At 36.7% G+C, this 71824-nt stretch overlaps 5 protein-coding genes and 1 long non-coding RNA gene across 13 annotated transcripts in view; 4 read left to right on the top strand and 2 right to left on the bottom strand.

Annotated features, from left to right (window-relative positions):
• The window catches only part of LOC122291177 (receptor-like protein 2), a 4524-nt gene extending 2595 nt beyond the window's left edge, over window positions 1-1929 (bottom strand). The window contains exon 1 of the mRNA XM_043098814.1: window positions 1756-1929. Coding sequence (XP_042954748.1) covers window positions 1756-1929 — 174 coding nt within the window. The remainder of the gene's footprint in view (window positions 1-1755) is intronic.
• A 17039-nt stretch (window positions 1930-18968) lies between these two features.
• Window positions 18969-21005, top strand: LOC122292803. The gene is made up of 3 exons (XR_006237032.1): window positions 18969-20177; window positions 20385-20740; window positions 20816-21005. It is a non-coding gene; the product is annotated as an uncharacterized LOC122292803 (long non-coding RNA).
• A 15562-nt stretch (window positions 21006-36567) lies between these two features.
• On the top strand, window positions 36568-53811 carry LOC122290787 (putative disease resistance protein At3g14460). 5 transcript variants are annotated; one of them, XM_043098428.1, is made up of 5 exons: window positions 36572-36863; window positions 49330-53080; window positions 53278-53490; window positions 53594-53658; window positions 53750-53811. In XM_043098428.1, exon 2 carries the CDS (start codon window positions 49412-49414, stop codon window positions 53018-53020), a length of 3609 nt encoding a protein of 1202 aa, XP_042954362.1. In that variant the 5' UTR covers window positions 36572-36863; window positions 49330-49411; the 3' UTR covers window positions 53021-53080; window positions 53278-53490; window positions 53594-53658; window positions 53750-53811. The 5 variants fall into 5 exon arrangements, with proteins under 5 accessions (XP_042954365.1, XP_042954364.1, XP_042954362.1 ...); XM_043098429.1 differs by having other exon boundaries at window positions 53594-53669; window positions 53750-53777; XM_043098431.1 differs by having other exon boundaries at window positions 36568-36863; window positions 53272-53490; window positions 53594-53805.
• LOC122290788 (putative disease resistance protein At3g14460) lies at window positions 36857-41283 on the top strand. Its single transcript, XM_043098432.1, has 3 exons — window positions 36857-40561; window positions 40704-40971; window positions 41074-41283. The coding sequence occupies exon 1, from the start codon at window positions 36902-36904 to the stop codon at window positions 40499-40501; it is 3600 nt and encodes a 1199-aa protein (XP_042954366.1). The 5' UTR covers window positions 36857-36901; the 3' UTR covers window positions 40502-40561; window positions 40704-40971; window positions 41074-41283.
• A 6493-nt stretch (window positions 53812-60304) lies between the features above and the next one.
• LOC122291776 lies at window positions 60305-63327 on the top strand. 2 transcript variants are annotated; one of them, XM_043099750.1, is made up of 3 exons: window positions 60305-60810; window positions 62852-63138; window positions 63266-63327. In XM_043099750.1, exons 1-3 carry the CDS (start codon window positions 60465-60467, stop codon window positions 63269-63271), a joined length of 639 nt encoding a protein of 212 aa, XP_042955684.1. In that variant the 5' UTR covers window positions 60305-60464; the 3' UTR covers window positions 63272-63327. The 2 variants fall into 2 exon arrangements, with proteins under 2 accessions (XP_042955684.1, XP_042955681.1); XM_043099747.1 differs by lacking the exon at window positions 63266-63327 and having other exon boundaries at window positions 62852-63248.
• Window positions 63328-63378: 51 nt separating this feature from the next.
• LOC122291775 (protein EMSY-LIKE 3-like) lies at window positions 63379-68566 on the bottom strand. Of its 3 annotated transcripts, none has more exons than XM_043099744.1 (10): window positions 68116-68563; window positions 66162-66367; window positions 65967-66076; window positions 65621-65861; window positions 65332-65517; window positions 65182-65250; window positions 64517-64762; window positions 64368-64436; window positions 64225-64288; window positions 63379-63759 (listed from the first exon to the last, which is right to left on the bottom strand). In XM_043099744.1, exons 1-10 carry the CDS (start codon window positions 68141-68143, stop codon window positions 63635-63637), a joined length of 1344 nt encoding a protein of 447 aa, XP_042955678.1. In that variant the 5' UTR covers window positions 68144-68563; the 3' UTR covers window positions 63379-63634. The 3 variants fall into 3 exon arrangements, with proteins under 3 accessions (XP_042955678.1, XP_042955679.1, XP_042955680.1); XM_043099745.1 differs by having other exon boundaries at window positions 63379-63756; window positions 68116-68557; XM_043099746.1 differs by lacking the exon at window positions 65182-65250 and having other exon boundaries at window positions 68116-68566.
• Between the last annotated feature and the right edge of the window lie 3258 nt (window positions 68567-71824).

Here is a 71824-nt window from a genome sequence, read left to right as displayed (position 1 = left end):
GGATCTCACATCTGGCTAACCACAGGCTACATAGATTGTGGGGTAACCCATGCATAGTCCTCTCATTGGACCTGATCTTAGCTCCCACTAAAACGACATATCTTTGTGTAAACTAACTTATCCATTTAGACAAGTATCTAAGAACACAATGTCTCATCTCTACTCGCTTTTCAAGCGCTAGAGGCGATCGCTCGTGTGAGTGAGCCGATCTAAGCCTGTTGACATATCTTGTATGTGAATTTAGAAAAACAATACGATAAAGACAATAACTGAATCATATTGTATTAATATCCCAAAGGAAAAGTTACATCTTAATGTCATTTGAAACACAAAATACATTTACAGTCTACGCAGTCCCAGATTCCTAACATGAGCCTCAAAGACATCTCTTGCTATGGGCTTCGTTAAGGGATCAACAACCATGCGACTTGTAGAGAGGTGTTTCAAAACCACTTCCTTTTGCGCTACCGTGTCTCTGATGTAGTGATATCTGATATCTATGTGTTTGGTTCTTCCATGGTACTTAGAGTCCTTAGCATATGCGAGAGCAGCCGTGCTATCGCAGAACATTATCACCGGATTTGAAGAATCTGTGCCAATGTCTAAATGCTTGAGGAATCTCCGTAACCAAACACCTTCTTGAACTGCTGCAAAACAAGCTATGTATTCTGCCTCCATGGTGGATAAAGCTATACAGGGTTGTTTCTTGCTGCTCCATGTAATGGCGCCATTGTTAAGCAGAAAGGCATACCCAGTAGTTAATTTATGCTCATCTAGGTCACTGCCCCAGTCGGCATCGCTGTAACCTTTCAGCTGCAAATCTGAACCTTGATAACACAGCACATAGTCTGCAGTTCCCTTGAGATATCACATAATCCTCTTGACTGCTTTCCAGTGAGCCAGTCCGGGGTTAGATTGAAATCTACTCACTAAGCCAACTGCATAGCATATGTCAGGCCGAGTACACATCATTGCGTACATTAGACTACCCACAGCATTAGTATAAGGGACACGAGCCATCTTTTCCTTTTATATTTGAGTCTTAGGACACAACTCTTTAAATAAGTTCTCGCTTTTTGCAACAGGGGCGTCAATGGGTTTACATTCATTCATTAGGAAACGCTCGAGGACTTTCTTTATGTAAGTCTGTTGGGACAAGCACAAAAGTCTCTTTGAGCGATCTCTGTAGATCTTAACTCCCAGAATGTATTCTGCTTCACCCATATCCTTCATCTCAAAATTGAAGGATAACCACTCTTTTGTGGCGACTATCAACCCTTTATCATTTCCAGCTAGTAGTATGTCGTCAACATATATTGACAACATAATGAAACTCTTCTTGGACCTTTTGACATAAACACAATGGTGCTCTGTGATCATCGTAAACCCATTCGAAAGAATGGCTCGATGGAATCTGAGGTTCCATTGCCTAGATGATTGTTTTAGGCCATATATTGATTGTTTGAGCTTGCACACTTTGCGCTCTTGACCTTTGACCACAAAACCCGTTGGTTGATCCATATAGATCTCCTCATCTAATTAAACATTGAGAAATGCTGTCTTAACATCCATTTGGTAGAGTTCCAAATCCATATTTGCTACTATAGCTAGAATCAGGTGAATTGAAGCAAACCTCACCACTGGTGAAAAAGTTTCCTCATAGTCTATACCCTCTTGCTGGGTATATCCTTTCGCCACTAAGCGAGCTTTGTACTTATCTATTGATCCATCCGACTTGCGTTTGACTTTAAGAACCCATTTGTTCCCAATAGTCTTACGCTCTATCAGTAGATCAACCATATCCCAGACCTGGTTTGTCTTCATAGACTCAATTTCATTATTAAGAGCTTTCATCCACTCATCTTTAGTAGAAGATGAGAGAGCCTCATGAATTATCCTAAGCTCATCATCATCATGCGAAGCTACCATTAAAGCTTCCCCTTCAATGTCAAAACGACGACGGGGAATACTTTCACGTGTACTTCTACGCGGCTGAGATTGTTGTGATTAATTGACAAGCAGTGTGCTCCCACTCGGATTTAAGTCCCTTTTATCATTTATAGGAGCTTGAAGAATTTCTTCCTCATTCTCAACTAAATTCCTTGGAGCACTTTCCTCTTGTTCCACAATCTCATGAAGTTCTAAACTCCTATCAACCTCACCTTTACTTGAAAATTCATTTTCAATGAAGTCCACATCTCGTGATTCAATCTCAGTTACAATTTCATCAGTTTGTTCACCTATTAACACATACCCTCTAGAGTGTTCTGAGTACCTTATAAAGATACACTTTTTTCCTCTAGGGGCTAATTTTTCATACTTATGAGAAAGATCATGAACAAAACTCGTTGAACCCCATGGCCGCAAGTTACTCAAATTGGGCTTCTCGCCAGTCCATAGTTCATATGGGGTAGAAGTTACTGATTTGAAGGGCACTCGGTTAAGAATGTAGATAACAGTCAAAAGTGTATCCCCCCAAATAGAAATTGGTAGGTTTGCTTGCACCATCATTGATCTAACCATCTCAAGCAGTATTCAATTTCTCCTTTCCGCCACGCCATTTTGTTGTGGTGTACTTGGCATCGTTAGCTGTCTTTTGATTCCTTTTTCATCACAGAGCCTTTTAAATTGGTCAGAGAGATATTCTCATCCTCAATCAGTTCTTAGAGTTTTTAAACTTTTATCTAACTAATTCTCGACCATTCTTAGATATCGCCTAAAACATTCCAATGCTTCAGATTTATGAGAGATTAAGTAGACATGACCGTAACGTGAAAAATCATCTATAAAAGTGATGAAGTAGACACCTCCGTGTCTTGCCCTCACACTCATTGGACCACAGATGTCTGAGTGGACTAATTGCAGTGGAAAAGACGCCCTAGTGGCTTTTCCAAACGGTTTTCTCTTAACTTTTCCCATTAGACAATGTTCACACGTGGGCAAGATGACCTTAGTGAGATTGCCTATCAGGCCTTCTCTAGCTAATCGAGTCATTCTATCTTGCCTTATATGGCCAAGCCTAGCATGCCATGTGTGTGAATCCAAATAATCAATAGATTAAGAAAGAAAAGCAATAGATTCATTTATATTAGAATAAACCAAATCCAATATCATAAAACCGTCTTGAAGAAAAGCATTGCCATCAAACACATGGCCCAAATGAAAGGAAACATAATTGTTCTAAAAAACAATCCGAAATCCAAGTTTTAATAGAGTAACAACTGAAAGTAAGTTTCGTCGGATCTTGGGAGCGTATAGCACATTGTGGAGGAAAAGAGTGCGGCCACCCCGCAAGTCCAGCTTGTAGGTACCAAGTCCCAGTACCTCCACGCTAGCTCCATTCCCCACCTTGATATCACGGCTCCCAGTTGGAATCCGGCGATACTCCACAAATCCGACTCTATCTCACGCTATGTGCTCGGTCGCTCCTGAATCAACAATCCACAAAGGATAGGAGTCAGCAACCATCACATGGCTAGTTACAAAAACAATGCGAGAAAAGTCAAAGTGTACCTTCTTCGGCTCAGTGCAGTCACGAGCGAAGTTGCCAATCTTTCCACAGTTGAAGCACTCTAATTTTGACTTGTTTTTCCTGCGCTTGCCCCTCTTGGTGCTCTGAGAAGTTCCTGGCACTTTTTTAATATGTCCAGCAGCTACTCTATTCTTGGACTTCTTGTACTTAGGCCTTGATGCCTTGCGCGAACCAGCATTAGCCACATAGGCCGTATGATTGGGCTTGGCAGCCTCTAGGCGCTCAGCCTCCAATTCCAAGTGACGTGAGACATCATCAAAATCTTTGATATTCTCGTTATGTGTCAGGTTCTGGCTTATATTCTCCCAAGAATTCGGTAGTGATCTTATCACTGCCTATACTTGCTGTTCATCTGTCAGGTTGTTTCCTGCCGACTTAAGTTCACGGATCATAGTTGACATAACCCTAAGATGCTGCTTCATCATGTGGTCAGAGCGCATCTTATAAGAGTCGAACCTAATGGTTAATCCACACAACCTAGTGGCTGAAGTTCCACCAAACTTCAACTTCAAAGCCTCCCACATACTTTGGGCTGTGTTATAGACCTCGAACTCACACATCAGATCATTGTGCATGCTGCTTAACATTATGCGCGCGCACCGATTTTTCTTAGCCCATTGGGTATAGGCTTGTTGATCTATCTTGTGTTGTTTCGAGTTCCCTTCCCCGGGCATAGTAAGGGTGTGAGATAAGGCCTCCAAGACCTCTTGCTCATCTAAGACATATTGGATGTTGCGATACCATATGTCATAGTTTTCCCCATCTAATTTCTCCCATTTGTTTAAGTCGACAACAATATTCTTGGATGCCATTTCACTACAATACACAAAGAAGGGATATTACTCACTCACCTAAAAAATCTGTCGCATCCTTTCAAGTTAGAAAAAGAATAATTTAGACATGTCGCAAGATCGAAAAATCGCTAGGCTTCAAAATCATCTCTTGCGCCACAATATCCAATTATTAGATTTCTAGCTCAATTCTCGCGCAAATTTTTTAAAACAAATATGGGAGAATTTATCATCATAAATCCCAACCATACTCCCACTATCTTAAGTAGTCATCTAGGCCTAGTCACATATAAAGACATAACCTACTAAAACCGCAGTAACCTTTTGAGCCAGTCTACAAAGACAGCTACCCAAACCATGGCAATCTGTTGGGCCAGTCTACAAAGACAGCCAGACTACAGCAACCTATTGGGCCAGTCTACAAAGATGGTTCATATGAGACCATTACAGTCCATTTTTCTTGTTCCATCAGTGCATTTATAGTTTTTACTGGGGCCACTGTAGTCTTTTTGGCTATACAGTGCATTTACAGTTCTTACTGGGGTCACCATAGTCTTTTGGCTATACAGTGCATTTACAGTTCTTACTGGGGTCACTGCAATTCTTTCAGCCTATCATTCACACTGACAATTCTAATTAAGACTACTTAGTAGGATTTTTCTATTTTATCACTAAAAGAAATAAAGACTAATGTCTAAACATTCAAGTTTAACATTCATAGATGATAAATAATCATATTTCCACATGTTCAATACACACATACATGTTATCACATTTAATCTAAAAATTAAATAAAAGATCACATGTATTATGACATTATGGTAAAAAAAGTAGCATGAAAACAATAATCACATGTTATCATATTTAATCTACAACATTAAATAAGAGATCACATGTAACATAACAATAGATCTAAGCATATATTAAATCATGCCAAAAAAAAAAAAGATCCTTTTTTTTTAAACAAAAAAAAAACTATTATACAAAACATTTAAAACCCCCACCTAAACCAAAGAACATTCGCAGCCCAGTGGTGCGCCCTCTCCTTAGTTTAATAGTAGGTCTTGGGTTCCAAACCCATTGTGCCACTTTATGTTTTTTTTTTTTTTTTGGTTTTTAATAAAAAAAACTTACAGAAAAAAACATTGGGCTGAAAAGCCCAGTCCCTTTTTTTCTTTCTTCTTAAACCCAAAACATAGTGGGCCGAAGGGCCCAAGCCCAACCCGGCCCATCAGAGGGTAGATGACTCAAGTCATCTTCTTCCTCTCGCAAGTTACTGTTCATGTGAACAGTAACTCCTCGAAAAAAAAAATCCCAGCTGCCGTTTATGGACGTCACCAGCGCCGTCGATAGCCGAAAACTGCTTCCAGAGGAAGCTGGGTGGTGCTGGCAGCACCCCTCTGGTGCGTGCAGCACCAAGCCAGTGCTGCTCTGATGCGCGCAGCATTGAGCTGGCGCTGCTCTGGTGCGTGCAGCACCGAGCCGGTGCTGGCAGCACCCCTCTGGTGCGTGCAGCACCGAGGTGGTGCTGCAGGTGCCTCCACGGTGCATGGAGCACCGTGGGCACTTGCTGGTGCGAGAGGTACCGTGGTGCACGCAGCACCATCACAAAGGTGCCGTGCAGCACCCTCCGGTGTGCGCTGCACCTCCCACATACAGGTGGTGCACGCTGTACCACCGAGAGCAGAGGTGGTGCTCGCTGCACCACCGTGTGAGGATGGTGAGCGTAGCACAGCTGCACAGCGGTTCAACAAACTTTTTTTTTTCTTATTAAAAAAAAATGCAGCACCACATGTGAGCCAATCACATAAAAAAAAAAACACAATCACAGTTTACATGCATATGCCAAAAAGAAACTGGAAGCAATTATAAAATCTCTGATACCAATGTTAGAAAGCACAGTGGAAAGTACCTCAAGCTCAGCTTAGAATAATACTCTACAAGTTTCTCTAGATCGACAAGTCTCAAGAATTTTCACTAGGTGGTAAAGTGTACTACGTAGTATAAAACTAGAGTAACACTTAACAAATCCACAGCCTAAATATTATTTTAAGAGAGAACAAAAAAGAGAGATTTTTACTTTATCAGATGATCACCCAGAATCAAAGAGGGGGGGCTATATATAGCCCCCTACACGGCTGGCCTTAAAGGCCAGCCTTAATCTGCCATTTAATTGGCAGAAACGCATGGCTTTAAGCCATGCGTTACAAGCAAATAACGCATGGCTTAAAAGCCATGTGTTAGACAGAGTGAAGGAGGGGTCTGCCCCACGTTGGCGCCCCTCCATTTAACAGGATAGCTTTCCAATATTTAGAGGCAGCTTGCCACTCAATTGATTGTTGTAAAACTCAACGTTGGTAAGCTTGGTAAGGTTGGGGATGCCATTGCTAATGGACCCTGAAAGATTATTGGAATGTATGGAGATTTCTTCCAATGCTGTTGCACTATATATATCGTGCGGAATAAACCCAGAGAGAGAATTATAACCTGCCCTAAAGATCTCTAGTTTGGAACACCCCCCCTAGTCCACTAGGAATTTGGCCACCATGATCATTGAAAGAGAAATCCAAGAGCCTGACAAAGGGAGAAGTAGTGCAAGGAAAAGAAGGGATAGGGCCTGTTAAACTGTTGTTTTTGGGAATGAGCTGGGTCAAGTTCCATGCTTGTTGGAGGAATGAGGATTGGAATGTCCCTTTGAAGTGATTGCCAGACATGTCAATTGTTTGATTAATGGAGGTTGGCCATCCATTAGATGAACTGCCATTAGAAGAAAATAGCAAGGACATGTCTCCACATAGAAGGTTGTAGCTCAAATCAAGGACCTTGAGTTGATTTAAGGATGAAAAGAATCCAATAGGTAGAAGATAAAGTGAATTGTAGGAGAGATTGAGGTGAGATAGAAGTGTGAGGTTACCGATAAAGGGAGATATATTCCCTTTTAGGCCTTTAGATGGTAGCCAAATGTGGGTGACATGACCTTTAGGATCACAAGAAATTCCTTCCCAATGGCAACAATAAAAGGAAGACCAATTTAAAGGTTGGGATGAGGACTTGAAGGGCAAGGACAAGATCAAAGAGTTGCAGTCTAATTGGTTGCATGCATGATTTCTACCGAGAAATCCGAAGAGAAAGATCAAGGTGATGAAGAGAAGATCATGAGGTGATCTCATGTAATCTTTTATAGTTCTTGTATGCCAGAAGAAGCACAAGTAATTGATTACTTTTGTTGAGACCAAAGATATGAAGATCGAGCAAAGTGCTAGGAAGAAGCAAGAGATTAAAGGTTTAACTACATTCTATGTTATTGCCGATTGTTGTTTATATATATAGATCATATGCTTATCGTTTACTCTCGTAATTCCTTCTTCATATTAATTTATATTATATTAAGGAGCCACTAAGAACAAATAAATAAAGCTAATATATACATATATATTAAGAAAGAAGACCTAAAGATGTAAAAGTAAAAGAGATATCGGAAACCATAGTATAATATATATCCATATATCAAGTGGAATGTGTGAAAAACGCTTCAAATCAACTATTCTCCCGGCCCGGCCCGGCCCACTAAAGACACTTCTCAGTTTTCATACACTGAATGGTACGTTGATTCCATTAAACAATACGCGTTCCTAAAACTAAAAATGATTGCTAACTCAAAGGTAATTTCCTCAAGCAACAAAGTCAATATTGGCAACAAAAGTCATTTTGATTCTCCATATACCGCCATTGTAAAATTTTCGAAATTCATCCCCCATGATATATAGATATATATTGACCGAACCACCCTGGCTCCTGTCTGATTTCTTTTTTGGAACAGACAAAATCGTTGCGAAGGAAAATCTGTGCACCATGATTACAAACCCCATGCATTCACAGGTGGACAAGTGTCAAATATGATCAACAGCTAATAAAATGGAGGAGGAGTGTGCCTTTTTATGGTGGGCTTTCCGGCATAATTTGGAGGTTAATTAATATTTTATGAAGGCGGCTAGCTTTTCTAGTGGAGTTTGGTTATGTTTCTGAATGGAATAAAGTCAAAAGACATGAACAGTTGCAATCAAATGTTCAAATTTAGGTTTGAGTTCATAAACATTATGAGATCTTGGAAAGTTTATTTATAAAGAATTGATAGGAATGATCAAGACGCAACGTTTTCATTTGCCTTTTTTTTTTTAAATAATCGGTCTGTCTTTTTGGACCTTTTTCTAATCATCACATACACAGCTGTTGTTGGTTCTCTCCATTTTGAAGGTTGGAAAAGTATGGCTCATGGCCATCTAGAAAGATGTCAGTGGGAATCCCAAAACCATGTAGAATGCGCGCACCTTACCAATTCTAGTTTGTGAAAGTAGCGTTTTCCTTCTATTTTTGATAAGTAATACATGAATTCAGGATCGATCTTATATTGCTGATTAAACCATTGAAAAAGATGAGTACTGTCTGAAATATATACAACAGTAGCTGTTTGCTGTTTTCCCTTGTGAATATATTCTTAGACCTGACGTGATCGAGAGTTATGCACCCAACAAGCAGAGTGCATAAGTTTGTTAATAACCTTTAATGGATAAAAAGAAGTAAACTCAAGAATCTTTTAGGGGCCGGTCGGCTATGTCTAGATCCGGTCCACTCTTGCGCTCCTGATTCAGTACTCTCGCTTGCAGACCAACATCTACATAGAAATAAACGGAAGTGTAATAGACTTCCAATTAAGCCTGGAAAACAAATGGTATTTAAGGAAATAAATGAATTGCTAATATGCTTATCCAATATTTTTAACTTCGAATAACCCAAAAACTGAATTGTTTTAAATTAAAAAGTGACTGTACATAGAGTTTTTGTAGATATTAAATTGGGATTTTTATTTATTTTTTTAACATGAGAGATTTTAAAACAAAAATACAACAAATCACACTACATGTAATTTTAAATTAAAATTCATACGTCGGTAAGTACTTATAGTAAGAGCACTAGTAGTGGGCTCAACAAAGCTAAAATATAGCTAAAGAATAGCCAGAAATGTGGAAAAAAGTCCTACAATGGACTCAACAAAGCTACATTAAATTTGGCCTTTAACCAAATGGCTAGCCAAATTTGTTGAGCCAACTTCACTAGCTAAACATTATTTTTAGAGTAAAATAATGCTGGATTCTTCTTTCACTTTAATTCTTCTGGTTTTATTTGTTTTTTTGATGCGATTTCTGCAGATTGGATTCTTAAGCTTTGATTGATTTTTTTCCTACATTTTTTATGCGATTTCTGCAGCTTTGATTCTCAAGCTTCTTTCACATTTTTGATGCGATCGTTACTGCATTTAAACCATCAAGAGGGCATAGAGTACATCAAATTAATAAATAAACACATAAAAAAGGTTATAACATTTGCAATTTATTAAACATTTACTGTTGTCCAAAAAATTAATATTTTAATAGAATGGTGAAAGATTTGTTGAGCCTATTATTTGATGTTGTAAAAAGTGACTAGCTAAAATTTGTAAAAGTGAATTGTTTAGCTAAATTTTAGCTAAAGATTGTTGAGCCCACTACTAGTGCTCTAAGTATTGCAAAAGAGTTGATTATTGAATCTACAAATAGGGTGTTATGTGGAAATTATAGTAAGTACTTAGGTCTTCCTATTGTGGTAGAAAGGTCAAAATATAACACATTCAGATGCCTGAAAGAAAAAGTTTGGCAAAGGATTATTAGCTGGAAATCAGATATGTTATCATCTGCAGGGATGGAGATTCTTATTAAGAGTGTTTTGCAGGCCATTCCTACTTACATTATGAGTGTGTTCAGGTTGCCATCTAATTTATTAAAAGAGATTGAATCTATGTTTTCTCGGTTCTGGTGGAGTCATAAGAAGGATGAGAAGGGTATTCATTGGAGAAGTTGGGTAAAATTAGGAGAGGTAAAAAACAAATGAGGACTTGGGTTCAGAAGCTTAATTAGTTTTAACCGAGCTCTATTGGCTAAATAAGTATGGAGATTGATACAAGAGCCTAAGTCTTTGGTGGCACATGTCTTTTAAAGGCAAATACTTCAGAAACTGTGACATACTGGATGCTAAATCTGGTTCTTCTCCATCTCATATTTGGAGGAGTATTTGGTCTTCTATTAGATTGACCAAAGAAGGAGTAGTTTGGAGGGTAGGAAATGGACATAGTGTACGTGTTTGGCATGATAAATGTCTCCCAAAACCTACTACTTATGAAGTTCAAACTCCTATTAATAGGCTGTCTGCGGATGCTACAGTTGCTGAATTAATTGATATTGCTAGTGCCAAGTGGAAGACTGATTTGATAATGGAAGTGTTTAGTTTAGAAGATTGTAGTATACCTATAAGCTCGAGGGATGTTGATGATAAATTGATTTGGGCTAAAAGTGCAAAATGTGTTTTTTCAGTAAAAAGTGCTTATTTTCTAGATTGCTCATTGACAAAACAGTATATTGGGGAGATTTCGAATGGTGAGACAGCTGTTGTAATGTGGAGGAAAATATGGCATTTGAAGGTTCCAGGGAAGGCTCTTAATGATATTCTTTCTACAAAATAGATGTTAAGGAAAAAACAGATTCTGGATGATGGATTGTGTCCTATCTGTCAGCATACTGAGGAAACTGTTATACATGTTCTTTGGACCTGTCCAGCTTCTATGGATGTATGGAGGGAGAAAGATAGTCCTTTAAACAAGTGGAGCTCAAATTATCTAGATTTTAGTATGTTGTGGAGCAATCTGTGTAACAGATTATAGTCTAGTTGGTTCAGGTTGTTGCTATTCTATACAAGATTTGATCTAGAAGAAACTTTTTGTTTTTAATAACAAGTTTATTACTCCACTTGCTTTGATTAGATCTGCTTTGAATGATTTAGAAGTGTTTCAAGATGTTCATCTGTGCTCCATCACTGCTGCAGAGAGTATTCATCAACAGGTTGCTGATCTGTGTTGGAGTCCACCAACTGAGTCTTTTTATAAGTTAAATTTTGATGCTGCATTTGATTCTGAAAAGAAGTTGGTGGGTATTGGTATTGTGGTAAGAAATTGTAGGGGTGAGGCTATGATTGTGGTTACTGCTCCAAGAAGTCATGTATATTCTGCTTATTTGGCAGAATGCTATGCTCTGATAAGAAGCATCCAGTTGTACATAGAAATAAGGCTGCAGCAGGTAGTGATCGAGGGAGATGCAAAGTCAGTAATAAAGGATGTTATTGGTCAGTCTACTAATAGTTCTTGGCAAGCAATTCTGATTGAAGACGTCAAATATTTATTAAAGGGAATGAATGGTTGAAAGCTGAGCTTAGTTAGGAGAGGTAGAAATAAGGTTGCACATATTGTAGCTAAGTTAGGCATGTTATCAGATTCTGAGTTGGTGTGAATTGAGGATTGTCCTCCTGAAGTTAGGTATGCTATTTTGCTTGAGTTATCTTGTAATGACTGATTTTTCAATGGAATTATTTTCTTCTAAAAAAACAAATAAATAAATTCATACATCGGTAGCTTAATTATTTAGATAGTCATTTTTCAACAATATTAAATAATAAATTTTCTAAATCTTTCACTATTTCATTTAAATACCTATTCGTAATTTTCATTTATTTTAATTTTATAAATGATAATTAAAATATTTATTCATTTTCAAAAAAAATAAATATTAATTTTTTACGTTTATATTATTCCAACAAATATAATTTTTTAATGGTCTTATTTTTTCAACGACCGCATAAAAGTCATGGTTCAAAGCTAAGTTTGAATTTGTCATAACACAAACACTAGGGCCTCAATGTATGAACCTAAAATAAAAGATGGCTCTGCGCTTCTAATTGATTTAATTTTTAATGTTAAGTTGAATAATTAGGTTTTACATAAAAATGTGTATATTAATGACTCCACAACGTGTAGCTCACAAATTATATTGCTAGATTATCGTAAAGCAAAAACTCTCATGCACAACGTGTACATCACAAAATAGCAAACACAAACGAGAAGAAAAGAAAAACCCACATGTAGAAAGTGGGAAGAATATATTAATGAGAAAAAAATGTATGCGCAGTCGTTTTGGCAGGATACAATTGGCCAGTCAAAAGTCCTAAAACTAAATTTAATATATATAGATTTGGAGAATTTGTTGTTGGTGTATTTTGAGTTGGCTAGCTAAATTTTATCTATAGCAAGCTCACTATAAGTGCTTTTAAGCACTTATTCCTCTATGCTCAACTAATCCCGTCCATGCTTCTTGTTCGTGTACCTTAATTAGAAAATAATAAAGATAATTGGATGAGTTATCAAAACTCAATAAGCAGCAAATCTATACAACATGAGTTAGTTACATAATATAGAAACAGACAATTTTGAAAAAAGAGCGGTGGTATTTTCAGAATTATTTCATATAATAATATATACAAAAGACTTTAGACTTAAGCATACTGAAACAATATTAGAAATAGAAATAGAGGCGATGTTTACCCCATTGGTACAAAGATGTGCTCTTACAATTCTAATTTTCTTTTTCATTTTTTTGTAGTTTTTATCATTATTTAAGTTTTTACTTTTCTTGATAGTTCTTTAATGACTATTTTTCATGTTTTTAATTTAAAGTTATATATGTCAGTTTTTTTATACATAGAGAGAATGTAAATTACAAGTTTTCTTTTTCTTTTTCTTTTTTCTTCTTCTTTTTTTTCCTTTTTTTTTTTTTTTTTTTTTTGTAGTATAAAAGAGTAATTGTTATAAATTCATAATTTAAGGAGATTGCAAATCGAAAAATAGTTTGAGAAGGTTTTATGTATTTTAATCCTTTTTGTCTTTTACAACATATATAATTATGGTTGCACATGGACAAAAAATTAATTACCCTTTCAATTTAATTTCTATCAAGTCCACGTTTAACAATAGGTTTGGTTTGGTTCATATTATCATTACATTTTTCTCAAACTCTTATATAAAATATAATAAATAATTTAAATTTTTTAAATTTTGAAATAAAAAATTATAATAAAAAATTATATTCTAATAATATTTTATTTTATTTTTAATTTTTATCTCGTTTCATTTCACCTTATTTCATCTATATAACCAAACGTTGGCTTAAAAATTTTACTTTTACATGTACTTTCATTGTATAAGTTGCTGTTTTTGAAAATTATTAAAGAAAAATGGAGCTGATTTGCTGGATTTAAATGCACATTCAAAAAACAAATAAAGATAAAATATTAATCATAATAATGATAATAATAATAATAATAATTTATTATTTTATAGAGAATGACGGCTAATTTTGAATAGATTAGTCAAAATTTAAAAAGTCGTATGTTTAGCAAATAAAAATAAAAAAATAAAAAAAGGCTATACGAATGCTTAAGTCAAAATTCAAAGCTAGTGGTCCTATAAGTTTTTTTTTTTTTTTTTTGAATGACGTATCACTTTCAAAAATAACATTATTGAAATTAAGTTCATTACAAAGTTCTATGACTCTAAACAAAGCAAAACATTAAACTAAAAATGGTTTTGAATGGAATGGCTTGTTAACAAATACAGTTGCCAATATCTCTCCTTCATGAGCACGCACAATCACCCAAATTCCCATTTTCCTTGCACCTTCATCCACTGCTGCATCACAATTGGCTTTAATAAAACGTTCGGTTGGTCTCTTCCATCTTTGAACTATAGGCCTTTCGGACCCCCCTTGAGAACCCCCTGCCCTTTATCCTGTGCTTCATGAAACAACACCAATAACTCATCAGTACCTTGGATTATCTTCCTAGGATCCACCATCTTGCCTTGAAACAGGAAGTTATTTCTTCTTAACCAAATCCTCCACATAGCAACAGCTACCCATTTCAGCTCAGCTTTTGTCAAACAATCACTCAGTCTCTTCCATAGCTCCATGAACTTACTTTCATTCACACTCCATTTCTGAACTGGACTAGTATTGTCCACCCAAATATCGTCGGTTGCAATACACCTCCACAGCACATGAGTGACCGTTTCTTCCTCTACCTTACAGATCATACACATAGGATCCTTAAGAACTTGTTTCTTATAAAGGTTCTTTCTAGTTGGCAATACGTCTTGACATGCTTTCCACAAAAAATATTTCACTGTCTCTGGAATCTCTAAACTCCACATCCTCTTCCAGCATTTCTCCAATCCACTCGCCACTGATGATTCACCCTTCTTCATTCTCTATTGTTGCATTGCAGCATAATACCCACTTTTCATAGTATAAGTCCCATCATTTGTATGCCCCCAATAACATTTATCAGGACTTCCAAAACGGCTAATCGGTAAATTACAAATGTGCTCAGCTTCCTTATTCTCAAATATTTCTGTTATGAGTTCTTTGTTCCAGCCATGACCATCACTATTAATAAGCATATGAACTGAAGCATCTTGATCTAACACCTTTATTTGAGATTAAACACAGAAAGTAGTTGGAGATTGGAGCCATTTATGCCCCCAAATCCTTATTTGCTGACCATTGCCCACTCTCCACCTTAGTCCTTCTTTCAACAACCCAATGGTAGACCATAAGCTCCTCCAAATCAAAGATGGACCCCTGTCTAGTTTAGATTCCATGATATTCTTTTGTTTGTAGTAATTTTCTTGAAAAATTTGAGCAACCAAAGAGGAAGGAAACTGCATCATGCCCCAACATTGTTTGGCAAGTAAGGCTTTATTAAAGCTCTCAAAGTTCCTAAACCCCATACCACCCTCATTCTTAAGTTGAAATTAAGATCAACCATTCTTACAAGTGGTTTTAGGGCTAATTTAAGTACTAGAGTATTATAAAAATATTTGATAATTATTTATTATTATTTATTATCTATTTTTTATTACTTTTAACCAACTAGTCAAGTTTGATAGGCCTTAGAAACGATTTAAAAAGTAGGGAGATAATTAAACTAATTTGTTTATTGGATTCCTTCATTCTAACGCATGTAATTAACAAGGTTAGCCGGTTAGGTTACACAACCTATGGCCACAGGCCCATATTCAGGCCTCATTTGTTTTCATAATTATTTTTGTTTTATCCTATTTATTCATTATAATTTTTTAAATTTTTTATAAAAAATAAAATAAATAATTTAAGTTTTTAAAATTTTAAAAAATATATATTTTAATAATATTTTATCAATTTTTAACTTTTATTTTTACTCAACCGACTGAAAAACAGACCGAAGAATGTGAACGTTAATAAAAAAGGTAAATGACGGTGCAGTCGTACTGGAGAACTGCCATTCTTCAAAGACGTTTGGATGGAATTGTCTAGTGGTTAGGTAAGACCATATTGCATGCATTTACTAACGGTAGTTGGCAAGTTGAAAATTACTAGATGACACCGTATAAGCAGAGAAGATGCGGAGGATATGGAATTCACAAAGCCTATGTTGAAAAAGTGGGTTGATGAGCTGAAAGATGCCGTCCATGATAATTAGTAGGACCATATTGTTGCTTGCGTGAGAAAAGTAGATGACAAACTGACAGCCATAGTTTCAGCTAAGATTAAGAAAAATAAATAGAAAAGCATTAGGTTTATTTTTTGATTAAATTAAATCTATAATTCAGTATAATTTAATTTAAAATATTAATTTAATTATATAATAAAAATATTTTTATAATTGAACGTCAAATTAATTTGATTTAAAGATTAATTTAATTTAAAGATTATTTTGTTAGAATTGGTTGGAAGTGAGTTTAGGAAAACCAGCGAAACATACAAATAGGTAAAGAGCATTCATTTGAACTCAGTTGTTTATGGCAACTTCTCTCTCTCCAGGCAAAAAAGTATCACCACTGCTTAGGTATTTTCTCTCATTCACTAGCCAGAAGGGGGTTGGAGGTTAGGCTCCACCCACCCTCCCCTTGTCTGCCCTTTTCCGAACCTGTTTTACAGTTGTTTTCCTTATTTTTCTTTAATTTTTTGTTCATAGTACCAAAATATGTTAATCTGTTGTTTTTCTGCCTCCTTCGATAGACATGCACCCCACCCTAGATTCTCCAACCACTAAGGCAAAAGAAAATAACTCTCCACTGCAGCTTCTAGCCATAGTTTTATAGTTTGTTTATCAAACTATGTAAAAACTATTTTAAGCGGCTTCCTCTTACAAGAAATGAGAGGGAGAAAATTTTTTGGCTCCAGATCATTTTGTTTTTAATTTCTCTTATATTGTATCTATTGATTTTGGAAAAATTGTAGAGAGCTCCCACCCCCATCAAACTTGCTATGTTTTAATATTTTAATTCATTTATGATATGCTTACTTAAACAAAACAAAAAAGTAGTTTAGTTCATTCACACTGGCACAACATTCTATACAGCTTTTACCTAAAAAAAATGCTCTGGACAACCGGCTGCGTCCCCGCCGTGTCCTCGCATCTTACGTGGCAAAATAATTAGACGACGTCGTTTTGTTGTTTTTGCGCTGGAAGAGAAGGGGCTCTGGTCTCCATTCCCATTTCGCACAACAACATTTATCTTTCTATATTCTCTTTTTATTTTTTCCATCCCCACAATTACCTTTTGTCTTCTCCAAGCTGCAGACGCTCTCTTCGTCTTCTTCACATAGCCACGAAAACACTAATCTCCAAGCCACAAAATAGATGCTTTTTCGTCTTCTTCACATAGCCACCTTCGTCATCGCTGTAGCATTCTCTTGCTTTTTGAGATTTTCCTTGATGATCTCCTCCACTGAAACTCCATCATAAATTTCACCTTCTTCTACATCTTCGACCTTAGTCTTATCCTTCCCCATCTCACCTAGTGTTTCCTCAATACCCTCAAAATTATTTTTCTCAAATCAATTCAACTCAACAATGACCATAAATTAAAATCTTATTCAAAATCCTATAATCACCAACAAATTCAACATTGACTTGATCTCCATTGGATCTTACAAATTACAAAAAATTATGTTGGGAGTTTTTTGTTCATTTTCTCAAAGATCGGATCGACATAATAAATTATAATTGAGTTTAAGAGAGAAAAAAGATTCAAAATCGTATTAGAACTTGACGTCAAATTTGATTTGAGAAGCTTGGAATGTTTGATGCAGTGGGGGGTTCTAGGGACGGTTGTCCCTATAATTAGGCCTGCAACCCGATCTTGCATAACCGGGTTTGAGGCCAACTCGACCTGCATAAACCCATTTATGGTGCCAAACCGATATGACCCGATCTGATCAAAATAAACTCGAATCGAATCGTATGACCCGACCTTTGAAAAATAAAATCTACTTTCTACCCGTTGATTTACAATCTACCCATCGATTTACAAAATATCTCCTAGATCTAAGATGACAACATTATAGTAAACTAACATTCATCCTCAATCTTAAGAGAAGATCCCAAAAATCAAAAATTGAAAAGGGCAGAAATCGTCTTCTTTATGAACTTGATGCAGTCGGCATGGCTTCGCTGTGGTGAGTCTTTTTTTTTGTCTTTCTATTTTTTTTTTTTAACAAAGCCCAGAGCAATTTCAATGTGTATTCCTTGTTTTTGGTCGACTACTACCAGTTTTGAAAGTATCAAATGCATGATTTGAAGGCTAAGAATCATGAGATGGCTAGATCTCTGATTCTCTTGATCTACCAATTTTAAAGGGGGGAAAAAAATGAAAAGTTTCAAAATGAAACTCATCCTCTACTCCTTCAAGACCCATTAAAAGAAAATTGATCCATCACTCCTTCTCCACCATGCTTCCGCCACCACCACCACAAGATGCCATCATGAAAGTCATTCTCTGCTCCTTCGAGACCCAGGTGGGAAAGCCAGCCAAATAACTTGAAAACTTTTTCAGCTGATCTCGAATGAGCCGAGCTTTTTTAGTTTGTTTCGATGGACCAATTAGCAACCAAGACACTAGTCTTTCAGTCGAAATTGATATGGGATTTGAAGGCAATGAGGGTAGTAACAGATAACCCAAGAGTGGGAGAATCCATGCCTTCGCTCACTCATCTTCCTCCTTTGACCTCGTCATCGACATCATCGCTCGCATGTGCGACTACAAGGCTGTGTGGGATCTTGTGGCCTAGATGCATAATCACCGCCTCACCCATGGCTGTCTTGGAGGCTAGGGTTTGAACTAAATAAAGATTTTATACTTGGTAGTCGGTCGGTTTAACACAAAAAGATAAACCCATTACACTCAAGCGGATTGGTGAACCGATCATTACTAACCCATCATTTTCCTGGTCGGGTCGGGTCGGGTCGAGCCACTCGGGTCATTCGGGTGCCGGGTCATCTGCACAGGCCTACCTATAAGAACTGTTTACCTAATAGGCATGCTTGTATGTAGCTATAGGTACAGGCATTTAATTAAATAACATTATTTTCCCTTCATAAAGAATTTGAATGTAGATTTAGGAAATTAATTAAAATTCTTAATAAAAATGATGCTTTGTTGCTATGTGTTTTCATGTAAGTTGATGTATTTTTTTTTTTTTTAATGTTTTGTGTAATTTCCATTTTGTTTTGATGTAATTTGATGATGTTAGTTTTATGCAATCTAATTTAGGTATTTTGATGTTTTGAATTTTTTACATTTACTTTGATTGTATAAGTTGCTGTTTTTGAAAATTATTAAAGAAAAATGGACCTGATTTGCTGGATTTAAATACACTTGTGAGAGTAGAATGTCCGTTGTTGGTGACTCCACTTTCAAGTGCTGCTACTCTACCCTCAACTGGAGCTAAGAGATTGTAATGAGGCCCTCTTCATGGAGCTTCCAATGGGATTGCAGAAACTCACAATTGGAGGATTTGATGCACTAGAGTCCATACCGGAGAGATGGATGGACTTCAACAATTCTTGTCTTGAGGAGTTAAAAAATACATCTCTATCCAGTGGTGGTCAACCTTCTACATTAAAAATCCTTGGCATCAAAGATTGTAGGAAGTTAGAGCTTCTAGTGGGCTGGAACTATTCATTCCTTGAAAGATCGAAGTTAGAAAATGGTTGTGATTCTCTACAGTCCTTTCCATTAAACATATTCCCGAATCTGAAGTCCATCAAACTAAATGGATGTAGGAATCTAGAGTCTGTTAATGTTCCGCAATAACTTGAACTTGATTTAGTGGCCTTATCAATAATAAAAATAAAAAATTGCTCCAATTTCGTATCATTTCCAAATGGAGGATTGTGTGCCCCAAAACTTGCTAGGTTTCATGTCATCAATTGTCACAGTCTGACGTCACTACCTGACAAGATGCACATACTCAATCCGTCTCTTTGGGAGTTGCATTTGGTTCAGTGTCCAGAAGTTGAGTCGTTCCCTGAAGGAGGCTTGCCTTCCAGTCTATTTAGTATTTACATCATCGACTGTGACAGACTCGTCGCCAATAGAAGGGGATGGGGATTGCAAAATTTGCCCTCCATTGAACACATTAGAATCAAAGGCAATTGTGCAGACGTCGAGTCCTTTCCGGAGGCGAGTCTACTTCCCAGTTCCCACGAGTTTGGTTTCTCTTGAGATGTCAACCTTTCAAAATATGAAATCTTTGGATTATAAGGCCCTTCGACACCTCACCTCTCTTGGATCATTGCCGATCTATTCCTGCCCTAAGTTGAGGTCTATGCAAGAAGAAGGGTTGCCTGCCTCCATTTCTAGTCTACAGATCTACCAATGTGCTTTGTTAGGGAAACAGTTGCAAAACAAAAATGGAAAAGCATGGCGTAAGATTGCTCACATCCCCTATAAGGGTTTACACGCAATATGGAAGTGAATTAAGGAGGTAATTAAGCTATACAGCAAGCTGGCTGATCTCTAGAATCATGGAAATTATTCTGGATGATTTTCTTTGTCCGTTAAGAGTGCCCAATTTCAGTTATATTATCTACAGCACAGATGAACGACGAAAAAGGTATGTGCAACTTTAACTATATTAACTAATTCCCCATAATGATTTTCCTTTCTGTTAAAAGTCTAAAACTATCTCGAGTGAAAACAGAATGCTTTTTCAATTGCTCCTTCTCCCTCGATCTGATTATTCCAAAATAATTATTGAGGTTTGTTGAGTCTCTGTCATGCCACTACAAGATATTAATGTGAAGTTCGTATAAAGCTGCAGGTTTGTTCCGGTGATACGTGTTTCTGCACATCTCCTTTCGGATGCTCTTCCTTAATTCCTTACGAGGTTTTTTTAATAGAGATATGCTTTCTTTGCTTCGAATCAAGTTGATGCGTCCCATATGCATTCCCAAGCTCATCTGAAGCTCTCCTGCAGTGCTCTGCTGTGCATCAGCAGTATCTGAAGCTCTGGCTTTTAGTTACAACAAAATCTTGAAAAGGCTTGGCGATTGTGCAACTTCTTTTATAGCTTCTCTTGTTACTTGTTCCAATCAAGACTCGTGCCGTTTGTACACGATCTGCCTATGCATGCCATACCAAGAAACAGGGCTAGTTTCATTCGACAGGGGTGATCAGGTAAATTTGTTTTCTGATTTTGTTATTTTTGGAAATTCTCATATGGTTTTACATCTAACATTCAAGCTTGTTCAGGCTTGCATGCTCGTGGACATGGCAGCAATCTTGCATCAGCTGCATGTATACCATTCGGCTTACTCAGTTGATATTTGTAATCCCTGATAAGGAGAGACTAGATTTCTCTCACTTTTGCAGCCAATTAAAGGGTACAATTGCTAAAGTTTTCTTAAAATTAAGCTGGTTTGTTTAAATTTGAGCTCAAATGAAAAGTTCCATCCTCTTAAAAAAAAAATCAATTGAAGGGAAAGCTTTTCGTAAATTCAACTAAAGAAGAGTTTGGACAGAAAAAACTAATCTATTGTGTAGCAAAATGATTCATCTAAATCGATGTGATTAATGATTAAAAAAATAATAATTTTTTGGCATAAATTCAATCACAATATCTTTTAGATATTAAAAAATGGAGGAAATTACATATAATTCCGTCAAACTACTAGCTAATTTTGCAATCGTCTCATTAAACTGTTATTTTCGATAATTTACCACTAAAACAAATAGCAACTTACTTCTATGTAGACAATTTCTCAGAAAGACTAACTTATTAAAAAAAACTAAAAAATGAGAAATATAAAAATAACTTTTTTTTCTTCGAGGGTTACTTTTTTCTATTTAATATTATTAAATTTTATTTTTTTTAAGTTCAGTTTAATTTAGACTTTTTAAAGGGAGACGGGAGTGTATTACAATTTTTTGACAGTTTAGGGGATGATTGCAGCAAATAGTGTAGTAGTTCAAGGTGATTATGCATATTTTCCCCAAGTTCTCATCCTTCAAAGAAAATAAAAATAATAAAAAAGAGGAACTTTGTATGCAATGATCTAACCCAATTAAAAACAACATAAAAATCAAAATTAACGAGTTTAAGAAAAAACTCAGAAAAATAATTGTAAAAGTTATTTTTTCCAACATGTTTATAATGAGTCCAATCGCTCTTTTACACACACAATAAAAATATGTGTTAAAAACTTATCAATCTAAACCTATTTTTCACAAAACTTTTAAAACAATACTTCAATTGAAAAATTATTGAAAATCTTTGCTGTCATTTTCTGTACCCGGAGGTAAACCCTTTAACCTAAAATCTACATGAGTGATAAGAAAACTTAACTACAAATATCCTCCAAATTCAAATACCTAAAAAATCCTTCTAAAGAAAGTAAACTCTACACTAATACATATTCGAAAAAAAAATCTCACTGAAAAGGTTTGACAAAATGATTCTCACAACCTTGAAAGAGGCTTGTATTCTTGCATTCTTTTTTATATTCATTTGTACAAAGATTAGAAAAAAATATAAAGAGATTTACAACTGATTTGTAGGCTATAAACTAGGCACTAATGGTCCAACTATTTATGCTGTGATAGAAGCTATGATTGAGGATCATCAGTTGACTTTCCTTGTATGAGAGACTTAACAATTGTATCCTTAGAAAGTTGAATCTGAGTAGGGTTGGCCTACGCTGGAAAGGTGTTGCCCAACGACCATTGGAGTAGCAACTGGTTTACTATCAATCATGGCTACTCGGTCAAGAAGATCAAGAGCATTTGGTATGTGATAAAAATAAACCATGAGATTGATGATGAACTTCAATGCCTTAGAAATAGTGCAGTGACATGAGATCCTTCATGGAGAAGGTAAGTCCAAGTTGTTGAATGAAGCTGGTAAGAAAGTCATTGTTGTTGCCAGTGACAACAATATCATCTACATAGAGCAGAAAGTAAATGGTGCCTACAAATTGATGATAAACAAATAGAGAATGGTCAGCATGGCTGCATTGGAAACCAAATTTGAGAATGAAGTTGCTAAACTTGTGAAACCAAGCATGAGGTGCTTGTTTCAATCTGTAGAGGCCTTCTTTAATTTACAAACATGACTTGGATATGTAGAATTGGTATAACCAGAAGACTGCTCCATATATATTTCTTTAGAAAGAGAGCCATGGAGAAAAGCATTTTTAACTTCCATATATCTAATAGACCAATGTGTTGTAATAGCAAGAGAGAGGACCATTCTAATAGTGGAAGCCTTCCCTACAGGGCTAAAGGTTTTAGTGAAATCCAAGTTAGGAATATGTTTGTGTGCACCCTCGACCCCCACGTGTGATTTGGTAGGAGTCGTGACACCGGGGTGATGGCCACCCGAGTCACACACGCCATTGCCAAGTGCAAGTGTATGCAAACATGCAAGATGTGTATAGTTTATAAACACGGGGGAAAAAATAACAAGGAAGTCTAAAACTAAGCACCAAAAAATTTAAAATACAGCCCAACAAGAAGACCTCCAAAAAGTCAATATCGTCATCCAGTTGATCGAAAATAAAAATAGAAATAATAGCCCAACAACTACAATAGAATTAAACCCCTCAGGTCATCATTCCTCAGGCAGGGTTAGTCCATTATGCTCAAACTTGTCCTCTACATCAAAATCTACAGTTTCATGGTGGGAATCCCACAATGAGAGCTCACAATCTCAGCAAGTGAAACCCAAACAAGAATTTCAAACATGGTTACATATAACAAATATGGACAACAATAATAAGAGGTTATCCAAAATAACCTTTTTGTAACACCTTTACCCAAAAAATTTCTTCAATAAGAGCCACTCATGCCAAAATCACATTTACACACAAGTGAAATTTATTTAATTACGCCATACTTTGGCTCCCTTCGTCACACCACGGGTAACAACCGTATGTGTGACTTTATAATAAGTGATGCCCAGATCCTCGCCCAGAGCGTATGTAACCAAACATCCTCAAACCTTTGCTAGCAAAGGTGCCAAGGAGTCATACCAAGAGCATTATCGTTTTGGCCGCGCCTACTATCGCTCAATGACAACTCAGGGGTTGTCACTTAGTTTTACACAGTCCTGGGTGATAAGAGGAGCTAAATCAAGATAATACCCCGTTTCGGCTTGGGATCATGACACACACATACGCACAAAAATACTTTTTATCATTTAACACCAAAACACAATGTTTTACCTATTTCACAGCATAACCACAGAGCACAATATTAATATCACGACAAGCAATAACAATTAAAAATGCATGTGCATGACATACAGTTATTGGATGATATGGAAATAATACAATACAACAAACATCATAGATTTCACAGTTTCAACACCAAACCTCCATCCGGCCCTCGGCCAACAATTTCAACACCAACACCAAGTGCAATATTATATTCCAACATTTCACAGGGCCCTCGACCAGTAACCAAACACAACCAGACCGCATAAAAAACACAGTTTTCCAACATTAGAAAATTTTAGATGATCACGCATGCAGTCTAAGAGAGCTCGTGAGTGTCACTGCGAGTGGAAAAATTTGCCAATAACTAATAACAGCAACTCAAATAAGAAATAACAAAATCATAGGGCCGCACAGCTTACAAAGTGGCAGCGACAGTGGCAACATGGTAAAGGCAGTGGCAGATATGGTCAAAACGGGAAGATCCATAATAGAGAAAAATCAAAGGAATGTAGATCTATCATGACAATAGGTGGAGGATGGGATTTTCACAATGGAGGGAGGTTGTGCATAGCAGAGTAGACCCCAAATGGGAGTTCCAAGCTTAAGTTGGGGGTGGATCTGAGGGAGAAAAAGGCCTAGCAGAGGGGAAGGGGTCAGATGACCACAGTGGTGCAAGGTGGATCTTGGAGGAAAAAGCTCTTGAAGGCTATTGGAATAAAGATTGGATGGAGAGGAAGGTGTTGGGGCTATGACTGGAAGGAGGAGAAGACATTTGAGGGATGATTTGGGGGTGGAGAGACTCGGCCTATTTAAAGGCCGAGGGTTGGGGGTCAAAGATCTCAATCGTGGTTGCGATTGGTGGTTGAGGACGATGGGGTCTTCGCAAGAGTCTCACACATGGCATGCAATGAGTGGTGGGCTTGAATGGCACGAGGGCCTCACAGGTTGTAAAGCAGCTGCCATAGCTGAGGGCCTCACGGGTTGTAGGGCTTGAATGGCACGAATTGGTCAGGGCATGCGGTGGAAGTAGACGAAGGATAAGGGCTTCGACGCAATGAACACATGGAGGCAATTTGGTGGCAGTGGGGAGAGGCATTGCCCGGTGCCAGGGGAAGACGGAGAAAAAGGAGAGGAAAGAGAAAAAAAAAAGGGAGAGGGGAGGCGGGGAGTGGGTCGAGCGGCACAAAGGGGAAAATGGAGCTTTGGGTTTTTACCCTTTGGCTGAAAATGGCGTCGTTTAGGGGAGGAAGACTGCATTTCAAAATGGCGCCATTTCAAGTGAGAAAAAAGGCTAGGCTCAAAATCCACTCACTTTACACTAAAATTAGTCCAACTCACACTAAAAAAGGAACCCACTTCACACAATTAAACCCACATGCCAAAATTTGGGCTCTAACTTCACCAAAGAAAAAAACACACACACACACACAAAAGCAAACCTGGCACTCACAGTTTGTATTCTTGAGCTACTAAACGGGCTTTGTACCGCTCAACACTTCCATCAAATTTTATTTTGGTTAGAAAAACCCACCAAGAGCCATTAATATTCTTATTTGGTGGCCAAGGAACCAAAATCCAAGTTTCATTTTGTTTGAGAGCTTGGGTTTTGTCATCCATGATAGAAATCCTTTCAGGATTTTTTTTAAGGCTAATGTAAAGCCTTTTTATTCTTTAAGAGCTAATAGAGAATGGACAAAATGAGAGAAAGGTAATGCAATGATAGCATGATACGCTTTAGGCTGAGAGATGCCTGCTTTAGCTTTTGTGATCATGTTGTGGGTGTTAATATGAGCATATGGCAATGGTGTAGGTAGGCTTCTAGGACATGGAGGTGCTGGGACAACAGAGGAGTTTGTTATGTCGGAAGGACTATGAGATATTGAAATGGAAAGAGCCATTGAATGTGGGAGTAGAGCATATGGATTGGGTGCACGAGGAAGAAAAACTGTAGGTTGAGAGGAGGAAGTGGTAGTGGTGCAGCTTAGAAGTGGAGAACTTGGAATTGATATGATTTGTGGAGCATCAAAATAGGAGACAAAATCAGTGAGTGATGAAAAATGAGAACGAGAATTTCCTACAAAGGGAAAATTTTGTTCATCAAAGGTGACATGTCTTAAGATATAGACTTGTTGTGTGCTGAGATCAATACATCGAAAAGCTTTATGAGTAGAACTCTAGCCAATGAAAACACAAGGAGAACTTTTGGGCATTAGTTTGTGTGATTGATAATCCCGTAAGAAAGGAAAGCATAAATAGCCAAAAGTTTATAAAATGTTATAACTTGGCTTCTTACCAAACAAGAGTTCATAAGGAGTGTTGCCTTTAAGAACTGAAGTTGGGAATCAATTGATGATGAATCTAGCTATTGAGAACACTTCAACCCAAAGTGAGGAAGGAACATGAGAGTGGAACAACAATGTTAAACAAACTTCGGTTTTATGCCAATGTTTACGCTCTGCTCTGTCATTTTGTTCAAGCATGTATGGGCAGAAATTTTGTTGTTGAATGCTTTTATTTTCCAAGTGAGTCTTAAAGTGAAAATTAGTGAATTTGGTTCCACCATCACATTGGAAAATCTTGATTTTAGTGTTGAATTGATTTTCAACCAACCTTTGAAAATAGATGAATGTTTCATAGAACTTAGCTTTGGTTTTTAAAGGGTAAAACCAGGTGAATCTCGAGTGATCATCAACAAAGATCACATAAAACCGAAAGCCTGAAGAAGAAAGAATTGGAGTGGGTCCCCACAAATCACGGTGGATTAAACCTAGGACAGAAGTGGTGCAATTTTCATTTATAGAAATTAGAAGTCTTTTGCTTTTACCGAGTTGATAGCTAGAGCAGATAGAGGGAGTTGGCATAATTGATGCAGCAGATAAAACACTATTTTTTTTTTTTAATCAAAAGCTCAAGTACATGATTTGAGACATGCCCCAATCAAGCATGCCAAAGAGAAAATGATGCATTGAGTTTGTTATTTTTTAGAGAAGCAAGAAAGGCTTGGTGTCCACAATTAAGAACATAGAGGACATCAATACATCTACCGGTTCCCAACTCTATTCTCGTGTGCAGATCTTGTATGACAAAACCATAGTAAAAAAACTTGACAAAACAATGATTATCACCAGTCAATTTGCTAATGGAGATAAGGTTTTTAGTGATATGAGGCAAAACCAAGAACATCACAAAGAGAAATAGAAGAATTGGTTTGAGTAAACTACTGTGTGTAATAGTAATGAGGCACCATTCTCAACTAAGACTTGATCAGTACCAGTGTAGGTGGTAGAGGTATCAAGTTGGCCGGGGTCATTTGTCATGTGGGAAGAAGCACCACTATCAGTATACAAATCAAATGAATTATTAGGAGAAGAGAAAGGTTTTGCAATGTGAGCTTCATGACTATTTTGATTATAGCATTCCCAGCAAACAGCTGCAGTTTGACCAGCTTTGGCACAAATCTGACAAACAAGTTTAGTTTGTTGTGTGGTGGAGTAGTTCTTGTTATTGGTGAAGTTGCTATGCCCACCTTGAGAACCTTGGTTTCAAGTGCCTCGATTGCCACCTTGACCTTTATGAGGGTGACAACCTCCTCTGAGCAGTGAATGCTACTGCTGGATTAGAATGACCTCTAATAGATTTGATGAAGAAATCATTACTCTCTGCCTTTGGAATGAGAAGGTGGTAGAGGAATATGTGATAGCATGGTGGTGGAGAAAGTAGAAAATTTAGGTCCCAATCCACATAAGAACCAGTGGACTTTATCAAAATCATCAACAGAGCAGCCCATGGCAGCAAACTGGTCACAAAGGTTTTTAAAGGCTTGAAAATTTTCACCAACAGTTCAAGTCCCTTTCTTCATGAGCTAAAGATCATCCTTGATCCTTAATTCTCTAGCCTTGGATTTATGAGAGAATGAATTCTCAAGAGATTTCCAAGCATCTCTAATAGTGGTTAATCCAAGAACGTCAGAGAGGAGTAGATGGGGATGAGCATTAGTGATTTGTTTGTTTTCAAGAAACATAAGCTAGGCTTGGGATGGGACAACTATTATCAAGAATGGTTTCAGATGGTACAGGGAGAGAACTATCAACATAGCGTAAGAGAGTTTGACTTGAGAGAAGGGGTAGAATCTGACTATGCCAAAGAAGGTCATTGGTAGAAGTGAGCTTAATAGAAAGCATGTGTATCATAATGTTGAAGGATAGAATAGAAAGAGTGGAGGATTCGGAAGTCATGACAGAATAAATGTTAATCCTACAAGACACTTAAGACCGTGAAAAGGTTTGACCAAATGATTCTCACAACCTTAAGAGAGGCGTGTATTCTTGCATTCCTTTTTATATTCATTTCTACAAAGATTAGAAAATATATATATATATATATATATATATATATATATATATATATATATATATATATATAAAGAGATTTACACCTGATTTGTAGGCAATAAATTAGGCATTAATGGTGCAACTGTTTATGTTGTGATAGAAGCTATGATTGATGATTTTTTTGATGTGTAACCTTCAAAATATCTCAAACTTCTTTAACAATCTCACATATGAAAATTCTTTTAAATTCTTCGGGGGATACTGCCATGAAAATAACATTAAGTCATTTGCTATTCTAATTGCAATTGTTGATTTTATCTTTTGTCGAAACATCTATAAATATCACGAGTTTAGTCCATCCTTGTTCAATCGAATGCCATACACATTCATTCAAAGACTTGAGGAAATGTCTCATACGAACTTTCCAATAAACATAATTTTTCCCATTAAAGTGTGGTGGAACATATGATGACGTCGACATGATCTACAAGGGCACGGATCACACTTGAATGAGTGAACCTAGCTCTGATGCCAATTGAAATTCCTAATGTACCCCTATAAAATCATGAAATTATCTACCAATTTCCTTAAACAATTTGGTTAGATCTCAATATTGTGATTATTAAATGAATCAAATACTTAGACAAAATAAACAAACTTGCATAACACAACAATTGGTTACGAAAAAAAATCCTTTAAAGAACTCTTTAAAAGTAAAATCCTATGGGGTAGCCAAACCAAGTAAAGTCAATCTTAGTGTTTAAAAATTAATTACAAGTAATTCTCAATTACAAAACCTTTGTAACTTGACTCTCTTACTTGTCCAGACAAATGACTCATCTGTCTTCTACCGCAGTAGCAACCAGAACCTCTGGCAATCTTCAAACTATTGACTTCCATCCTAGAATTCTAGTGGTTGAAATCCAATAAACGATCGTTCACACTTAAAGCACAATCACACTTAAAGAGAGATCACAAATATGAAAATTTACTAAAAACCTTTTCACCAAAATATACACTAGAAAGTGCTTTACAAAATATATAGATATCAATATCTGTATATCCTAATCATTAGGATCCCTTAAATAAACATCCTGAAAAGAGTTCCAGTCATAGTAGGATTCTGCTGAATCTGTCGTGAGGACGTCTCCTCACGGATTGCTGACATTTCATGATAACTCTTCACTGCAGTAACTTATTCTTGTTCAGATTTTATTCTTGATAAGTGCAGATCTTATGGACTCAAATTTCACATAAAAACTTATCTTAACAACCTATAAGACTCCTAAATAAACTCAATGTTGTTAAAGATAAAGTCAATGATTATTTTATATCCATCCAAAAATTATAAATTCAATGATAAAATAAATCTTATCACTTAGTTATCTAATCCTAACCAACTTTTGGATTTACAGTTTTGATGAAGCCAATGCCAATGGTGTCAAACTCTTCAATCTCTTGGTTTGATAAAAGTCATAGGCCCTACCAAGTCCTCTACTATTTGTGATAGTTGTCAGCTCAGCAAAACAAGTCTCTTACCTTTTCTTTCATCTTCTTCCAAGTATTTTGGACTTTTGAAAAAATTTCATTGTGATTTTTGTGGCCCTGCCCCCATTAATTCTATAAATAAATTTTCTTATTATGCAATTTTAGTTGACGATTTTAGTCGTTACATGTGGTTCATTACTTGAAAAATAAATCTGATTTCTTTCCTGCATTTCGTACTTTTATTGACTCTCTTGATTGTCAATTTTCCAAATACATTAAAATTTCCCAATCCGATGGTTGTGGAGAATTCCCAAGCAATATATTCACACATGTTTTACAAGACAATGGTATTGTTTGTCATATTCCTTGTCCAAACACTCTAAAACAAAATGGCATCACTGAATGACGACATCGCACTATTCGGGAGTTAGACCTTGTTATGTTATATCATAGCAATATGCCTAACGTTTTTGGGTTGAGGCATTCTCCACGACGGTTTATTTAATAAACCGTCTTACTTCCGTGAGTCTTGGAAATGAATCTCATTTTTTTAAACTTTATAGCCATCACCTAAATTACTCCTCCATACATGCCATTGGTTTTATGTGTTTTCCCTACTATGGAGCAACACTACAAATAAATTTGACCCTAAATCGCTTCCATGTGTCTTCATGAATATAGCGATAAGCACAAAGGTTATAAATGTTTTTATCCTCCCACTATATGCATATATATCTCTCAGCATGTTGTTTTTTAAGAGAAGTCTTTTCCTTTCAAACACCCTGCTATCCTTCATTGCCCTCATACAAAACCGCATATTATTTCCATTTTTAAGACATCAATTGTCCTCAAAGTTCTCCTCACTCTAATGTAGTGACACCTACCTCTAGTGCCACTCATATGAATCACAATCCACTCGTATGAATCACAATCCACACCTTATCCCCACCGATGATCCCTCACCATTAAATCCTACTTTACCCGTGGCCATCATAGACACATTTACATTTGCATTCCAAGCACCAAGTGCTACCATTCATTCTCCCACTTTTCCTTCCCATGCTCCCATAGCCATCTCCCCCAATAACACACATCCTAACCCCATTGCACCACTTGAACGTATATCATCCATTGAACCCATGTCATCTATTTTTTTAGAAGAGACAAAGTCACATGTACATGAGTAACCCCCTTCCAATTTTATTAATAGCCCTCACTTGTAGTGAAAGAATACCATGGTAAAATGACAAAGCCCAAGAAAAACCTTCGGACCAACCAATTTTTTAAATCAAAAACACTATTTTATACAACCAACAAAACTATTATGCACAAAAATAAGGGAAACCCCATCTATCCATATGTACAAAACCCTGAAACCGAACCGCACCATCATTCTCCCCAAAAAAATCCAAAGACAGCACCTAGTACCTTCCTTGGCTAAAAAATCAGCCACCATGTTTGCTTCACGAAAAACATGTTGCACCTTTGCATTCAGCAAAGAGAGAAGCTACTGCACTTCCTCTCAAAACTCCCAAAGATACCAAAATCTATACACTCCAGATAGAAACAAACCCACCACCACCTTTGAATTCGACTCCACCACAATATTTCATAAACCCAACTCTCAACACATCTTCAAGCCATCCATTAGAGCTGTACATTCGGTAAGCGTGTTAGTAGCATGCCCAAAATGATGTGCAAATCTAGCCAAGACTCTACCATGATGATCCCTAACAACCCCCCACCTCAAGAAGGCCCCGGGTTTCCAGCGGAACTCCCATCTACATTAAGTTTGTAAAATCCCATCTAAGGCCGATTCCATGCTACCCATTCCCCAGGCTTGAACACAACAGGAACCACTGGACAGTTTAAACCTTGCAACAATAAAACATCTTTCGAATTCAATTTTTGAAAATGCCTAAGAGAACTGGAAATATCCTTGAAAAAACCTTTTACAACCCGGATAACTGCCTTCCAATCAAATGCAATTCCTTCCATCCGAACTGCACATCTAGGGTGCCAAATTGCCCAAGTAATAATAATAGGAGCCACACCACATAACCATCCTACTTGAGAAGTTGATGATGCCCTCAACCACCAAATATTGACTACTCCCTGCCACAACCTCATTTGAGGCAACCAAACACCAAAAATAGCAACAAAATAGTTCCAAACATTTCTTGCTCCCTCGCCATCACATAGCACATGATCTAAAGATTCAACTTTAGGCTCTACACAACAATCGCATTTTGATACTATCGGCACACCGAGACCTTTGATAGTCTCCTCAACTGGTAAAGCTTTAAGTCGCGCTCACCAACAAACAAACGACATTTTTTTCGGTATATGTGTTTCCCACAACCATTTTTCCCAAATACAAGTTGCACCATGTTGCCTAATCAAGTTCCATGCAGATTTTGTGCTAAATTTCCCATCAGTCGCTTTCATCCATAGAAAGACATCATCACCTTCTTGAAGACGAACTTGTGCGCCCCTTATTTTTTCAGCCAAAGCTTTACATACCAGCTATCTTAACTTACAAAAATCCCACCCATACTCATGCCGCAACTCACACAGCTTGAGCCCAGGATCACCCACCACATCAACTTCATCACCAATCACCCCATCCCCTAACCAATTGTCAAACCAGAAATTAACATCTCCTCGACAAATCAAACATCTCGTATTACTTAAGACATATGATAAAACCCGCAGCACTTCCTTCAAAAAACCGAGAGTCTCTAAAAGATGAAGCTAAAGCAACAATATGAGAATTTTTCACATATTTAGCTTTGAAAAATTCAGAGCAAATAGAACCTCCATTCCCCATGTCATCTATTGAATCCATGGACTCCTCACCCTCTTATCATCCTACCCTCATCCATGAACCAATGCGCCAACCTTCTACTGACCAACTTCATCATCTACAAACCCCACCCCACCCCACCTCCCTCCAAAAAAAAAAAATATCACATGCTCACCCATTCCAAGGTCAGTATTCACAAACCTAATCCAAAGTATGTCCAACTTCATGAAGTTATACCTATTTCCCAAGAGACTAAAAATGTTTGTTTTGCATTAAAACATGAAGGCTGGACTTGTGCCATGCATAAAGAATTAGAAGCTCTCTACAAAAACAATACTTGGACCCTTGTTCCCTATACCCTCAAGATGCATATCATTGATAATAAATGGGTCTTTAAAACCAAGCTTAAAGCCGATGGCTCTCTGGACCATCTTAAAGCAAGATTATAAAGGCCACTATCAGGTTGATGACATTGACTACTCTAAAACTTTTTCTATTGTCATACACTGACCCCTCACACTATCGAAGTATTGTTGGCTCTCCCCAGTATCTCATGCTTACTAGGCCGACTTAACCTTTAGTGTGAACTTTGTCTCGCAATTCATGCACAATCCAATAGAGTCTCACTATCGTATGGTCAAACGCATTCTCCGCTATATTCAAGCAACAACCAACTTCGACATTCAACTTTGTTCTAACTCATCACTAGATTTGACTACTTTTTCTGATGCTGATTGGACTGGACGCACCAAGACTTGAGCTCCACCACTTGTTTTTGCACTTTTCTTGATACTAGTTGTATTTTGTGGTGTGCAAGAAAAACAAAATACCATACCATGCTCTAGCACTGAAGCATAATATTGTGTTGTGGCCCAAACTACTGCTGAATTAACGTGGCTTGCCTGTCTTCTCTGTGATCTCAAGGTGACACTTTAAAAGACTCAAACACTATTTTGTGACAATCTCAGCACTCTTCATTTGACTTGCAATCCAGTGTTCCATGCTCGAAGTAAACATATTGAGATAGATTATCACTATGTCAGATAATGTGTGGCTCTTAGATTTCTTCAAACTTAACATGTTTATTCATCCATGCAATTGGCTAACATTTTCACCAAGCCATTATTTCGATTTGCTCTTACACAATTACATCACAAACTCAACATCATAGATTGGCTCAGTTTACAAGGGCATACTAAAAAAAAAATGAAATTTGGTCAACCAAGAGGCTCCAACGACAGTACCATGTTTCCTAACCAAGACCAAGCAAATCAGTCAACGGCACCAATTTTCCAAAACAAGCATAGCACCAACCAAACAGCTAACTAACGGCACAATGTTTCCTAAACAAGATTTATGAACGTTGTTGTAAAAACCCACTCCCCCATAGTTACTAATAAAGTTAATTTTAGAATTTCTCGAGAGTTTGAGGGCTATTACTGATCTTGATTAAAAAATATTTTCTTAAACTTGCGCCAAATACAAAGATTTTATATAATAATTATAATTCTATATTAAAAATATTGAGATCATAAGAAAGAGCATGCAGAAGCATTTATTAAAATTTCTCAAAGTCTGTGCCATAAAAATCATAACTTAAAATCTTTGTATATGATCTAGGCCACTGTCACGCCTCCCTAAACTAAGTTCTATCCTGCAGTTCTACCTTCATAAATATTCTAACCTGGGGCAGTTTTAAAATATAAAAACAAATTAAAATAATTAGATGACTCAATAAGAAACCCATCATAATGTAAACATACTTAATATAAGGTTTTTCATAAAATAATTTCATGAGGAGAGCTTAAAATCATGACTGATCATACTGATGCTTATGCTATGCAAGACTGATTTATCTGAATTAACTGAGTAATCTGATTTAATTGACTCATCTGACTGGCCAACACACTTAACCCATCGTGCAAGTTTATGCACCAACCCCACGTCTCGCGGCTGCAAGGGGAGCCATTGATAGTATTCTGGCATACTATGCTGGACCATGCTTGAGTCTCTGACTTGCACATCCACCTTGAAACTATATTGGTACCATGCATATGAATGGTCACCTTATTAACTAGTCTAATCTTATTTTACACTTGATCATAAAAAAGATTACGTGTCTTATGCAACATGAAATGCATGAGATACATAATACATACATAATTATAATGTGGAATGAAACATAATGAATGACATGTTTGCAAAATCATGACATGCGTGGTATATAAACACTAGCTTCCAAAGAATTAGTTTTAATAATATATATAACTAGCTAATGTATGTTAATCCTAATTTATGATCAAGTCATTTACCTTGTAATGTTGTTTCCTAAAATTTTCGATACAAAATCGATCAATGTGGCTTGGAGGGACGACGGTGGTTGTAAGTAGGAAGGAGGAAGAGACAATGGTGACCTTGCCGTGTTTCATGGTGAGGGAGGTAAGATTGAAGCATACTGAAGATAAAAAGAGAGCTAAAAGCAAAACATCTAGGCTTGAAGATGTAGGAACAGTGCATGAGATTCTATTTATAGAATGGTATTGGTTGGGTTTAGGAATTTTAAGGTGAAAATAATTCTAGAATTATAATTTTGGTGTGTTTGAAATTAAAAACATACTCTAGTAGTTCATTTAATATATGATTGAGAGTGGTTGAGACTGTGCAGGAAACTTCACTCAGTAATGATTTTAAATTAAAATAAACTTCTAATAGCCGAACTTTAAATCTTAAAAGGAGTCTAACTCATTCAATAAATAATAAATGAGGCTTAACTTAGTTATTGAGTCTAATTAAAATTCCTAATCAATTTTAATAATTTATCGCTCGTGAGCTTATCCAAGATGACCCATTAAATATAATTTAGGCATAATAAAAATTATTATTATTCCGACATTAGAATTATTTAACCGGATCATTAAGATTATTTATTGCTCGTGCATCACTGGATTTTTCGACTCTTTCATCTCTCTATTCCGGCCATCACCTACCAATTTCCGACTGCTTGTTTTAATCTCTCTTCGTACCCCTCGAATTCACATACTTTGGTTTCCCACCGTCCCGTTACATTAATATTATTGCTTTTCCGAAAATGAGTAGTTTTCATATTTCTTTGGCCGAGAAAGACGAGGAAAATGATTTTTTTCCGACAATTTTCCTATTATGATGAACAACAGTGCGCTTGTTCTCTCATTTCATGGACCCATGGTCCTTCGAGATCTTCAAAAAAGTGAGAAATTCCTTTTATTTCTCTCAAGTGAATAAAAACATGAGCCGAATGCCGAATTGATTATATTCGGCCCATCAAACAATCATTGCCCTTTATCAGGAACATGATCGGGCTGAGTTTGCCATCATCTGGGCCGAAAGAAAGTTTGTATTTTATATAAAGTGTAAAAATCATGGCCCATGCTGTTAGGGTTGTAGCTCTCTATTCTGAACAATGTTCTGTTTGTTTTAACTTTTATTGTAAAGAATAATGATAACCTTACTATTTTTCTACAATTTTTTTACTATTTTTTTATTTTTTTTATTTTTTAAAAATTTTTGTTCTACTTAATGGTTAATTGATTATTAGTGGAATTGTATATTTTTTAAAAATTTTTTTCTTAATGATTAAGGATATTAAAAAAATACTAAAAAGAAAATAAAAAAAAAATTCAAATACACAAAGAGTAGTAAACAAGTAATAATAGGATGGTAAGGGTATCATTACCTTAAAAAAAAAAAAAAGACCCAAAACAGAACATAAATTCAATTCATAAATCCTAAAAGTTGTCTGATTGTTCTCTCCTGTTTCCATGCACCAATAATGAGAAATTTGAGAATTGGTTTATGGAAATTTAACATAATATCAAAAGTAAACTCTTTATTTCGCATAAATGAAACAAAAATACGATCAAAATTGTGTGAATAAATATGAAATTTGAGGAAACCAACCTGTAGCTTCTTAACATTATAAGATTCCATCATATCTCATACTCTGCAAACTTCATTATGAGAGCCCTGACCCCACAAATATCTCATAATATATGCAGTGTTAGACATTGAAGAAACTTTAAAAAAAGAGAGAAAAAAAGTAATGGCGGTAGACAGGCATTACCCCACAACGCCAAAACCACAAACTGGGTTTCGTCTGATTGTTAGGAAGTCAAGTTTAGTAGGCTGTAAAGTAACATTAAAACAAATAAAGAAAGATATAATTAGCCCTTCGCTTTTGTCGTAGTTATGATTCCTCTACTTTTTTTCTTGTTTGATTCCTTTGTTCAGTCACATGGAGAAATGAGATGCTCTCCACTGACACAACGCCCAAGTAATATTTTTAGCCGTGTAGGTCCATCACTTCCCTCTATGCGCTCTCCTGTATGATCAATATAGACAAGTATTTTAGCACACCGTATAAGCAGAGAAGAGACCATACCATCTGACTTTGCTCTGCTCTTTGCGATCTCTTGATCCTTCTTTCATTTCCTTTGATTTCTGCTATTTCTACCCAGAAAACATGGCCGAGTTTGCAGGCCTACTTCTCTCCCCCTTCCTCCAAGTACTCCTTGAAAGAGTTGCTTCCCCCGAGTTCGTTAACTTCTTTCGAAGGCGAAAATTTGATGGTAAACTCTTAAAGAAGCTAGAGATAGTATGGCTGTCTGCGAATGCGGTGGTGGAAGATGCTGAGGATATGCAATTTACAAAGCCTATGGTGAAAAAGTGGCTTGATGAGTTGAAAGATGCCGTCTATGATGCAGAAGATATCCTGGACGAGATTCATACCGAAATCTTGCGATGCAACTTGGATGCTGATCAATTTCAAACTAGTGAACCTCAGGTACGAAAACCCATCTCTACTTCTCTTGATCCTTTTGTCAAGGAGATAGAACCAAAGATAAAAGACGTCCTCGAGACATTGGATCACCTAGTAAAACTGAAAGATGCTATAGGTTTGAAAGAAGGGGTTGGAGGGAAATCATCCGGAAGATCGTCCACTACGTCTTTGGTTAAAGAATCTGATATTTTTGGTAGGAATTATGATAAGGAGGCAATAATTAATTTGTTGCTGCCAGATAATGAAAGTGGCGATGAGTTGTGTGTGATTGCTATTGTTGGCCTGGGGGGACTTGGTAAGACAACCCTTGCTCAACTTGTATACAACGACGACAAGATGGAGGGGCATTTCGATCTGAAAGCGTGGGTTTGTGTTTCGGATGATTTTGATGTGTTGAAGATGACAAAAACAATGTTAGAGAAACTTGGATTGTCAACTAACAGTGATGGTAAGAGTCTAGATTGGCTTCAAGTAACACTACAGCAGAATCTGACTGGAAAGAAATTTCTTCTTGTTTTAGACGATGTTTGGAATAAGAATTCTTCGGAATGGGAGGCCCTAAGCAAACCCTTTAAATTCGGGGCAGAAGGGAGTAGGGTGATTGTAACCACACGAGAGAAGCGTGTTGCATCAATCATGCGCTCTACTAAAATTCACGAATTAAAGAAATTACAAGAAGAAGATTGCTGGAAATTATTTTCAAAACAGGCGTTTCATGCTGGCAACTCTGATGCTCATTCGGAGTTGGGGGTAATTGGCAGACAGATTGTGAAAAGGTGTGAAGGCCTACCCTTAGCAGTCAAGACAATTGGAGCTCTCTTGTGGTCTGAACTGGATGCTAGTGAGTGGAATAAGATACTGAGGAGTGAAATATGGGACTTGCCATGTGATGTTATTCCTGCTTTAAGATTAAGCTACAAATATTTGCCCTTACATCTAAAGCGTTGCTTTGCTTACTGTTCAATATTCCCACAAGATTTTGATTTCCAAAAAGAAGAGTTAATCTTATTATGGATGGCAGAAGGTTTGTTGCCACAAGTGAAAGACAAAACAATGGAACAAATTGGTGATGATTACTTTGCTGATCTTGTCTCAAGATCATTGTTCCAACAATCAATTGAAGAATATTCAAAAGGGAGCTTCGAAATGCATGATCTTGTCAACGACTTGGCAAGATTTGTATCAAGACAATTTACCTTTAGATTGGAGGGTGAAAATTCTCCTGAAATTGGGAACAAGACACGCCATTTGTCATTTGACGAAATAAGTGTTGATACTATAAAGAAGTTTGGGGCGCTTTATGAGGCTAAGGGGTTGCGTACTTTCCTACCTATATATCCTTACAACAGAATCTTAGCTAAAGAACATGTGCTGGATTTGCTGCCAATGGTACGATGCTTACGAGTTCTTAATCTATCTTCTTCTCAAAAATTGATCGAATTGCCTGATTTAATTGGCAAAATGAAACATCTACGGCATTTGGATGTTTCTGGGACTCCAATTAGAAAACTACCTGATTCCATATGCAAGTTGTGCAATTTGCAGACTTTGAGAATATCGATGTGTAACAATATTACTTTATTGCCAAGAGATATTCATAAACTCATTAGTTTGCGTCATCTTGATTTTACTAAAACCCCTATAAAGGAGATGCCAGTACGATTGGGTAATTTGCGTCATCTTCAGACTTTGACTAAATTTATTGTTGGTAAACAAAGTAGAGCGGGCATGGAAGAGTTGGGGAATCTTGCAAATCTTGGGGGAAAGCTCTGTATTTCAAATCTCCAAAACGTTGAATCTGCTATAGATGCTTTGGCTGCCAGGTTGAAAGCTAAAAAGTATCTAGAGGAGTTGAAATTGAAATGGGCTTGCGAAAATGATATTTCAGAAAGTCAAAGGGCTGTATTGAAGAATCTCCAACCCCATGCAAACTTGAAAAGTCTCTCAATCGTCAGCTATGGGGGTAAAAGTTTTCCGGATTGGATCGGCTATCACTCATTTGGAGCATTGAAGGTTTTGAATTTTAAAGACATGCTGAAGCTGGAGAAATGGTTTGATTTTGGTGCCGGAAATGAAGGTAGTGCTTTTACTCATCTTGAAGAGCTTGAGATTGTTAACTGCCCCAAGTTAACAGGAGAGTTGCCCATCCATCCTTCTTCGTTATCTAGACTTGTGATTGTAAAATGTCCGTTGTTGGTGACTTCACTTCCAAGTGCTGCTACTCTACATCAACTGGAGCTAAGAGATTGTAATGAGTCTCTCTTCATGGAATTTCCAATGGGATTGCAGAAACTCACAATTGGAGGATTTGATGCGATAGAGTCCATACCGGAGAGATTGATGGACTTCAACAGTTCTTGTCTTGAGGAGTTAAAAATTAGTGGTTGCCACTCCCTTACATCTCTATCCAATGGTGGTCTACCTTCTACATTAAAAATCCTTGAGATCCAAGATTGTAGCAAGTTTGAGCTTCCAATGCACCTGAACTATTCATCCCTTGAGAGATTGCAGTTAGAAAATAGTTGTGATTCTCTACAGTCATTTCCATTAAACTTATTTCCAAATTTGAAATTCATCAAACTAAATGGATGTAGGAATCTGGAGTCTATTAATGTTCCGCAACAACTTGAACTTGATTTAGTGGCCTTGTTATCAATTGAAATAAATAATTGCCCTAATTTCGTATCATTTCCGACTGGAGGATTGCGTGCCCCAAAACTTCAGAATGTTGAAGTCGCCAATTGTCAGAGTCTGACGTCACTACCTGAGAAGATGCACATACTCTGTCCGTCTCTTTCGTGGTTTCATTTAAAGAATTGTCCAGAAGTTGAGTCATTCCCTGAAGGAGGCTTGCCTTCCAAACTAGAGGATATTGGCATCATAGATTGTGACAAACTCTTCGCCAGTAGAAGGGGATGGGGATTGCAAAATCTCCCCTCCATTGAATACATTCGTATCGGAGGCAATTATAAAGACGTGGATTCCTTTCCGGAGGCGGGGTTACTTCCCCCTAGTTTGATTGATCTTTACATCAGTAAATTTCCAAATATGAAATCTCTGGACTATAAGGCCCTTCGACACCTCACCTCTCTTGAAGAATTGGTAATCAATTCCTGCCCTAAGCTGAAGTTTATGCAAGAAGAAGGGTTGCCTGCCTCCATTTTTAAACTATGGATCAGCAAATGTGCTTTGTTGGAGAAACAGTTGCAAAGCAGAAAAGGAAAAGCATGGCGTAAGATTGCTCGCATCCCCTTCATTTATATTAATGGTGAATTGATTTGACCAAGCAAGAGTGCCCAATTTTAGTTATATGATCTTCACCACAGATGGACGACGACAAAGGTATGTGCAGCTTTAACTATATTCTCTTTTCCCAATCAGCAAATTCCTCAATATGATTTTCCATTTCTGTTTAAGGTTTGCTTTAAAACTATCTCAAGTGAAAACATAATGCTTTGTTGATTGCTCCTTCTCCCTCGAATAGATTATTTCAGAAACAATTATTGAAGATGTTAATCGAAGTTCGTATAAAGCTGCCGGTTTGTTCGGGTGATAGATACTTCTACACATCTCCTTTCGGATGCTCTTCCTTATAGAGAAATGCTTTATGTGCTTTGAATCAAATTGATGTGTCCCATATCCATTCCCAAGCTCATCTGAAGCTCTCCTGCAGTGCTCTGCTGTGCAGCAGCAGTATCTGAAGCTCTGGCTTGTAGTTGCAAAAATCTTGGAAAGGCATGGTGATTTTGCAGGTTTTTTTTATAGCTTATCTTGTTCCCATGCAACCTTCTTTTTGACCAACCACTAGATTTGATTGTTATTTGTTTCAATCAAGATTCGTGCCATTTTTACAGGATCTACGTACCTATGCATGCAAGCCAAGAAACAGGGCTCATTTCTTTCGACACGAGGTGATCAAGTACACGAATTGTACATTTGTTTTCTGCTCTTGTTATTTTTGGAAATCCTCATATGGTTTTACATCTAACATTCAACATCACGAAATCAGATTTCGACAAGATTTAAAGTTCATTCGCAAGCTGAGTTATTATGAGGAAAAGCAAGGCAAGTTGGAATCTATTATACATTATTCTTCTCTATAATTATTGAAATAGCTCTAAATTATGTTTTTGCAATGCTTTCCTTAAATTTTAGCATCTCTACCAATTGGGTGACATTAAAAATCCATGAAAAAAGTTTGTTCATGTTTTTAGTATGTTTGATTAAATGAGTAATTAAATAACAACCTCATATTTGGTTGGAGCTAATGATATAGTGGATCTTGCAGCAAACGATGGAAGAAAGAAGGCTTCCGTCAAGATGGCTTGGTTATCGAAATGATGGCTTTAGGAGTCGTGGAAACAGTACTCTTGGGAAATTTGGTGGAGGCAGTGCCTCTAATTGTCACTCTAGGGGAGATGATTTCCAAAGTCGGACAAGTGTGGTAATGTTTAAGAACCAGCACTACTACTGCTGGTTTCTTCAGGCTTGCATGCTCGTGGACGTTGATATATGTAATCTCTGATGAGGAGAAACTAGATTTCTCTCACTTTTGCAGCCAATTAAAGGAATTGGACTCAATTGTTGAAGTTTTCTTATAATTAAGCTGGTTTGATTAAATTTGAACTCAATTAATGAAAAGTTCCATCCTCTTTTAGAAAAAGAAAATAAGAAAGAAAATCAAATGAAAAAAATGTATTAAAATAAATGCTGGTAAATGATTACCAACGTTTATTTTACGGTGCAACTAAACGCTAGTACGGAAGGGTCGCTATTTACATATTCCAGAATTTGTTCAAACGTCGGGGATGGAAAAATCTCTTATCAGCATTTTTGGACAAATCAACAATATTTATTTAAACGCCGTTACTAGTACGATGTCATCATATTATATAAATTAACGGTATTTATCTAAACACCGCCTCTAGTACGTTACTAGCGCATTATATAAATTAACGATGTTAATTTACATGTCGCCACTATTACATTGTCGGTGCATTTTATAAATTTACGACATTTATCTAAATGCCGCTATTAGTACGTTGCTAGCACATTTTATAAATTAATGATTTTTATCTAAATGTCACCACTAGTACATTTTTGGCGCATTACATAAACGCCACTAGATATTTGTTTCCAGTGTTTTGTAAATGCCACCATCTTATTAGAATTACCACCAAATCTAATGATTTTCTAGCATTTTTAAAAGCATCAATAATAATCGCTAATGACATTTTTTGAAGCATCAATATTGTTCTTTAAATAAATGTCACAATATTTACGTTATCGGCATTTTTTGAAATGCCACCATATTTAGATGGAAGTCTATAACATTGCATTCTATATTGACATTTAAGAAAATGATGATAATGGAAAATACCATAATAGAAAAAAAAAATTACAATACACAAATTAATAATAAATATAATATAATGAGTAATTATTGATGTAAAGGAAAAAAAAATTACAAATCAAATCACATGAAAATGATTTAAGTACTATATATGATATTATTACATTTGAACAGAGATTTTATTTTCTATTGATTTCTAGAATCACTTGGTTTTTCACTAGCAACTTCAGTATCATTTCTATTCACATCCAGCTCTCAGGAATTCTCCTCTCTTTTCTCTCTAGGAAAGAGGTGGAGCAGTAAGTGAGTGCGCGGGAGGTAAGAGAGTGGGAGAGGGGTAGTTATAACAGAAAGGCAGTACTAGTGAGTGGCCCGGGGTATTTTCCTGGCAAGTAGTGGTGTAGTCCTGCCGTTAAGTGGCAGAGCACACGGCGGGGGAGAAATTACGAGAGACGTAAGAAGTATCAGACACATAAGATGGATGCTCTAGAGGAAAAATGGAAGGGACTAAGACTGAGGGAAGAGGAAGAAGCAGTGATAGAGCTGGAGGAGGATTGGCAGAGCGAGCTGGGACTGAAAGAACAACGGTCAATCATGGGGAAAATTTGCTCATCAAGGAACATAGGAAGGGACGTAGTGGAGAAAACAATGGGAAAAATCTGGAGGATTAGCAAAGCTGCACAGTTTACAGAGGTGAGTAAAAACACCTTTGTCATTGAATTCAATAATGTAGCTGATAAGGAGAAAGTATGGTCAGGGAGGCCGTGGTTGTTTGACAACCAGGTCCTGGTAATGAAGAAGTTCGATGGCTTCACGCCTATACAGAGCATCAGTTTTGACACTGAAAGCTTCTGGGTAAGGTTTCATAACCTGCCTCTTTCGTGTATGACAAAAAGCAAAGGAGAACAAATAGGGAATACGGTTGGGAAGGTGGAGCAGGTGGATGTGCAAGCTGATGGATCTGGGTGGGGATCTTTCCTAAGAGTCCAAATCCTATTGAACCTGACTCAACCACTGGCAAGGGGCAGAATGACAAAGGTAAAAGGGAATAACGTCTGGATACCATTTAGTTATGAGAAGATGCCAAAGATATGCTTCTCATGTGGGTGTATTGTACACGGTATTAATGGATGTAGTAATGGAGAGGTGGTGACAGAAGCCAAAGATCAACAATATGGGCTATGGATGAGGGCCAAGCAATTCCAAAAAAACAATTTCTTCAGTAGTGGAACTAGTAGGTATAAGGATGAAATCTGGTGGAGGAAAGAGGGTGGAGACAGGAACCTAAATGGGATAAGTGGAGGAGAAAATGAGGAAGAGGAAGGAAGGAAGGAAGAAGGGAGTGAGGGGGAAAAAAGTGTGAACATAGTGCAAGAAACAAGAGATGAGGAAGTAGAGGGGATAAAACAAGGGGGTAGTAGAGATGTAAGCACAACTGTTGAAGAGAAGGAGAAGGAAAAGAATGAAGAAAGAAGAGAAGTGCTCGAAGAAGGTAATAGGGAGTTAGTTTGCATATCTTTACAGCCACAAGAGGAGAGGGGGGAGGAAGGATTACAGGACATTGAGGTTACTTTTGAAGAAGAGAGGGTGGATGGGAAGAAAAAGACTCGGAAGAATGGGGTTTGGAAAAGGAGGGTTAGTCAAAAACATAACCTAAAGGGGTGTATTAAAACAGAAAAATTACAAAAACAGAAAAGGGGAGAAGTTGAAGAGGATGAGAAGTTAAATCAGAAGAGAAAGAAGAGAGGTAAGATGGAGGGGGGAACTGTTTCAGAGATGAATACCAATGTATTGGCGGAGGCTGAATGTCAGCCCCGCCTTTTATTATGAAAATACTTAGTTGGAACTGCCGAGGATTGGGGAATTCTTGGACAGTTCGTGATCTCTGCTCTATGGCAGAGAAAAATAAACCCAACTTGGTTTTCTTAATGGAAACTAAGGTTAGAGAAAAAAACTGTTACAATGTTAAAAAAAGGTTGGATTGTGATGGGTGTTTTGTAGTGGAGGCTATGGGAAGAGGGGGAGGTTTAGTCTTATTATGGAAATCAGAAGTGACACTAGAAATTATAAACTATTCCCAAAGACACATAAACGCATGGGTGGAAGAGGAAGGTGCAAACAGGTGGATGCTCACATGCTTCTATGGACAACTAGAAACAGTAAAAAGAAAGGATACATGGGTTATGCTTAAATCCATGAAACCAAAAGCTGGAAAAGGCTGGTGCATAGTAGGGGATTTCAATGAGATTTTAACTAATGATGAGAAGTGGGGTGGGAAGACAAGGCCTGAAAGACAGATGAAGTTGTTTAGGGAAGTGTTGCATGAGGGGAACTTATATGACCTGGGATGGAAGGGAGATAAGTACACGTGGAGTAACTCTCACAATGATGAAACTTTCACAAAGGAAAGGCTGGACAGGGCACTAGCAAATCATGAGTGGAGGGATATTTTTAAGGAGGCTTGGGTGGAAGTCTTAGTAGCTAGAACATCTGACCATAAACCCCTTATAGTTCATCTGATCAAAAGTAGGGCAGCTGCAGATTCGAGTCAGAGGTGGAAGCATAGACCATTTAAATATGAGGCTTGTTGGGCCTTAGAAGAAGATTGTGAAGAAATCATAAAAGAAGTGTGGGAGTGCAAGGGGTCTGAAGGATCACAAAACAGGTATTCTAGTGTGACTGGGTTACTGCAGAAAAGTAGAATAGCTTTTCAGAAATGGAAGAAGTATAGGAGGAAGGGAGTGGAGAAGGAAATAGAAGATAAAACAAGTTTGTTAAAAAGGTTACAAGCAGAGGAATGCAAGAGCAATGTGGAAGTCATTAAAAGGACAACTGCAGATCTGAACAGGCTATTGGATAAGGAGGACCTCAGATGGAAACAAAGAGCAAAAAATAATTGGTATAAGCATGGAGATAAGAACACTAAATATTTCCATGCCTGTGCTAATCAAAGGAAAAGAAGAAATCACATTAAAGAAGTGGAGGGTGAGAATAACAGTAGGGCTGTGGGTTATAAGGAAATAGAAGAAACTTTCAGGCAATATTTTGAGAAGCTGTTTCAAACCACGAAACCTAGTAGAGAGGAGATTGAAGCTTGCCTTGTGGGGTTGGATAGAAAAGTCACTAATGAAATGAATGAAAGGCTAACAAGAAGCTTCACAGAAGTAGAAGTTGAAGAAGCAGTGAAGCAGATGGCACCTTTAAAAGCCCCTGGACCAGATGGATTTGGCCCTTGTTTCTTTCAGAATCATTGGAGCTTAGTGTCAAGTGAGGTTTGTAATGCAGCACTCTCGGTATTGAATGGTAAACCACTCGAACCTTCTCTCAATTATACATACATAGCTCTGATTCCTAAGACAAAAAGCCCAAAAAAAGTGAGTGAGTTCAGACCCATAAGTTTGTGCAATGTCATGTATAAAATAGTGTCAAAAACCATAACAAACAGATTCAAACATGTGTTAGCTGACATTATATCCCCAACACAGAGTGCATTTCTTCCAGGAAGGCTAATCAATGATAATGTAATGATTGCCTATGAATTGCTACATTCCATGAAAACCAGAAAAAAAGGAAAGGAGGGGAGTATGGCTTTGAAGTTAGACATGTCAAAAGCCTATGATAGAGTAGAATGGGAGTTTTTAGAAGCTGTTTTGACTAAGTTGGGGTTCTGTGAGAAGTGGGTATGTCTTGTAATGAAATGTGTTAGGACTGTTTCTTTCTCTGTTTTGATTAATGGGATTCCTGAATTGAACTTTCAGCCTTCAAGAGGACTAAGACAAGGTGACCCTTTGTCACCTTATCTATTCCTGCTATGTGCTGAGGGGTTAAGTTCTTTTCTAAATCATTATGAGCAGAGACAGTTCACAAGAGGAGTGCAGGTGGCCCAAGGAGGAACTAGAATAAACCACCTGCTCTTTGCAAATGATTGCATTCTATTCGGTAGAGCAAGAATGGAGGAGTGGAGAAGGTTTCAAGAGGTGCTAAAGATATATGAAACAGCATCAGGTCAATTCCTTAACAAGGATAAGACCTCGTTTTTTTTCAGCAAAAACACAAAGGCAGATGAGAAGAAGGCTATAAAGGAAGCTGGCAATTCCATAGTTTGTGGAACATATGAGAAGTACTTGGGTCTACCTGCAATGGTAGGAAGGGCAAAACTCAACACTTTCAGGAACCTTAAGGAAAGTATATGGAAGAAAGTGACAAGCTGGAAGAACAGTTTCATCTCACAAGCTGGGAAAGAAGTAATGATAAAGGCAGTACTGCAGGCCATCCCTACTTTCACTATGGGGGTTTTCAAACTTCCTAAGAAGCTGTGTAAGGACATTAATGGCATGTTTGCAAAATTCTGGTGGGGAAAACAGAAGGAAGGGAAGGGTATTGTGTGGAAAAAATGGGAGAAAATGGGGGTTCAGAAAGGAAGGGGGGGTATGGGCTTTCGAGATTTGGAAAGCTTTAATCTAGCTCTCTTGGCAAAGCAAGGGTGGAGATTCTTAAAATCCCCCAACTCTTTGGCAGCTACCATATATAAGGAGAAGTACTTCAGAAAAACAGATTTTTTAGAGACAAAACTGGGTGCAAATCCTTCTTTGGTATGGAAGAGCATTTGGTCAGCTAGAAGCTTGGTAAAAGAAGGGATAAGGTGGAGGGTAGGGGATGGGGAAGATATAAAGATCTGGGGATCGAAGTGGATTCCTAGCCCTTCATCATATGCCATTCAATCCCCAGTAACAAGGCTACATGCTGAATCTAAGGTTGCCGTTTTAATAGATAAACACAAAGGGGAATGGGATGAACAACAGATTAAAAGCATCTTTAGTAAAGCTGAAGCTGAAAAGATAATTAGTATCCCCTTGAGTAAAGGCAGATCCAAAGACAAGTTGTACTGGGGGCCTTCAAAAAAGGGACTTTTTTCAGTCAGAAGTGCATATTTTCTGCATATAGAAAATAGAACAAAGGCAAAAGGAGAGAGCTCCTATGAAGTAAAAGATGATGAAAGATGGAGATTCTTTTGGGACTTAGATATTCCAGGAGTGACAAAGTTATTCTTATGGAAAGCTGGCAATGACTTACTACCTACTAAGATGAACTTACATAGGAGAGGAGTAACACAAGACAAAGTATGCCCTATGTGTAAACTGGAAGATGAGTCTCTGATGCATGCCCTTTGGGAATGTCCTGCAGCAAATGACATATGGGGAGATGAAAGTAGTCATGTACAGAAATGGAACAGGCTTGAAGATGACTTTATGCTTTTGTGGCAAAAACTAATGGTGACCTTAAAGAGAAATCAGCTGGAGGAAGTGGCAGTGACTTTCAGGAGGATTTGGTTGCGCAGAAATGGATTTGTATTTGAACACAGAGTTGAATGCCCCAAACATCTGATTACTTATGCAAAAGCTACGGTCAAAGATTTTCAAGAAGCTCATAACAAGAGTATGACTGAAGGGAAAGCACAGGGGGATGGTAAAATACAGAATAGGGATATGAAGAGGAGTATGAGATGGGAAAAACCTGATAAGGACTTTGTCAAGGTAAATTGGGATGCATCTCTGGACACAAAAAGGAAGATAATGGGTATTGGTATTATGATAAGAGATGAGAATGGTGAGGCTATGGTTACTTTGTGTGATCAGAAAACAAATGTGGAAGATGCAGCTGTGGCAGAGTGCTATGCATTGAGGAAAGCAGTTGAACTGTGTAACGACCTCAACATTCAGAAGGCTAGATTTGAAGGGGATGCAAAGGAAGTCATTGCAGCAGTGTTAAGCGAAGAAGAAGTCCTGGCTAATTATGGCCCTATAGCAGAAGATGTTATTTTTGCCTTTAAACATAGATTAAACTGGTCTATAAAGTTTGTCCATAGAGAAAAGAATATGGTAGCTCATACATTAGCAAAAAAGGCTCTAACCATAGATGAGGAAAAAGTGTGGATAGAGGATGTCCCAGAATTCATTGTGGGATGCCTAAACAGAGATAAAAATTGTATTGATTGATGTTAGTTGAATGAGAAGCTTATTTTCAAAAAAAAAAAAAAAAAAAAACTTCAGTATCATTTCCCTAAGCGGCTGGCGTAACCTGCATATATAAAATTAACACATTAATTTGTTAACTCAATAGAATGTTCCAATAGTATAGGAGGGTTCTTACCTTGAGTTTTTCATTTTCAAGAAATGATTTTAAGCTCCGGACAAAGAAGAAAAAAATAGCCATATCAAGCTGAAGATATAGTGTTGTGTTTTATTTTCAATCTCTTCCATTCTGCCATGAGCCTTGTTTTGAGCTCTGCGGCGTACCCTTCATCGGTGTCTTGCAGCCTCTTGATCCTAAAATAGAATTCTCATCATGCTTCAGAGCCCCTTTCACATCTTTTTCACGATATTTAGGAGGGGCCTTCTTTGGAAGAGATTTATCACCATTACGTTCTGAAAGACATGGTTTAGTACATACTTCTATCATATTATCAAAAGCAGGCTGAAGAGATAGAGGCAGTGAGGCACTGCAGAAAATTTGGTTCTCCAAAAAGCATGTCCACAAAGCTTAGGCCATTGGATTGTTTCAGCTGGATCTTTTAGCCTTTTGGTTGGCCTTGGAAACGATTAAAAAAGTAGTAATGGAGAACTGCCATTCTGCAAAGACGTGTGGATGGAATTTTCCAGTGGTTAGGTAAGACCATATGGCATGTTGCATGCATTTACTAATGGTAGTTGGCAAGTTGACAAGTAGATGAAACCGTATAAGCAGAGAAGAGACCATACCATCTGACTTTGCTCTGCTCTTTGCGACCTCTTGATCCTTCTTTCATTTCCTTTGATTTCTGTTATTTCTACCCAGAAAACATGGCCGAGGTTGCAGGCCTACTTCTCTCCCCCTTCCTCCAAGTACTCTTTGAAAGAGTTGCTTCCCCTGAGTTCGTTGATTTCTTTCGAAGTCGAAAACTTGACGGTGGACTCTTAAAAAGGCTGGAGATAGTGTTGCTGTCTGCGAATGCGGTGCTCGAAGATGCAGAGGAAATGCAATTTACAAAGCCTATTGTGAAAAAGTGGCTTGATGAGCTGAAAGATGCCGTCTATGATGCAGAAGATATCCTGGATGTGATTCATACCGAAGTGTTGCGACGCAAGTTGGAGGCTGATCAATTTCAAACTATTGCAACTAAGGTACGAAAAACCATCTCTACTCGTCTTAATCCTTTTGTCAGGGAGATAGAACCAAAGATAAAAGACGTACTCGTGATATTGGACGATCTAGTAAAACAAAAAGATGCTATAGGTTTGAAAGAAGGGGTTGGAGGGAAATCATCCGAAAGATCGTCCACTACTTCTTTGGTTAAAGAATCTGATATTTTTGGTAGGACTGATGATAAGGAGGCAGTAATTAAGTTGTTGCTGTCAGATAATGCAAGTGGCAATGAGTTGTGTGTGATTGCTATTGTTGGCCTGGGGGGACTTGGTAAGACAACTCTTGCTCAACTTGTATACCAGGACGACAGGATGAAGCGGCATTTCGATCTTAAAGCGTGGGTTTGTGTTTCGGTTGATTTTGATGCGTTGAAGATAACGAAAACAATATTAGAGGAACTTGGATTGTCAACTAACAGTGATGATAAGAGTCTGAATTGGCTTCAAGTTACACTGCAGCAGAATCTGACTGGAAAGAAATTTCTTCTTGTTTTAGACGATGTTTGGAATAAGAATTCTTCGGAATGGGAGGCCTTAAGCAACCCCTTTAAATTCGGGGCAGAAGGGAGTAGGGTGATTGTAACCACACGGGACGAAGGTGTTGCATCAACCATGCGCTCTACTAAAATTCACAAATTAAAGGAATTACGAGAAAAAGATTGCTGGAAACTATTTTCAAAACAGGCGTTTCATTCTGGCAACTCTGATGCTCATCCGGAGTTGGAAGTAATTGGTAGACAGATTGTGAAAAGGTGTGGAGGCCTACCCTTAGCAGTCAAGACAATTGGAGCTCTCTTGTGGTCTGAACTGGATGTTAGCGAGTGGGATAAGATACTGAGGAGTGAAATATGGGACTTGCCATGTGATGTTATTCCTGCTTTAAGATTAAGCTACAAATATTTGCCCATACATCTAAAGCGTTGCTTTGCTTACTGTTCAATATTTCCACAAGATTTTGATTTCGAAAAAGAAGAGTTAATCTTATTATGGATGGCAGAAGGTTTGTTGCCACAAGTGAAAGACAAAACAATGGAACAAATTGGTGATGATTACTTTGCTGATCTTGTCTCAAGATCATTGTTCCAACAATCACATATAAGATATATGAACGAGTGGTTCGGAATGCATGATCTTGTCAACGACTTGGCAAGATCTGTATCAGGACAATTTACCTTTAGACTGGAGGGTGAAAATTCTCTTGAAATTGGGAACAAGACACGCCATTTGTCATTTCGCGAAATAAGTGTTGATACTATAAAGAAGTTTGGGGCGCTTTATGAGGCTAAGGGGTTGCGTACTTTCCTACCTATACATCCTTACAACAAAATCTTCACTAAAGAACATGCGCTGGATTTGCTGCCAATGGTACGATGCTTACGAGTTCTTAATCTATCTTCTTCTCAAAAATTGATCGAATTGCCTGATTCAATTGGCAAAATGAAACATCTACGGCATTTGGATGTTTCTGGGACTCCAATTAGAAAACTACCTGATTCCATATGCAAGTTGTGCAATTTACAGACTTTGAAAATATCGCAGTGTCAAAATCTTACTGTATTGCCAGGAGATATTCATAAACTCATTAGTTTGCGCCATCTTGAGTTTAGTTATACCCCTATAAAGGAGATGCCAGTACAATTGGGTAATTTGCATCAGCTTCAGACTTTGTCTAAATTTATTGTTGGTAAACAAAGTAGAGCGGGCATGGAAGAGTTGGGGAATCTTGCAAATCTTGGGGGAAAGCTCTGTATTTCGAATCTCCAAAACGTTGAATCTGCTATAGATGCTTTGGCTGCCAGGTTGAAAGATAAAAAGTATCTGGAGGAGTTGCAATTGGAATGGGCTTGCGAAAATGATATTTCAGAAAGTCAAAGGGCTGTATTGAAGAATCTCCAACCCCATGCAAACTTGAAAAGTCTCTCAATCGTCGGCTATGGGGGTCAAAGTTTTCCGGATTGGATAGGCTATCACTCATTTGGAGCATTGAAGGTTTTGAAGTTTAAAGACATGCCGAAGCTGGAGAAATGGTTTGATTTTAGTGCCGGAAATGAAGGTAGTGCTTTTACTCATCTTGAAGAGCTTGAGATTGTTAACTGCCCCAAGTTAACCGGAGAGTTGCCCATACATCATTCTTGTTTATCTAGACTTGTGATTGTAGAATGTCCGTTGTTGGTGACTTCACTTCCAAGTGCTGCTACTCTAATTCAACTGAAGCTAAGAGATTGTAATGAGTCTCTCTTCATGGAATTTCCAATGGGATTGCAGAAACTCACAATTGGAGGATTTGATGTGCTAGAGTCCATACCGGAGAGATTGATGGACTTCAACAGTTCTTGTCTTGAGAAGTTAAAAATTAGTGGTTGCCACTCGCTCACATCTCTGTCCAGTGGTGGTGGTGGTCTACCTTCTACATTAAAAATCCTTCAGATCAAAGATTGTAGCAAGTTAGAGCTTCCAATGCACCTGAACTATTCATCCCTTGAAGAATTGCAGTTAGAAAACAGTTGCGATTCTCTACAGTCCTTTCCATTAAACTTATTCCCAAAATTGGAATTCATCAAACTAATTGGATGTAGGAATCTGGAGTCTATTAATGTTCCGCAACAACTTGAACTTGATTTAGTGGCCTTGTTAGAAATTGAGATAAATGATTGCCCTAATTTCCTATCATTTCCGAATGGAGGATGGCGTGCCCCAAAACTTCAAGTGTTCACAATCTTCAATTGCCAGAGTCTGACGTCACTACCTGACAAGATGCACTTACTCTGTCCGTCTCTTTGGGGGTTGCATTTAGAGAATTGTCCAGAAGTTGAGTCATTCCCTGAAGGAGGCTTGCCTTCCAAACTAGGTTATATTGGCATCATAGACTGTGACAAACTCTTCGCCAGTAGAAGGGGATGGGGATTGCAAAATCTCCCCTCCATTCAACACATTCGTATCGGAGGCAATTATAAAGACGTGGATTCCTTTCCGGAGGCGGGGTTACTTCCCACTAGTGTGGTTTCTCTTTCCATCCATAAATTTCCAATTATGAAATCTTTGGACTATAAGACCCTTCGACACCTCACCTCTCTTGATGAATTGGCAATTAATTCCTGCCCTAAGCTGAAGTTTATTCAAGAAGAAGGGTTGCCTACCTCCATTTTTAATCTACAGATCAAAGAATGTGCTTTGTTGGAGAAACAATTGCAAACAAGAAAAGGAAAAGCATGGCGTAAGATTAGTGCTCACATCCCCATCATTAATATTAATGGTGAATTGATTTGACCAAGCAAGAGTGCCCAATTTCAGTTATATGATCTTCACCACAGATGGACGACGACAAAGGTATGTGCAGCTTTAACTATATTCTCTTTTACCAATCGGCAAATTCCTCAATACGATTTTCCATTTCTGTTTAAGGTTTGCTTTAAAACTATCTCAAGTGAAAACAGAATGCTTTGCTGATTGCTGCTTCTCCCTCGAATAGATTATTTCAGAAACAATTATTGAAGATGTTAATTGAAGTTCGTATAAAGCCGCAGGTTTGTTCGGGTGATAGATACTTCTACCCATCTCCTTTCGGATGCTCTTCCTTATAGAGAAATGCTTTATGTGCTTCGAATCAAATTGATGTGTCCCATATCCATTCCCAAGCTCATCTGAAGCTCTCCTGCAGTGCTCTGCTGTGCAGCAGCAGTATCTGAAGCTCTGGCTTGTAGTTGCAAAAATCTTGGAAAGGCATGGTGATTTTGCAGGTTTTTTTTTATAGCTTATCTTGTTCCTATGCAACCTTCTTTTTGACCAACCACTAGATTTGATTGTTATTTGTTTCAATCAAGACTGGTGCCATTTTTACAGGATCTACGTACCTATGCATGCAAGCCAAGAAACAGGACTCGTCTCTTTCTACACGGGGTGATCAAGTACACGAATTGTACATTTGTTTTCTGCTCTTGTTATTTTTGGAAAATCCTCATATGGTTTTACATCTAACATTCAACATCACGAAATCAGATTTCGACAAGATTTAAAGTTCATTCGCAAGCTGAGTTATTATGAGGAAAAGCAAGGCAAGTTGGAATCTATTATACATCATTCTTCTCTATAATTATTGAAATAGTTCTAAATTATGTTTTTGCAATGCTTTCCTTAAATTTTAGCATCTCTACCAATTGGGTGACATTAAAAATCCATGAAAAAAGTTTGTTCATGTTTTTAGTATGTTTGATTAAATGAGTAATTAAATAACAACCTCATATTTGGTTGGAGCTATTGATATAGTGGATCTTGCAGCAAACGATGAAAGAAAGAAGGCTTCCGTCAAGATGGCTTGGTTATCGAAATGATGACTTTAGGAGTCGTGGAAACAGTACTGTTGGGAAATTTGGTGGAGGCAGTGCCTCTAATTGTCACTCTTGGGGAGATGATTTCCAAAGTCGGACACGTGTGGTAATGTTTAAGAACCAGCACTACTACTGCTGGTTTCTTCAGGCTTGCATGCTCGTGGACGCTGATATATGTAATCTCTGATGAGGAGAAACTAGATTTCTCTCACTTTTGCAGCCAATTAAAGGAATTGGACTCAATTGTTGAAGTTTTCTTATAATTAAAGCTGGTTTGATTAAATTTGAACTCAATTAATGAAAAGTTCCATCCTCTTTTAAAAAAAATTCAAATGAAGGGAAAGCGTTTCTTAAGTTCAATTAAAAATATTTTTTAGATTTTTTTAATCATTTTAAAATATACACAATTTCACTAATAATTATTTTATTAATTATTGAAAAAAAATTATAATAACCGACCGGTAAGTTTCTTGTGGCTAAGTCTCATTTTCCTTTTGGAAATCCCTCTAGCTTGAGAATTTTTGAACGGTAGATGTTTAGTGTAATATATATATATATAAATAAATAATAATAATAAAATAAAATAAAAAACCTGTTTGATATGCTCAGATGTTTTTCAAACAGATATGCATGCCTTTTTTCAAAGATGATATATTTTTGTATGGTAGAGAAATAAAGTGGTTACAAAATCTAATATGTTTTAATTACAACATGCAATATATTAGATTTTGAAAAATCTAAAAATTAAAAAATTAATTAATACGCTACAAATTTAAAGGTAATTCACTGAGCGAGAGATCTAATATCGAAGTTAGGAATCCAAATTTGTTATGAGCAAGATACACTCCGTGGTACTTTTTTTTTTAGTTTTGTTACGCACAAGCAAATTTGTATACCGATCTATGTACCAATGTTACTACTTTCAAATTCAAAATTCAAATTGGTACTATTTTTATTAAAATATGACTTCCTGACCAATCAGATTAAATGGGTGCACGTATTGGTGTGCAAAATTACTTACAACTAGATTTTTTTCCTTTTTTATTGTTTTAGTGTAAATAAGACACCATGCACAGTCAAAACTACAAAGCAAATGCGAAAGATTTTTTGTTCATAATATATACAAAAATATAATTGGCATCATTTTGATGTCCAAATCTCCCTCCTAATTTGTATTACACCTATGTTGCTTGTCATTCATTAAGCTTAATATTCATACTAATTCACATGCACAATTATGAATAAATAGCCGTTTCTAAATCATTAAGTAATTTAAGCTCATTCCTCGTTCATCTTATCATTTTTAAAGGAATTGGAGTTACATTCCTTTTCAATTTTCATTTCAAGAGATCTTATGTGTTTCACACCCTCTTCGGACCTTGAAAAATACTAAAGTCCTTTTCTTTCTCATCGGAACACAAAAGATTTATCACTATAAAAAAAAAAAAAATATAGTGATCACACTACTAACTACTTCATTTGTGAATTTCATAACTATCTATTCTCCTGTTCTATCCTCTTATGTAGCAGGCTACAAAGATTTACATCATTAGAAAAGATGATTCATCTGAATTGATGTGAGAAAATTACATTGCATCTCAAAAATAACATGTAGAATGGAGTGGGTGGTAATATCGCAACTATGTGGAAGCAAAATTCAAATGAAAAATAATGCAGCCACACAATAACCAAAATAATCAAAGTAGTACAAAATTTTGGTATTGAAGTGAAAACTCTTTACAGGACTCTTCATTTGCAATACACTAGAAGAATTGATTTATACAAATTCCATTTGCAACCTCCCATAAAGAACTCTCTCTTATATCAGACAAGCGACATGCTTGCCTCTTCTTGTAGAGTTTGGTTTCCTCTCCCGAAACTATCGTAGATTTTGCATAGAACTTGAATGCTAAGAACTTGAGTTAGCCTCTGAAAATATCTAGAAGAGAACTCTATTCCAATTTCCAACACACCAATACAAAAGTTAATTACTCCTAGCACAACAAAATGACCTTACGTTCTATTTGCTTTTGTGCAATCAAAAGTTTATTTTTTATTTAAAGTAGTGTGAAACAATTGAAGCACGTTGAGAAGAAGAAATCCATATTTTGGCAATTCTGTTGCTGCGCTTCACTAATTTACAGCTGAGGATGTGCATGGGGAGAAAACGAGTGAGAAAAAAAGCTTTTCACCCTCAATCATAATATCTTTTAGATATTATAAAATGAAGGAAATTACATATAATTCCCTCAAACTACTAGTTAATTTTGCAATCATCTCATTAAACTGTCAATTTCAGCATTTACCCGCCGCCACTAGTACGATGTCGTCATATTATAAAAATTAACAGCTATTAGCACGTTGCCGGCACATTTTATAAATTAATGACATTTATCTAAACGTCACCACTAATATATTTTTGGCGCATTACATAAACACCACTAGATAATTTTTTTCCCAATGTTTTGTAAACACCGCCATCTTATTAGAATTACCACCAAATCTAATGATTTCTAGGATTTTTAAAGCATCAATAATAATCACTAACGATTGTAAGCAGATATTGTTCTTTAAATAAATGTCACGATATTTACGTTCTCGGCATTTTTTGAAATGCCACCAAATTTAGATTGAAGTCTATAACAATGTATTCTGTATTGACATTTAAGAAAATGACGATAATGGAAAATACCATAATAGAAAAAAAAAATGACAACACCCAAATTAATAATAAATATAATATAATGAGTAATTATTGATGTAAAGGAAAAAAAATTACAAATCAAATCACATGAAAATGATTTAAGTACTATATATGATATTATTACATTTGAACAGAGATTTTAATTTCTATTGATTTCTAGAATCACTTGGTTTTTCACTAGCAACTTCAGTATCATTTCCCTAAGCGGCTGGCATAACCTGCATATATAAAATTAACACATTAATTTGTTAACTCAATAGAATGTTCCAATAGTATAGGAAGGTTCTTACCTTGAGTTTTTCATTTTCAAGAAATGATTTTAAGCTCTGGACAAAGAAGAAAAAATAGCCATATCAAGCTGAAGATATAGTGTTGTGTTTTATTTTCAATCTCTTCCACTCTGCCATGAGCCTTGTTTTGAGCTCTGCAGGGTACCCTTCATCGGTGTCTCACAGCCTCTTGATCCTAAAATAGAATTCTCATCATGCTTCAGAGCCCCTTCACATCTTTTTCACGATATTTAGGTGGGGCCTTCTTTGGAAGAGATTTATCACCATTACGTTCTGAAAGACATGTTTTAGTATATAGTTCATAGTTCTATCATATTATCAAAAGCAGGCTGAAGAGGTAGAGGCACTGGAGAAAATTTGGTTCTCCAAAAAGCATGTCCACAAAGCTTAGGCCATTGGATTGTTTCAGCTGGATCTTTTACCTGTAAATAATTAATTAGATTGACAAAAGGGCTGATTGGATTACCCCGAGAGAGGAGGAGTTGGATCTTAGAGGATGGATTTTACTAGTTGAGTAAATTCTTTTTCCACAAAGGGAGGCCACCCTGCATAACACTCATATAGGGGCCCAGAAATCAGATGCATATGAATGGCCACCCTCGTCATCAAACAGCTCAGGAGCCATGTAAAACGGCATCCCACGTTTTGCTTGTGGCAACTAAACAAGTTCATAAAAGTAAAACTACGATAGTAGTTTATTAGGGAAAGAGAGGGAAGTTAACAGATCATGACTTCGAACAAGTGATTATCAAATCCATTCATTTTTATATATTTAAAACAATTTGTTGGAATAGTCAGTGTAAACATACCGAGGAAGAAATGCATAAGCACGTTTGTACGTCCATTTTCATCCCATAGGATGTTTGATGGCTTCAAATCAAAAATAAATAATTCCCTTGCAGTGTAAAAACCTAACAGGGATTTTTCCAAAATGTACATTAATTGAGAACTAAACAAGAATCAAACAAGCTTCTGAAATCATTAGAATGAAGTGCAGATCTTGATTGTGGAAGGGGTCACCAGGACCAATACCTCATATCACTAGATAAATCCCTTCAGCTAACACAAAATTGTAAAAAAAGAACAAAATAAAACAGAGCAGTCGGGACACTGATATGACCTCTAACAGCCATTTCAAAGGAAAAGCAAAACAAAGAAAAATGTAGAGATATCATAATTGGAAAAAAAAAAAAAAAAAATTCAAGATGACCTCACAGATTCTAGAACTGCAAAAACAAATAAACGGTTTAAGCGAGTTGTGTCGTCTTACCTATTAATTGAACAGGTTAGGTTCTGGATGACCTATATAATCTAATCCTTATAACTTGATACAACACAATTTGTCAATCCTAGAAGGGAATTTAAAACATAGCTTAAGGTTGATACTAGACATGACATAGAGCAAAAGTCATCAAATTAAAGGACCAAGACAACCAAAAGGGACTCTTCTGGATGGGGGCACATCCTCAACTTCATCCTAGTCTCTCTTCTCCTCCACTTACATACTCATCTCTATAATTGAGGGTAAACTGAGGCAGGCAATTAGCTTGTACAAACACAAAATGTGGTGGCATTCGCCTCAAAAGACTCATGGACGTAAGTCCTAGAACTGAACTACATAAATCTTGTTGTCTTCCTCTTTTTTTATATTTTCTGCACTTTGTAAAATTTGTGGATGAGCATTCCAATCACTATAACCATAATTGAGCACCATCGTGGGTCATTCGACCTACCATTAGCATCTAGTCTTGACAAAAAAACGCATCAACAGTGTTTGTAGTGTAAAGTACAATGTAATTTTGATAATTCAATATATACATATAAAAGATAAATGTTATTCTTCATTCTAAATTTATCATAGTTAATCGCGTTTTTTATATGGCACATTTCAAGTGATTAACATATAAATGTTTGACTCACATAACCACTTAAAATGTGCCGCAACAAGTGTGCATGATTGGGGATGATAAAATTAGGATGAAGAGTAGATTACTCTATATATAAAGAGAAATGATGATTGCAATCGTGAGCGCGTAAGCGTCATGCAATCATTTTGAAAAAAAATGAATAAATACAGGACCTACATAAAAAGAAATTAATTTTTTAATAATAAACATCATTCTTTTTCAAATAACTGCATGGCGCTTACATACTTCACAACTGTATGTATCATTACTTATATATAAAACATCATATGGAACCATAGTTTTTGCTTATATCAAATTGAGGATTGAGAAAAACATTTCTTTCATTCTTTATGAATATTATCTTAAGCATAATATTGATTTTGCCTAAAGGATTGCCCAAAAGGGGAAGAATCTTTGCCCAAAAAGACATCAAGGGAGATAATGTTCTCACTTGAACTATTGGTAATTTTTTTTTCTTGTAGACTAGCGTTGATTTATAATTATAAGAGCACACATACAAATAGATGTGGTATACTCAACCATAATAATAGACTTGTTATAATTAATTAGCTAAAAATTTCGATTGTTTCATATGCAACAGTTATTTTTTATTGGATTAAAATTATTTCATAGAAAGACCAAAGGCATACCTTTAGTTCATTGAATTTTGCTAAAACGAAAAGAAACAGAAAAGAATGTGCATGCACTTCCCTCTTAAGTATATAGTTCCTTTAACTATATTTAGTGATATGCGAAAACATGATTTATACAATTTTATAATGTGTAAATTTTATATGAAATAATAATAATTCTCCTTATTCTTCCCACACACCACATCTATTTTAATTTTTTATTTCATTTTTTCTACAACAAGTATATGGTGTATGAATGATAAGAAGAATAACTCATTTAATTTAATAAGAATAAAATAAAATAAAAAAATAATTTTAAAATATATAAAATGTATAGTGTGAGATGATAAGTAGCATTCTTCTAAAAAATAGTGCACTTTTACATTATATAATAGATCTTATATAAATTACGCGAGATCTTAAAAGTTGGTTTGAATTTAGATATGAGATGAGATGATTTAAGATAAAAGATAAAAATTAAATAAAATATTATTAAAATAATTTTTTTTTAAATATTATTTTTTAAAATTAAAAAAAAATAAATTGAGATTTAAAAAATAGAATTATTTATTATATTTTATATAAAAATTTAAAATAATTATAATAATAAAATGATAATGTTTTCGAAATACGAGTCCTAAAACTTCGCACAACATCGAACATTCCTCATAAAGTATTAGAGGTTCAGAAAACCGGCCCAAAGCGATTATCACGACCCAAGTCATTGCTTAGCCTTATGGTGGTGTTGTCCAACTCCAACCTAACCAACATTTACTCCCCCTCCTCTCTCTCCCTAACAAACGCACACATCACAAGCCATTGCTGATTCCATCTACTTCTCTTTCCCTGCAAGATGTCAAACTGTGCTGTAGAGTCTACCACTGTTGAAACCATCGATGGAGTCCAGCTCCGGACGAGGCTCTTCAAACCGTTGGAAGAAATTAAGGATGACTTGGTGGTTGTTCTTGTCCACCCATACTCAGTCCTTGGTGGTTGTCAAGGCCTCTTGAAAGGAATAGCAGCTGGGCTGGCTGGAAAAGGTTACAGATCGGTGACCTTTGACATGAGAGGAGCTGGGAAGTCAAGTGGAAGGGCTTCTCTCACTGGTTTTGCGGAAATCAAGGATGTTATTGCTGTCTGCAAGTGGGTCTCTGAGAATCTCTCCGTTGGCAGGATTTTGTTGGTAGGCTCTTCTGCAGGTAGGATTTTTTTTCTTTTATTTTTAACAATTTATATAGATCAAGATTTCTTTCCCACTTCATGGGCAGGACAAGCTTAATGGTTGTTATCTTTGGAAGCGAATGGATTGCTTTACTCAATTTAATGGTTTGATGGATTATTTCTAGATCTATGAATTGGATATTTGATTTTATATGCTATCTTGCTCTTTCTTCTGTATTGTATTAACTTTATTATAGTTTTTATTTCATAGCGAGTAACATATCTAGAAAAAAAAAGCACCATTTGTTGAAATCAATTGGTTATACTGATTCTGGTGTAATTTGTTGGGTCAATTTCATATAATTCTCATGCTGGCTGTGTCGTATGTTGATTTTATATGTTTTATAAAGTGGGCTTTCCCTAACCTCTGCTTCTTGTCAATATGAATTTCCTTTAAAGATATGTGATTTTCTTTGTTTTATAAACTAGGAAATTGTGACTGTTGGAGTACTGATGATCTACTTCAATTGATGGTCTTAAAGGTGAAACAAAAGGGTCATCAAAGGCTTCTTGCAACCATGACATGCACATAAAAACGTAGGTGAATATGGATTAGGTTTAAGTTCTACCTTTTGTGACCTTGTGCCAGTGTGATAATACTCGGTGACTTCTCATTGCATCCATATTTTGCCCAACCCACTATCGAACAACAATATCTCTATATTTCCAAATATCAAGATGATCCAAAGTTGAAAAAAGAAAACCCCTCATCAAGACAATGTTCGGAACTATGGTTTTCCCATATTTTAACTCGGCTGAACATGTAAGTTTCAGACTGGAAATTGAATGGCACCAGTTGAGGTGAAATTCGCATGATAAGCATATAGAAGACATTTGAATCCAAGGTACCTGGTAATGACTGTTAATAGGTATACCGGGATATTACTTGAACCCAACTTTTGGATTTTGTTATAAGAGTTTTGCAACATACAAGCCCGTGTGTTAACACACCATTTGTTGTGGGAACCATTACAGCTTTAAAAAAGTCAAAACAACAATAATTTTTTTAACATAATTGATATAGAAGGCTTTCACACCAACAATATGTTGGGTGTGTTAAAAATTAGGCTTGTAAATATATTTTTTCTTTGCTAAATGTGAGATTATCTATGTATTTTTAGTATTCCCATCGATGCACAAAATGTGCAACCATTACATGAGCACTTTGTTTACGGGCTGAGTGTTTTGCTTGGACAATTTTCAGATTACAGGTTGGCATATTCCCTTACCAGACATCACAATTAAACCATTAAATTGCTATAGAATGTTAATGGACGTAACTTTTATCTGTTCAATTCAGAGTTCTGCTCGTAACACATACTGGATTACTGGTAACCTCTTAATTTGGCTATGAAAAATTCTTGGTAGTTCTTATAAGCAAAACATTTTCTCTCTGTTTACATGTTTCTATGACCTTTAATAATAGTTATGGTTTTTCCCTCGAATACCTGTCTGTTAATGTTAGACGACTCAGGAGATGAACTGCTACTTTAATCCTTGTCTTTAGAGCACGGTAGTGATGATTTACTGAAATGTGAATTTTGTCTGATGCTAAATGTAAGGAAATCTTTCTTTTTTACCTATCAAAAAAAAAATGTAAGGAAATCTTTCTTTTCTGATAGACAACATCTGAACCCTGTTAATTTGGCTATGAAAAATTCTTGGTAGTTCTTATAAGCAAAACATTTTCTCTCTGTTTACATGTTTCTATGACCTTTAATAATAATATTATGGTATTTCCCTCGAATACCTGTCTGTTAATGTTAGACGACTCAGGAGATGAACTGCTACTTTAATCCTTGTTTTTAGAGCATGGTAGTGATGATTTACTGAAATGTGAATTTTGTCTGATGCTAAATGTAAGGAAATCTTTATTTTCTGATAGACAACATGTGAATTCTTAAGGCATCCATACACTTAAAAGTTACAATACCATCCGTCATCAAAGCTGTTGTAATACACAAATTCATCCATGATGCCTTTTTTCTTTATTTTCTTATATTGCCTTAATTGTTGCAGGAGCACCAATTTCAGGATCTGCAGTTGATCAGATTGAACAAGTTGTGGGCTATGTGAGTCTAGGGTACCCTTTTGGTATGATTGCCTCAATTCTTTTTGGGCGACACCATAACGCCATCCTGAAGTCCCCAAAGCCTAAAATCTTTGTCATGGGTACGCGGGATGGGTTTACTAGCGTGAAGCAGCTGAACAACAAGTTGAGCTCTGCTGCAGGGCGTGTTGAAACACATTTGATAGAAGGGGTAAGCCATTTCCAAATGGAAGGGCCTGCTTATGATGCGCAGATGGTGAATCTTATCCTTGAATTTGTTGCTTCATTGTAGTAATTTGATCCAGTTCTCGGACTTGTGATTGGGATTTATCTCTGTATTGAATGTATATGCATGCTGATTTTTCACCTTTGTTCACTTGCAGGATTAGAATGTTGTTTTGGATTCTAAGAGCCATCCCAGTGAAAAATTGGTCAGCTGTCCAAAGAACTTGGCCCGTTAACCATTGTTATAGCCAAATAATATGAGAGAGAGAGAGAGAGTCAACCACGAGAATAGTATGCATTTGTCAAAATAATCTTTACAAGGTCAAGTCTTCTAGTTAAATGTTTTGCATCAGCATTTCCCCAGCTAAACTTATACATACATTAAAACCAAGCCTATTTTTCTAACCAAAGAGAACCTAGCCAAACTAAACACTAGGGTGATCGTAACATAAGAGAAAAACATACTACAAGCACACATTCTATATGTCGTCGCCTTCTTGACGATCATGGATGCAACTTTACTCCCTCTAGCCATTTTTATCCTCATGTGAACCTTCAACTACTCTACGCTCGCCTATTTCATCATATTGCCGCTTCCTCCATCCTTCTTGATCCACTGATCGCCCCTGTGAGAATGGGTTTTCTCCATCTGCTTGGAAGCCAAAGGAGAAAGAGAAAAGTATTCCTTGCATCATTAATACAAACATCAAAAGTTTTTGTTGCATCCCAGAAACAAAAATGCACGATAATTGGTGAATGCCGATTCTAGGGAGTGTCACTGGCAAGATGCATGATGTGAAAATGGGGTCAATATCTTGAATGGTCCTTTTGTATTTGGCCCCAGGTCGGAAAAATATTACCACCTTAGAAATTTAAACCGTCAGAAAACAGCATGAACTCTATCTTCAAATATAAGACGCTCACTTGGGTCCCATTTTCGACTGTCAAGTGTTGGGGGCAAAAAATGAATGACGATTGATTAACAAAATAATACAGTGAGCGGCATCGTCAGATCTAAATATACAAAAACTAAAATAAATAGATACAACAGAAGGCAGCACTAGTTTATTTAACTTGATCTACTATATAACATTGTTATCTGTCAATTAGTTATTACCACTTTCACCGTCAGATGCATCTTCAAGCCTTTCAATTGCATCCACCAAGGCTTGTTCATGCTCCTGCAGTTCAAAGAACACATCACTATTGTCGGGATGAAAGAACATGCAAGATTAACTGTAGAAGATGCTTGGTTCTTACTTTCAGCACTTTTTTAGCTTTCTCGATTTCCATGGGATCAGGATGACTGGCACCAAAAACTTTTTCCACCTGTTTTAAATTTTACAGCAATTAGGGAAAAGCCAGTCACCATACTTGCAGTTATTTCTAACAATCAATTGCCTTCATACCTCCTTGATAAGAGTATCTGTGTGAACTATTTCAATATCACCCATTGCCTTCTTCCCAATTCCATTTTGCGACAAGGAAAACTCTTTCTTTGACTGACCCTTTGATATTCCTCTACCTCTTCCTGCACCGGTAACTGCACCACCACGTGCCATTGATTTCTTAACCCCCCGGCCTGGTCCAGGATGACCAATCTTATGAGAAACTCCAGGATCCTCACCTTCCCACCTGATATCTTCAGGCGATATCTAGCATTTATAGATTAAAAAAGAAAAAAATATCAAGAAAAAATTCTCATTCGTGAACTAACAGGGAGTCAAAAACATTGCAAACAAGCCAGCCACAAAAATTCTCTTCTAAACTTTTCAAGTCTTTTCCACACATCCATTCCCCACTACTAGCACCATAAATCGTTCGAAAATGCATCATAATTTGATGTTTAATTAATAAACTAACCCTATGAAAAACACAGCTTGGCTTCGTAATGCAAGCTTCAAACTAAACCTTTGTGAATGGGATAAAGAACAAAAGGCATTGTGTGAACAACTATAGTCATCAGCATTCAAGAATCTTCAATTTTCAGCACAGATAGGATATAAATTGTATAGAAAACATAATGCTTTAAAATAGATCATCTATTGAGGCCCTAACATGCCAAGGCATTTACCTCTTTGAGATTGACCCACTCCCAAGTTTCATCTGTTGTATTAATATCATACACCAGGGCATGTCGGCCCTATTAAACATTTTGAAATTAGTAAGCTTAATGGAGGCCCATCAATTTTTAAATAATGTATGGTCAACAGTAAAAACGCACCTCAATACGGTTGTAGTCAGTTATTACTGCCTCATAAAAGTGGTTATCTTCAGGCCACCTTGTCCAGACTTTTCTCCCAATTAGTGGATCATAGGTTGTGGGCTCGGCAGGTTCATTGGTTGCAAAGGCACCTGAAGAAGCACGATTACCAACTTGGGCCCTTCCTGTGAGACCAGTAGAAGGATACTGCATGGACATCATCGAGGATGCAGCAGGCAAAGTTCCCAGTCAAAAGAAAATAGAGGAAAATGACAACAAAACAGATAATATTGAAGACCTTCTTACATACCGATTTTGGCTTCTTGCTCCTTGATCCTGGAGGAGGAGGACCTCGTCTCAAGGCTGATGAAGACGGTTGCCCAGATGGATGCATCGCAGGAGATGGTGCACCAAGGGACAAGGAAGCCACAGATTGTGATGTTTTCTGTTTCTTGCGTGATGCTGAAACTGTGGGACTAGGTACGGGCTCATGAACAGGCTGAGCAGCATTGAGCATGCCGGATGGGGGCCCTCTTGCTTTCCTCCATTCCCTACAGAACGATTCATTTCACTTCCCATTAAAATAAAAACCCAACTACAAGTCAGCACAGGCTAGACGAAAGCTAATCAGCAGAATATGACCAAAATATTCAGACCTTATCCTCCTAATGATATCATCAGCATTAACCCTGGATAGAAGCTCTCTGTGTTCCTCATCTGATACTCTGAGCTCCTTTCTAAGTTCTGTAATTAAGCTTTCCTTGTCCTAAATAATCGATAACACAAAAGCCTAAAAAACAACAGTACAGTGTTAACTACACAAACAAGTACAGAAGAAATGAACACCTTACCCAAGTGATCGCATCAGATTGAGCTTTGAATGCCCGAAGGACTGAACAATATGCTTCTTGCTCAATCTGGTGGATCTGGGTTTCCATATCACCGTGCATCCTAGATAATGGAGCAGAACCAACAACTGCAGATCTTCCATTTCCAGCTGTGTGGCCTGCTCTTTGGAATCTATTTTGATGTGAAGGAGGAAGGTCATCATCTGTTCCTGTAGTTGTTTCAGATAAAGCTGGCTCATTAAATCAACACCTTTCTAGGATGTGGTAGCCAAATATTCTAAGAAGAGTGCTAGGTTCATAAAAGTGAAATTCACAAATTGCTTTGGCTAAATGTGCTATGTTAGTTTACTTCATGTGAAAAAAAAAAAAAAATCTACAATCTGATTTACCACAACAAGCCACATCAATTTATGAGTTTACTTTTATGAGATATTTTTGCGAATGAAAAATTTCTCTTCTCAAAATTTTCCATAGAAAAGAAGAAAGGTAAAATATCCTTCAATTGGGTTCACGATGTATATAAAGACCCAGAAAACTGGCACATAATTTGGCTTATGATGCACCAACAGCAATGCCATCATGTTCACAGGGAAACAAGATAATAAATTAATACAGGGTATATCAGTAGGCCACAACCCCTAGGGTTGGGCTTAAGTGGAAAAGGCCTCAGTCTTTATGGTATGCTCCCTCCAGGTCTAAGGTTTGAACCCCCTTGGGTGCAAACAATTTCTAGAGGTCATCAGGCTGGAGAGATTTCCTCTTGAATTACCCTACACTTGAGGAAAACTCCTTGCCAAGGGCATTTGCACCCCAGGATTAGTTGCGACTTTGTTTCCGTACACCTGGCGCCAAAGAAAAAATAAAGGAGGCCAGTTCTGCTTTCTGTTCATCAGGTTACTATAGTAAAAAAAATATGTTGTTTCACATTATCCTCTGAGCAGGAAAAAAAAAAGGAGAGAGAGATTTCATGCCATGTAGAACTTTAAATTGTAAAATTATAACCAAAACACTCGTCCTACCTCTACCCATAAACCAATCAAAAACAGTAAGTTCGATTAAACTCATCAAAACCCCAATAGAGAGATTTCATGCCATGTAGAACTTTAAATTGTAAAATTATAACCAAAACACTCGTCCTACCTCTACCCATAAACCAATCAAAAACAGTAAGTTCGATTAAAGTCATCAAAACCCCAATAGGAAAGTAAAAATGAACACCTAAAAACCTTTAAAAGCCACAAAAAAACTCATATTAAAGCAGTCCTGAGTACAATTACAGAGCTTATGTCCATCACTTTTCTGCAATTATGTCAAAAAAAAAGCCCCAGAATTCACTTCAAACAGACATTGAAACTGCTAATAATCATAGATTGCTTCAGGAACCTTACAAAAACAATTGAAGAAAAACAGGCTCATAAGCAACTATTCACGACAGAACATGAGCTTGGTTTCAAAAGATTCAGAAAACAACAAACAGACACCATAAGTCGAAATTTTAAATAAATCGATTCCTTAGAAGGAAGATTATACAATAACTGAAAAAAAAAAAAAAATCATCAATGCAACAATACATACATTAAGCTAAAGCCTATTCAATTCATCATAGCTCCTTCAAAATGCAATTTTTTTTAAGTCAAGACAGCGATACTCCACGAAAATTGTACCCCATCTTAACTAAAAACAGAAGAAAACCAAAACTTTCTTCAATACACAATCCACAACAACGCAATCCAGTCAAATTGTTAACAATTCAGGCAAAGTGAACCGACTTTCAACCTTTCAGAGGCTAAAATAAAACCAAGTGACAAAACAATAAACGAGGAGTAATTGCACAGCTAACATGAAAGAACCCAAAACTTATCAACGCCCACCTCTGATTCACCGAAATTAACCTATCAAAAACCCTAGAAACCCACAGAATAGGTTGAAAAACATAAGATCTTTGGAGTAAGCTCACCACTGCTATCAGATAGCTCAAATTCCATGAATCCGCCAAATCAAGTTTGACCAAAAGAAAACCGTATCGAACCCAACGTCAGAACCAGCTTCGAAAACCCGAGTGTTCGGTCAAATCTATCGAGCCCGCCAGTCGCTCCTGGCCGAAACAGGTCGTACGGAAATGACTGGGACGAATTGGTGCAAACTTGGTCAGATTTTGAAAGCAGAATCCGATTCTGGAAACTCCAGAGAAGTTGAATTTGTGGTGCAGAGGGTGATAGAACGCGATCGAATTGTTTAACAGGGAGTGTGGTTTCGTTGGGTAAATTTCTTAAGAGTTTTGGGGCCAAGTTAAAAATCGAAATAATTGCGGGGCTAAATTGGGGAGAAATCTTGACAAGTGGGACTCTGGGATAGGACTGTGAGAGAGAAAGAGACAGAGGGAGTGCGGACTTGAGTTTGATGTTTATGGCGCCGCGCCCTAACTTTTTTACAGTTAATAATGGAGCCTGAGTTCCGCGACAGCTAAAAATTGTGATCGAGTGTGTTTCCTAGTACGACAAGTCGTGCGTTTGTCTGTTATCCTGCCTTGTCTTTCCCCTTTCCCTTTTCGGCCTTTCGTTGAGTTTACAAAAGGATCGGAAAGGAAAAGGCCAAAGGGTATCCAAATTCATAACACAAAGATATCACAAAGCAGCAATTTTTTGTTTGTATTGGACTATTTATCATTCATTTATCTTATCATATGCTCGACATATTATAATATAATATTAGATGATAAATTTATAAATAAAATATAATAAATAATCTTCAATCATCTAATATCACATTAAAATTAAGATGATGGATAATATTACTCTTTTAAAAAACCGTCGATGTAAGGATTGATCTCCTTATTCATTATCAAGTGATATTAGTATGGTTGAGCCTCTTGAGCATAAAACCTCTTCCAAACTGATGTCCCACAATCTCAAGATTTTTATTACCACATATGTCAACATCTCTCTCTATAGGATTTATATATACGTCCTAATAAGCTCTAATTAATATTAGAATCTCAAGCATTCATTATGGTTTATTCACATTAATAGCTAAAATCATCTCTGATCACTACTTTGCAGTGTCCACCAATATTCCACGTATCGGTATATAGCGACGTTATGCATGTATAGATTATCACATGTCACATGGACCACGTGCATGGAACGTACTAGAAGATGTTCTGTACGTATAATCAGCTCTCGTCTGTTTTGAAAACTATAAGCCAACTTTTAATCCGCAATATAACTTTTCAACAATCAGCTATGTTTCTTCTTTCTGTATTCTTGATCTTAGATTGAGACATTCATAAATTTGGAATCGTGTGCATGTGTTGGACATGCAAATTATGATACAAAAAGATGTTGGCTTAGTTGGTTAAATCAAAGTACTAGATATATCAAGTATTTCAAGATTAAAGGAATCTCACCCTTCCCATTTTCTTTTTAATAGAGTAATACTATGTACAAGTTTTAAATCGATAAGTCACGTACAAACTCTTTATAAAAAGTGGATTCCACTAATAAAAAATATTTTTTTTTTTTTATACTTTTTTAGTTAGATTTCAATTTTTTACAATAGCTTGTATGAGACTTGTCTATTTGAGACTTGTACAAATCATTTTTCTTTGTAATATAAGTTAAATTACTGGACTTAGAATTGCAATTATGAAACCTAGATGGCATGAGACCCAGCCTTCATAAGAGAGATCCTGGGTTCGATCCCCCTCCCTAAATCCCCCAATATCAAAAAAAAAAAAAAAAAAAGAATTGCAATTATGAAAAGTGACATGCAATCAATTATTGTAGCGGTACGTGTTTGATCGAGCTAGGTATCCACTTTCTCCCTGATCTCATGAAGATTTATTAGTTCGAGAAAGTAAGAAGAGGTATGGCTAGATAATTATAAAGCAATTAAATGAGTGATTATAGTAGCTTATGAATCTCATGCGTGGCAACGACGGATTTTATAGATCGGCTCTCCAAGAACTTATAAGGTTGGAGAATTGATTGAAGTAACGCTTGTTGCATGCTAGGCGCATACAATGATATCATATGGAAGTGTCACTTGGCTCTCTTGTGAATTGAGTGAAATGGTGAGGCACTGCAGTACGTTGTTTGCAGGTGACCTGAACATGATAAATAATAAAATTGGTTATAGGTAAAAAGGAAAAATCATAAAACTTATATATATATATATATATATATATATATACTAGGTGAAAGCAACGTGCAATGCACGTTTGTTTAGTTTATATTTAATTTTTTTGTTAAGAATTAATTTTTTATTAATAAAGATGTAATATTTTTGGTTAATTAAATAACTAACGATGTAATGTTTATGTAATTAATAAATAATTACATGTTGTGATATATTATAAAAGTAAAGAATTAATAGCATATATAGCATGGTCCTATAAATAAATATCGTTTATAGTTTTATGAAAGATGTTTGAGATCATTTTAATTTTAGGATGACGATCCAACATTTTCCTCATCTTGCATTGCTTCAATAGAGAGGACATTAAAATGCCTATATTTTTTCTTCTTCAATTTCTCTAAATCTATATAAACTTGAATCTGCTAAATTTTTTTTGACAATTTCTCCGCAATACTTTTAACATATGGTCGATGTTCTTACAAAATAAATTTTGAATTGCAGATTAATCTTTCATATATTCAACGTGTAAAGTAAGAAGGCAACAAAATATAAATAAACTATAATTTAACTACTGATTAAGAGAAAAATCCAACGAACCATAAACCCGAGAATTCCAAATTTTTTAAGTTTAGCTTCTAGAGAACCAAACGCAACATTATGATTTTCTTTCTATCATAGCTATAATAATACATCAACGAAACCAACCAACGTTTATGAAATCAATCCTAAACTCTTCGTTGAATGAAAAAATTTTCCTCTGAAATTTAGTGATCCAAGATAAACCAAGTAATTTTCAGACAACTTCACGGATCACACTGCATTAAAATCAACATTCAAATACAATCTATACAAAGGAAAAAAATGGTTATTTGTAAAAGGATTGATTTCACTAAAATAATTCCATAAGCTCTGAAGAGTCCTATAAGGTCCACAGATTCATCCCAATAAAGTTTCAAAAACACCTTCAACATATACATGCAATCACTTAAATAAAATCTATAAGCATGTCAAAAGCATTTTTAATTTGATCCACTTGCCCAAGAGGGTAATGTCGGAGAAATAGGTAAAAGAAAGTAAGAAAACATGAATCCAATCACAAATGAGAAGTGCAATATCTACAGTGAAAAATGAAGGATGGGACACCTGGAGGTGATGAGTCATGGTCACAAATATATACTCACATCCCACCCTGAACAAAATTTTCAAAAGTAAAGGTGAATGCCCCAACAACAAGAATCTAGTGAATTTATAATGAACATAAATGTATGAGAAAAATGAGACTAACTACATACACAAAAGAAGCTAGCACACTATAAGAGCAAAAATTCTAAATGAAGATTTCTCAAGAACAAACGTATCACATTGGATTTTAGGGCCAAAACACTAATTTTCTATTAACCCAATAAAAAAGGACCATGACCTGCTTATAGATATAAAGACTAACTGCTTTAGGCTAAAAGGTTTAAACAGATAAAGGAGATGAAAGAGACATCATCGGATTTGAGGAGTTGACGATGGGGAAATAAACA

Source organism: Carya illinoinensis, chromosome 13 (assembly GCF_018687715.1).
Source record: "Carya illinoinensis cultivar Pawnee chromosome 13, C.illinoinensisPawnee_v1, whole genome shotgun sequence".
Taxonomy (NCBI): Eukaryota; Viridiplantae; Streptophyta; class Magnoliopsida; order Fagales; family Juglandaceae; genus Carya; species Carya illinoinensis.
This window is presented reverse-complemented; position numbering and strand designations above follow the sequence as displayed.

Excerpts from the sequence above, each read along its gene's own strand:
- LOC122291775 (XM_043099744.1), bottom strand. The coding sequence starts at position 68,143 with ATGGAATTTGAGCTATCTGATAGCAGTG. Across the intron at positions 65,862-65,966 it reads GATATCATTAGGAGGATAAG|GGAATGGAGGAAAGCAAGAG; the intron begins GTCTGAATATTT and ends ATCGTTCTGTAG. Across the intron at positions 64,289-64,367 it reads AAGCTAAAAAAGTGCTGAAA|GAGCATGAACAAGCCTTGGT; the intron begins GTAAGAACCAAG and ends TTTGAACTGCAG.
- LOC122291776 (XM_043099747.1), top strand. The coding sequence starts at position 60,465 with ATGTCAAACTGTGCTGTAGAGTCTACCACTGTTGAAACCATCGATGGA. Across the intron at positions 60,811-62,851 it reads GTTGGTAGGCTCTTCTGCAG|GAGCACCAATTTCAGGATCT; the intron begins GTAGGATTTTTT and ends TAATTGTTGCAG.
- LOC122290788 (XM_043098432.1), top strand. The coding sequence starts at position 36,902 with ATGGCCGAGTTTGCAGGCCTACTTCTCTCCCCCTTCCTCCAAGTACTC.
- LOC122290787 (XM_043098428.1), top strand. The coding sequence starts at position 49,412 with ATGGCCGAGGTTGCAGGCCTACTTCTCTCCCCCTTCCTCCAAGTACTC.